This window comes from Bubalus bubalis, chromosome 16 (genome assembly GCF_019923935.1).
Source record: "Bubalus bubalis isolate 160015118507 breed Murrah chromosome 16, NDDB_SH_1, whole genome shotgun sequence".
Lineage (NCBI taxonomy): Eukaryota > Metazoa > Chordata > Mammalia > Artiodactyla > Bovidae > Bubalus > Bubalus bubalis.
In genome coordinates this window covers 47162277-47222253 of record NC_059172.1, presented here as the reverse complement: position 1 = coordinate 47222253, position 59977 = coordinate 47162277, and the positions used below count along the sequence as shown (strand labels likewise).

The following is a 59977-nucleotide window of genomic DNA, read 5'->3' as shown; positions in this document are numbered from 1 at the left end:
AGAGTCAGACACGACTGAGCAATTTTCACTTACTTCACTCACTCAGTCCATCAGCTGAGTTCAACCAGAAGCCAGAAGGGAATAAAACTTGGGGAAGTAACCCATAAAGGGTAGGGGCAGCAGAGAATATCTAGCATGGTGACATTAAAGTGCAAGCAATTCTGTCATTTTGTTATTAATATTTGCAAATGCAAAGATTTCTGCTAGAAGAGTACTAGAAACAGAGTTTGGGACTTCAATCTTTGAACTTATGCAATATATGCAATAGATATATGCATAGATAAGGAATATATGCAATAGATTTGAAATTATTATTACTGCTTTCCTGGTAGCTCAAACGGTAAAGAATCCACCTGCAGTGTGGGAGACCTGGGTTTGAACCCTGGGTCAGAAAGATCCCCTGGAGAAGGGAATGGCTACCCACTCAAGTATTCTTGCCTGGAGAATTCCATGGACAGAGGAGCATGGTGGGCTAAGTCCATGAGGTCACAAGGAGTCAGATATGACTGAGCCACTAACACACTACTGCTAAAGTACTCTTATTCATCCACGAATTCTAAACTTTATTAAAATATAACACAGTTACTGTCCTCTGCAGGCTTGATTTAATAGATGGAGACAAACTGTAAGTAAATAAATACTATTGTTAATGTGTGTAGCAGGATGTTAAAATGGGATTCTTTCTGTTTCAGTTTTGGCTGAGGCTCTAAAGAAAGTAAACTATCCCCACATTCCACAGTAAAGTGGAAGACCATGAAAATTAGAAATTTTAAAAAGGAGGGAGGCTGTTTTTGCCATTTTAAATTGTCTATTGACTTCCTTACTGCATGTCTAGGGAAAGAGGCTTTAGTGGAAATCAGATATGACCCCTAAGCTGAGTGTCATAGTGTATTAGTGTCTGGCTCATATCTGAGGAACACATTCATTCAATACTTATAGAATATTTATTAAGTATTCTTAATACTTAATGCTGCTGCTAAGTCGTTTCAGTCGTGTCCAACTCTGTGCAGCCCCATAGACGACAGCCCACCAGGCTCCCCCGTCCCTGGGATTCTCCAGGCAAGAACACTGGAGTGGGTTGCCATTTCTTTCTCCAATGCATGAAAGTGAAAAGTGAAAGTGAAGTCGCTCTGTCGTGCCCGACTCTTAGCAACCCCATGGACTGCAGCCTTACAGGCTCCTCTGTCCATGGGATTTTCTAGGCAAGAGTACTGGAGTGGGGTGCCATTGCCTTCTCTGCTTAATACTTAATAGTATTCACTATTCTAGGCACAGGTGACTTTAGAGGTGATTTGTTCACCTCTGTCATTTAAATCCTCTGCCTTCATGGAGGTAATATTGTAGAGAAATCTAGTCAAGGCTACGGTTTTTCCTGTCGTCATGTATGGATGTGAGAGTTGGACTGTGAAGAAGGCTGAGTGCCGAAGAATTGATGCTTTTGAACTGTGGTGTTGGAGAAGACTCTTGAGAGTCCCTTGGACTGCAAGGAGATCCAACCAGTCCATTCTGAAGGAGATCAGCCCTGGGATTTCTTTGGAAGGAATGATGCTAAAGCTGAAACTCCAGTACTTTGGCCACCTCATGTGAAGAGTTGACTCACTGGAAAAGATTCTGATGCTGGGAGGGATTGGGGGCAGGAGGAGAAGGGGACAACAGAGGATGAGATGGCTGGATGGCATCACTGACTTGATGGACGTGAGTCTGAGTGAACTCTGGGAGTTGGTGATGTACAGGGAGGCCTGGCGTGCTGCGATTCATGGGGTCGCAAAGAGTCGGACACAACTGAGCGACTGAACTGAACTGAACTGAGGCAGCAAGAAATTTTGATTGGCTGTGAAGATGAGTTTTTAATTTGGAAATGTTTGTAGTCCCAGAAATGTGAGGCAAAGCCATTCTGTGGGTGTTTCGTTGAGTCAGATATGGGCTATCAGAGAGGGGTCAAGTGGAAGTATGAGGAATCCTCCAGAGAAAGAAGCTAGAGTTGTACACCTCAGATGCTTTAGACCAAATGACATGTATTTACCCAAGTGCAAGTAAGAGATTTGAGCATTTGCTCATTGGGGATGGAAATGTTTCCAAAGAACTCATAAAGTAAAGAGTCAAGTGCAAACACCTGCTAAGCTCAGAGAGCATCAACAGAACTGTACTAGTCTTGCTAAGAACCCTCTTGCCATTTCCTGTATTTCGTCTTGGAAGAAGTAAGGCAACTGAGTTGGTGGTGGTGGTCGGAGGGGTGTGAAGAGAGATTTTAGATTGGGACATAAGAAGTCAATCATTCCCCTTTAACCATGGCAAGCTCAAGCTGGCAGATGAGGAAAGGGGCATTCTAGAAAACATATTGATATAACTTTTCTTCTTTGCTATTTAGCAGTATTTATCATGATTGAAAATTTAGGTTTCCTTTGAACTGCAATTCTATTTCTATGAATTCATCATAAAGAGTTAATCAGGAAACTACACAAAATGTGTGCATGTACAAAAAGCAACAGTTAGAACTGGACATGGAACAACAGACTGGTTCCAAATCAGGAAAGAAGTATGTCAAGGCTGTATATTGTTACTCTGCTTATTTAACTTATATGCAGAGTACATCATGAGAAACGCTGGGCTGGATGAAGCACAAGCTGGGATCAAGATTGCTGGGAGAAATATCAATAACCTCAGATATGCAGATGACACCACCCTTATGGCAGAAAGTAAAGAAGAACTAAAGAGCCTTTGATGAAAGTGAAAGAGGAGAGTGAAAAAGTTGGCTTAAAACTCAACATTCAGAAAACTAAGATCATGGCATCTGGTCCCATCACTTCATGGCAAATAGATGGGGAAACAGTGGAAACAGTGACAGACTTTATTTTGGGGGGCTCCAAAATCACTGCAGATGGTGACTGCAGCCATGAAATTAAAAGACGCTTGCTCCTCAGAAGAAAAGTTATGACCAACCTAGACAACATATTAAAAAGCAGAGACATTACTTTGTCAACAAATGTCTGTCTAGTCAAAGCTATGGTTTTTCCAGTAGTCATGCATGGATGATCATGTACGGATGTGAGAGTTGGACTATAAAGAAAGCTGAGCAACAAAGAATTGATGCTTTTGAACTGTGGTGTTGGAGAAGACTCTTGAGAGTCCCTTGGACTGCAAGGAGATCCAACCAGTCCATCCTAAAGGAAATCAGTCCTGAATATTCTTTGGAAGGACTGATACTGAAGCTGAAACTCCAATACTTTGGCCACCTGATGGGAAGAACTGACTCATTTGAAAAAACCCTGATGCTGGGAAAGATTGAAGGCGGGAGGAGAAGGGGACGACAAAGGATGAGAAGGTTGGATGGCATCACCGACTCAATGGACATGAGTTTGAGTAAACTCCAGGAGTTGGTGATGGACAGGGAGGCGTGGCGTGCTGCAGTCCATGGGGTCGCAAAGAGTCGGACACGACTGAGTCACTGAACTGAACTGAACAAGAATATTCATTATAGTATTTTTACAGTAGCAAAAACTTGGAGATAATTTAATTTCCCACCCATGGTGGTGGTGGTTGGTGGTTTAGTCACTAAGTTGTGTCTAACTCTTGCGACCCAGTGGACTGTAGCCCGCCAGACTCCTCTGTCCAGGGGATTTCCCAGGCAAGAACACTGGAGTGGGTTGACATTTCCTTCTCTAGGGACTCTTCCCCAAGCAGCTACTGAACTGGGTCTCCTGCATTGCAGCAGATTCTTTACCAGTAACTGAGCCACCAGGGAAGCCCAGAGTTATGTAAATTATTGTATTTCCACACAACTGAATACTACACAATTATTTTAAATTATGAATATGAAAGATGACCATACTTTTTTATATCTAGTATAGAAGTTTATCATTATTTTGCTTGTTAAAAAGTTATATAATACATACATGTGAGGCATGTCAATACACAGAGATATGTAGAAAAGAATTGTCAAAATTTTTATGTGCTAAATAATTTTAAGCACCCATTCAACATTCATTATTCACCCATTTAACATTATTTATTAAGCTCTTATGTGGTAGGCTTTATGCTAGGTGCTGGGAAAACAAAAGAAAGCAATCTTTCAATTTAATCTACTAAATTTACAGTGACTTTGAAAAATGACAACAAGCAACACTGGTGAATTTAAGAAAGGGATCACTCATATACAGCGGTTGAGAATACATTTTGGTAAAACATTTCTCCAGAGCAATTTAGTACTTTTCATAAAAGCTTTAGAAATATCCATTTCATTTGACCCTACAATTCCATTTTCAGGAATTTATTCTATAAAAAGGAGTACAGATGTGTATACAAAAGATATGTCATAAATAAGCTGCTTGGGAGAGGGGTAACCTAAATATTAAACACCAGGAATTTGGGTAAATAAAATATCCAGTGCATAATACTAGGGAGTCATGTTTAACCTAGAAAATGTTTAACATGAAAAAATGTCCAAAATATATAAGTGACAAGGTTTAAAAAAAGAGTCTGATACTAAATTGCTGGGAACTTGAGCAAATCACTTAAGTAAGCTGAGTCTCTTATTCAACTGCAAAGCTTAGATACTTAAGGACCCTCTCAACTCTTCCTTTATATGACTCTAGGTATCCATCCTTTCTTTTTATAAAGAAAATGTCATCGTTTGTGGTTCACTTGGTAAAGAATCCACCTGCAATGCAGGAGACCTGGTTTCGATCCCTGGGTTGAAACGATCCCCTGGAGAAGGGAAAGGCTTCCCACTCCAGTATTCTGGCCTGGAGAATCCCATGGTCTGTACAGTCCATGGGGTCGCAAAGAGTCGAACACGACTGAGCGACTTCACTTCACTTCAAGTCATCATTGGCAGTCAGTAAATGTTAGGTTGGCAGCTCATTGCACAACTATCCTAAACTATTTCATTTGAGGATTTACTAAAAGATGCTCACAAAAGAGAAAATACGTGTTTTGGAAGAAAATGTCCACCTTTTCCCTTAGTTGCCTAATCTTTCAGCATCGTGCTTGGTTTTCAAGGTACAGAAAGACACTGGCGCCCTCAAAGAGTGTAAAGTCTCTTGGGGTGAAGCCAATAATAATGTTAAAAAGATTGATGATAACAAATCCTTGAAAGATGAGTTCTCCAAGGAGTAGGAGAAAGGATTCCAAAGTAGAAAGAAAAGCACGTTCACAAACAAGATAGAGGGAGAGGATGGTTGGCACAAAAACGGACCATTATTTGTGGCCTTTCTTTCAGTATCGTTCTTCTCACATTACACAACACCTCATATATCGCTTAAGGGGAAACTGAGCCACACACTCGATCACCTGTAGCCTCTGGTGCATCTGGTCAGGCTGGTGAGAAACTGACAAGAGTCAGCAAGACGCACGTAACTTCACCAAGAACCCAAGAAGGGGTACTTGGTAGCTGCGGCCCAGCAGCTCCTAGCTCCCGCGGGCACTCCTGGCCCAAGGTTTCCAGCCAATCTCAGTTCCTCTAGCTTCCCAGGCCCCTCCCACTTCTCAGCCGCCTGAGAGCTCTGAGGGCGGGGAAGCAAGGGAAGCCTATCGATATCTCTGGAATAAACTATTCTACCCTGCGCCGCCGCCGTCAAAGTCCGCAGTCTTCTCTGTAGATCGCCGAGCGGAAGCTTCGGCAGTGCTGTTCCATCCGAAGGTTTGCAGGAGGCCGAAGCCAGGCTCGCGCCGAAACCATGGTGCGTTGGATTCCGAGCTTAGGCAGGGTTGAAGAAGAGGTCCGCGGCTGGGGGGTTAGGGGGAGCTTCTTCTCATGCCTTCCTTAGAGCGGTCCGGGGCCATGGGACTTGGGAACTGTAGCCGACTGGATGGTTCAGGCGGTGATTCAGCATGTCCGGCCTGGCCGGGAGAGTGGAGGTCGGTAGTCTGTGCTGCCGGTGCGACCTTTCCCTGGGGTTTGTTTCGCTTTCCACCGGGCCTTGAACAGTATCTTCTCGGTCTACCAGCAAATTTCGCTCCTCAGGTTCCTTCAGTCGAGTAGATTCCGAGCGGTCCAGAGAGGGCCCTAGTGGTCTGTGTGGGAGAAAGGAAAAATAGGGACTTAACTTCAGACTTCCTTGTACTGCCAAGTGCGGACTTGATTCCAGGGTTTGGGTTGCTGCCTGGACCGCGTTCATTTTCTTGGCGGGTCCCTCTGCAGTCTTTTTCTTAGAGCTGTGTCAGAAAAAGCCCTTTTCAATCACTTTGTCTTGTCACCTGATATTACAAATGAGTGAACCGAAGCTGATATTAGTGATGAAATCAGGGTTATAGTATAGAGCTCAGGGATTCCAGGCCTGTGCCTGCCTTCCAACGCTCAGCCTTCTCACCCCCATGTTTAGTCTCCCAAGTACTGTGCTGGACTTGTTTTAATATCGTCTTTAAAGCAGTAATGGGTCTGTTTTTATGGCAATTTGTGTCCACTTCTGACTTCCTGGGGACATTCTTGTGTTCTCATTCAGTATGAATGAATGAAAGGCACGTTCAGTATGTGCCTTTACATATTCAGTATGAATGTTTTAAGTGCAGTGAAGGTTCAAAGATATATCAGACATATCCCAAATCGTAGTATGAGGCAGAAAAGGAAGTGAAGATAAAGAACTGGTGGGAGTATGTTTTGAGATTTGGGGAGAAAAGATGGAGAAGATTTCAAGAGGTAGACATTTGAGCTGACTTAAGAAAAGGTAAAGTAGGGTCTGATAAAAGGGAAGAATATTAGCAAAGATAGAAGGGAAAGTGGACACATAGGAACTTTAGTAATTGACTGAACCCAAAGCAAGTACTATGAACAGTGTTAGATCTGCAAGACTGGTTTGGAAGCTAGGTACCATCTATATCCACCCAGCCCCACCCCCGACCCCCCCATCTCCTTATAAATGTAAAATTGGCTTGCAGCTGATTACAGTAGTAATCTTCCAATGAGGCTGCAGTAACAGCTTTTCCTTAATGCTGGATGGAGAGAGATGAGAGAACATTTTTTAATGATAGAGCTTGTTAAGATTTTGAATTTGTAATGGTCTCGTGTTAATAGGTCTTTTTTCATTTACTTTCAGTTTCGCAACCAGTATGACAATGATGTCACTGTTTGGAGCCCTCAGGTAAAATGTTTTATATTATTCCTGTGAAGTGACTTTTGGTGACTGCAATGTGTTCAGAAGCTTATGGGATTATAGAAAGTGAGAAAATGGAATATAATCATTTTATACGTTCCTGAAACCTAAGTTTATTATTAAAGTCAGTCTTCTAGTTTTAAGAAACAGCATTTGAGGTGTAACTATGCCTACTTGAGATTTGGGATTGCTAAATTATTTTAAATATGTAAAAGGGTCTTGTAATGACTAAGGTGTGTTGGTGTTTTTTGTTTTTGTTTTTGTTTTTCATTTTAGGGCAGAATTCATCAAATTGAATATGCAATGGAAGCTGTCAAACAAGGTTCAGCCACAGTTGGTCTGAAATCAAAAACTCATGCAGTGTTGGTTGCATTGAAGGTAAGTAAAGCAATAAATATATCTTCCTCCCTAGAAAACACTGTAAAATGTTAGTTTCATTATATAAATAATAAAATTATAAACTTACTCTTTTGTCATAAATGATGTTTCTATTTAGAGAGCACAGTCAGAACTTGCAGCTCATCAGAAAAAAATTCTCCATGTTGATAACCATATTGGTATCTCAATTGCGGGACTTACTGCTGATGCTCGACTGTTATGGTGAGTATGATCCTGGAAAACAAAAGAAACATCCCTTTTGATTCATAATTGATTACATATCTAGAAACGATCCAGATATTTTAGGAAGTGTGTCTGCTAGTCTGCTAGTGTCTGCTAGTTAAGTTAAGATTGTTAATACCTTAATGGATTCGGGCTCAGTTACTAAGTATTCCATTTCTTAATTAATAGGATTAACCACATTAACATTAATGCTTTTTAGAAATCATTGAATAATGTATTACTTGTTAACTCAGTATATATAGTTTGATGTTAGATCTGAGAAGAGCATGACACTTCAGGTTTCTAAAGGATCAGCTGAACCACCTTTGCTGTCTTTAATATACCAGTATTCATTTGACATTCATTTTTTGCAAAGCTCAATACTGGATACAAAGAGTATACAAAGGTGAATCAGACATAGATCTCATCTTTTAGGAGCTTAAAATCTAGTAGAATATCTGTAATACAAGGTGGAAAGTGGAGAGCAACAGGTATATTTCTTTGGAGGGGGTAGGGGATAAAGATTATTTCCAGTTGAGAGGCATAGATGAAGAGCTGGGGCTTTGGGATCACACAGTCTTTAATTCCCACTTTTAACACTCAATCTGATATTGCTCTAGTTACTCAAACTCTCAATTTTTTTAGTATTTTTTTCTAAGGTTATTGATAAATAGCCTAACATGTAGAACACTTCATACAGCATCTTTCAGTGTATGTGTTGATAAGTGGGAGGTAGTTAGCCACAAGTAATCTCTTGTCTGTGATTTAATTAAGAAAGGAGGAATATAAACACCAAGGACAGTTAATAATGCTGATGTTTAAAATTTTCAAGTTATTTGGTGAGTTCCCTGCTCTCTTAGGTCAGCAATATAGTGACTACATTAGTGTTTTCTGTTAGCTGTTGAAAATATATATTGCATTGTCAAACATTTTACTTAACCCAATCTTTCAAAAATATTGTCACATGTAATCATTTAAAAGCTTTATTAGATATTTTACATTGTTTATTGCACTAAATCTTTGAAATTTCATGTATATTTTGTACTGAAGATACATCTTAATTCAGACTAGCCACTTTTTCAGTGCTCACTAGTCACATGTTATTAGTACCTGCCATATTGAGCAATGCAGTGTTAGACAGTCTTGGGAAAGGAACTTAAGTGAAAGTAGTGAACAACTAGCTTGCTTATGGCAGCCAACAGTTGATCATTGGATGTGACACACACATAAACTAGACAGAGCAATATGAAAGAAAAGTTTATCCTCTTGGCTTTAATAGTTAGGTCTGAATTTTCTTTTCCCCAGTGTTGCATTTGCTTGCATCTTGTCGGATTTAAGAGACTTAACAGTGTAGTGTCTCCTCTAGAGTACTGCTATGGATAGAAGTAACATTGACAGGAACATGTTAACAGCGCCCTAGTATGGATTCAGTTTCTTCTGTTTGTTCTATTGGGGAAATTTTTGTCAGCTTTCAAGGAAAAAAGCAAAGTTATTCTTTTTGCTAGCTCAAGACAATGGAATTAAGACAGTCTTGTTGACATTGGGAAGGGTAAGAGAAGAGAGATTGCTCTTTTCCTATTGTGCAGCCTTTTCTTCTCTGTTCTGTAAAGTGCTCTGAGGCAAAGGTTATCTAGAGCTAAGAAACGTGTAGTCACAAACTTAGGTAAAATTGTGAAAACTTTAAGGTTAGTCACTTTCAATAATAGAACATTTAAAATATAGAGATTTGATAGAAAAATGCATCCTTGTCATTATATATTTATGGTTCCATTGTATGGTTGTAATTCATGTAAACATCTGGAAGAAAGCAAAAAGAAACCAAATTACTTTGTTTGATTAGAATGACTCTGTGATTTGAAATGACCAGTTTTTCTTGTTTCTTTTTCAGTAATTTTATGCGCCAGGAGTGTTTGGATTCCAGATTTGTATTTGACAGACCTCTTCCTGTGTCTCGTCTTGTATCTCTAATTGGAAGCAGTATCCTTTTTATTTATGCATTTATTGTAGCATTTATGGATGTAGACTTTAAAGGGTCTTGATACTTAATTGTTATGTTACTTATTAGGAATATGATAATATATAACATAGGTAAGATTGTGCAAACTTTGAATCACTTTTCAGTAAAAGAATGCTTAAAGTCTTTAGAAGGAGAGTTGTAGGGAGTTTTACTATGGAAGAATAGATTCTAAATAAGTTGGGTTGTTCTTTTTATCAACCTTTATAGATAAGCAATTAATATGTTCCAGATATAGATAAGCCTAATTTCATAAAAAACTGAGCATCAGTTTTAGAAGAGATTTAATGTTTGTTTATTGGTGGTTATAGATGTTCCCCCTAAATCCTTGTCCCTTATATCCAAAATGAATGAAATTCTCTATACCAGAAAAGATCATCTTGCTAGCACTCACGTCGGGTTTGGTGGTTGGTCAAACATCTTTTAACACTAAGCCAAAGAAATATTTGTTTTATTTTCTTCTTCTTAGGGTAGTGGATTATGCAGCAATTAAAAAAACCAGAACTCTTTGTTGATAATGTTTCATTGGAAATTAAAGACAGTACTTTACTTCTTGTTAGAACAAACTCTTTAACTAGTTTAAGAAACCCAGATACCAACGCAGCGATATGGCCGGAGACCATATGGTGTTGGGCTGCTCATTGCTGGTTATGATGTAAGTTCAGAGTATTGTTATATTTTAATGATTTTTTTTTTTTTTTTTTTGAAACTAACAAATTTTCTAATTTTTAGCTCAATCAGAGTCAAGAATTATGCACAGTATTTTTCTTCTGTTTGTAGGATATGGGTCCTCACATTTTCCAAACTTGTCCATCTGCTAACTATTTTGACTGCAGAGCTATGTCCATTGGAGCCCGATCTCAATCAGCTCGTACTTACTTGGAGAGACATATGTCAGAGTTTATGGAGTGTAAGTAGTTTTTCTTTTTTGCCCTCCTAGTCTGTATATAGTGAATAAACACAGTATCCTACATGAAAAAAACCTCTACTTTTCTTAAAAAGATTAAGCCCATGAAGTGTATATTATTTCTGCCATATATACTAGTTTTTACTTTCTCTGTCTACCAGGGTAGTTTCAGTCACTGGTCGAACTTTTTCAAAATATAACTATGTATTCCTTACCTTGAAGATTTCTTATTCAATTGGTCTGAAGTTTTGTCCCAGCCAGAGTTGAGAGCCACTGTACTAGTTACTACTTGTAAATTCTGTTTACAGCTTTTATTTTTCTGTGATTCTTATTTTTAGCCACATAGACATTTCTGCAATAAGTAGTCCATAAATAAATAAATCAGTTTAGTTGTGAGAAAGAAAAGAAAAAGATGTAATGTGATGATAGGGCAGGTTTTCAAATGTTTGCTTATGCAAGGATCTTAGATTTTAACACATGCTTTTTATGCATCAAGGTAATCATGCATCCACCGCCACACCCCGCCCCCCAGCATTCTATTGTGATGTATTGCATTCATTGACTTTTTTTTTAATATATTTTTCTATTGATGGATAATTGCTTTACAGATTTTTTTGTTTTCTGTCAAACCTCAACATGAATCAGCCATAGGTATACATATATCCCTTCCCTTTTGAACCTCCCTCCCATTTTGCACCCCATCCCACCCCTCTAGATTGATGCAGAGCCCCTGTTTGAGTTTCCTGAGCCATACAGCAAATTCCCGTTGCCTATCTCTTTTACATATGGTAATGTAAGTTGCCATGTTACTCTTTCCATACATCTCACCCTCTCCTCCCTTCTCCCCATGTCCATAAGTCTGTTTCTCCATTGCTGCCCTGAAAATAAATTCTTCAGTACCATTTTTCTAGATTCTGTGTATATGCTTTAGAATAAAATATTTATCTTTCTCTTTCTGACTCACTTCACTCTGTATAATAGGTTCTAGGTTCATCCATCTCATCAGAATGGACTCAAATTTGTTTTTTTTTAATGGCTGAGTAATATTCCATTGTGTATATATATCACAACTTCTTTATCCATTCATCTGTCAATGTACGTCTAGGTTGCTTCCATGTCCTAGCTATTGTGAATAGTGCTGCAGTGAACAGTGGGATACATGTGTCTTTTTCAATTTTGGTTTCCTCAGGGTATATGCCTAGGAGTGGGATTGCTGGGTCATATGGTGGTTTTATTCCTAGTTTTGTAAGGAATCTCCATACCGTCTTCCATAGTGGCTGTATCAATTTACATTCCCACCAACAGTGCAAGAACATTCCCTTTTCTCCACACCCTCTCCAGCATTTATTGTTTGTAGACTTTTGATGATGGCCATTCTGACCAGCAGAGAAGGCAATGGCACTCCACTCCAGTACTCTTGCCTGGCAAATCCCATAGACAGAGGAGCCTGGTAGGCTACAGTCCATGGGGTCAGGAAGAGTCGGACATGGCTCAGCGACTTCACTTTCACTTTTCACTTTCATGCATTGGAGAAGGAAATGGCAACCCACTCCAATGTTCTTGCCTGGAGAATCCTAGGGACGACAGAGCCTGGTGGGCTGTTGTCTATGGGGTCGCACAGAGTCAGATATGACTGAAGCGACTTAGCAGCAGCAGCATTCTAACCAGTGTGAGGTGATATCTCATTGTAGTTTTGATTTGCATTTCTCTAATAATGACTGATGTTGAGCATCTTTTCATATGTTTGTTAGCCATCTGTATATCTTCTTTGGAGAAGTGTCTGTTTAAGTCTTTTTCCTACTTTTTGATTGGGTTGTTTGTTTTTCTGGCATTGAGTTGTATGAGCTGCTTGTATATTTTGGAAAATAATCCTTTGTCAGTTGTTTCATTTGCTATTATTTTCTCCCATTCTGAGGGTTGTCTTTTCACCTTGCTTATAGTTCTCTTTGCTGTGCAAAAGCTTTTAAGTTTAATCAGGTCCCCCTTGTTTACTTTTGTTTTTATTTCTGTTACACTAGGAGGTGGGTCATAGAAGGATCTTGCTTTGATTTATGTCATCGAGTGTTCTTCCTAGCATTCATTAACTTTTGAATGTTCAGCCAGCTTTGCATTCCTGGGACAAATCCTTCTTGGTCATGATGCATAACATAAATTATATATATGTAAAATGTTTATGGAAACATAAGCATTGCTGGATTTAGTTTGCTGATACTTTGTTGAGGTTTTTGTGTGTTTGTTAATCAGGGGTACTGATCTGTAGTTTTACTTTCTTCTGGTAGCTTTGTATAGTTTTGGTATCAGGGCAATACTGACCACATACAAGCAATTGGAGAGTCTTTTATAAAGAGCAAATACAGTGACAAACATTTCACAGAGTACATTTTACAAAACTTTGAGCTGTAAAATCCTGATTTGTATCTTAACTTAGCATAAGAAAAGGGTAACTTTAGTAACAAAAATCATGCATTCATTCTCTCATTAAGCAATAGCAATTTAATTGCTATTAGAAGATTATATGGCCAAACATTAGACTTTTTTTTATTATGATATATTTAGTGTGTGACTAAAACCATGATTTCAGACTATAGACCTGACAAATAAATAAAAGAAGCCTAGCATGAAAATAGAATTAAGAAATAATTGTTAATTTATTATATTTAGGCAATTTGAATGAACTGGTTAAGCATGGTCTGCGTGCCTTACGGGAAACCCTTCCTGCAGAACAGGACCTGACTACAAAGGTAAGTATCACATTTTCCAATTGGGGATACTAACATTATAGTTTAATCATTTATTATACAAATGTAAGTAATAGAGGTGTGTATACTTGTAGTTCTTTAATTTGTAAGATGGTTTCCTTGGCTCATTCTTTCTCTTTAAGGTATTCACTAAATGACTGATATTGAAATGATTTTTAAATATTTCTTTTTGGTATAAAGCAATAAAACATATAATTCTGTTGCAGAATGTCTTTCATCAAGAGATAGGAATATCTTTGTATTTTTAATATACATTGAGCACCAATCACATACAGGCAGTAGGCACGGAGAAAATATAATGCATACAACAAACATCTTGGCATTCCTGGGACATACATCCAGTTGGGCAAAGAGAGACAGTGTACCCACAAGTAGATTATTTAGGATATTAGAATGTGATAAATACTTAGAAAAAATAAAACAGGTTTAAAAGGAGAAAGAATGGCCAATAGGGTATAAGAAGGAGACATGGTGGGTATAATTTAACATAGAGTGGTGAAAGATGGTCTCACTGAGAAAGTGAAATTTGAGGGAAAGATCTAAAAGAGTTGAGTGAGTGAGCTATGCATATGGGGCCTTGAGTTCAGAATGTTGCTAGTATTCAACATAAGGAGGCCAGTTGTGTTGGAGTCAGTAATCAAGAGGAGAAGAAGGAATAAAGTCAGAGAGGTAATGGAGGCCACATAGCATATGTCCTGTAAACATTGTAGGTACTTTGGGTTTTACTCTTGAGTTTGAGCAGAGCAATACTGTGGCTTGATGTAGATTTTAAAAGTCACTCACGTTGCCATTTTGAGAGGGGGCATGGGTGGAAATAGTTTCAAGGCTGTTACAGTAATTCAAGTGATAGACTGTGGTAGATTAGAACAGAGTCATAGAGTTGGAGATGATGAGAAGTGGTTCGATTTTGCATATGTTTTGAAATTAGAACCAGAAAGGTTTGCTAACGAATTGGTTGTGAGGTGTGAGTTTAAAAAATGCCTTTAGCATTTTTGCCTGATTAGAGGAAGGATAGACGTATGATTTACTGAGATGGATGAGACATTTGGAGGAACAGAAGATCAGGCAGTTAGTTTAGAACATACAAAAATTGAAATGCCTTTTATTTGTCCATTTGGTGATACAGAATAAGTGATTATTGGATGTTCACCCCCTAGAGTTTGGTGGAGATTGGTTTATCCTAGAACTAAAGTTTTGAGGTCTTTGTGTAAAAATGGTATTTAGAGACTGGCCAGGATTCGATTTCTGAAAGATTAGAATAAGTTTGAAGACAAGTTTGAAGACTTGGTCAAGGGTACTCTATCCTTTAGAGATTAGAAGGTGAGAGTAGGAATCAGCAAAAAGGGACTGAGAAATATGCCAGGGAGGTAGGAGAAAAACATGGAAAATGAGGCATCTTTAAAAGGAAATGAAGAAACTTCAGTCATCCATTGGCATCAGTGGTGGGGGGTTAGTTCCAGAATCCCCTACCATGGATCCCTAAATCCAAGGGTGCTCAAGTCCCTTATGTAAAATGATGTCATACTTGCATATAGCCTATACACAATCCTGTGTACCTGAAATTATCTCTAGATTACCTGTGTCACCTAATACAATGTAAATGCATGTAAATAGTTGTAATTGCAATATAAGTGCTGTGTAAACAGTTGCCAGGGCACAGCAAATTTAAGTTTTGCTATTCAGAACTTTCTGGAATTTTTTTCCCCAAATATTTTTGATCCATGGTTGGTTGAACCCACAACTAACAAATGAAGAACCCACCAATAGAGAGGTGAACTGACTTTTAAGGAGAAGAGAGGGAAACATTGCCAATAGGCCATGAAAGATGTGGACTGAGAATTAACATTTCGATTAGCAGTGATGTCACTGAAACTTGACTAGACAGTCTTAATGGAATGGAGGGGAAAAGTGTTCTAGGAATAGAGTCAGGAGAAAAAGAGAGAAATTGGAGACAGCTCTTTGGAGGAGACTTTCTGTTACGGGTCCAGAGAAAGAGGGTGGTGGTTGGTAGAGAATGTAGTGAAAAAAAAAAGGGGGGTTTTTTTGGTTTTTTAAGATGGGAGAGATTACAATAGTTTGCTGCATGGTTATAAAAATAATCCAATATCAAGAAAAAGATTTATGGAACTTCCCTGGTGGTCCAGTGGTTAAGACTGCACTCCAATGCAGGGGGCATGGGTTCCATCTCTGGTTGGAGAACTAAAGTCCTGCATGCTACATAGTGCAGAAATAAATAAATAAACAAACAAGTAAAGATGTGCACTAAGTAGATTAAACATCATTATTAAGGAAAAAAAAGATAAAAACATCTATATAGGATAAAAATGAGAACTGCTGGACCAATCACCAACAGCACCTAGCTGAAAAGGTAGGCTTCAGAGAGGACTGGGGCTCTTCATTCCCAGTAACACGAAGGGAGAGAATCTAGGGATATAGATATAGGAAAGATTGGATACTATGGGAGCTTATGAACATTCTCTTCTGATTGCTTCTGTTTTCTCAGTTGATTAGAAGCAAGGTTTTGAGCTGCAAGAGAAATGGAGAATGTTAGAAAGAGTTGTCCAGGGAAGGGGAGATTGAATGATCTAGAAATTTGTATCATACAACAACCAAAGGTCTCCTTGAGGTTAATGATCACTAGAGAGATCAGTTACCATATTAAAAAATACATTTTGTTATGATTGGGTAATTAATAGTTAATATGTATATGAAGACTTTATAACCTGCATAATCTTTTTAAACAGCATTTCCTATCATAAAAATAATTTTCTTTCAAAAAATTAGGAAAGTACATTAAAGTGTATTATATTGTTTTATTTGTTTGTTTTAAAAATACCTATAATGCCATCACTCCAAGATGACTGTTTTTTAAATTCGGGGTATACAGTTGACTGTTGGCATTTACAACTTGGAAAAGTTTGCTCAGGTATCTGGCTTTCTGATTTTACATTTTTACTGAATCATAGAGAATGCCCTATATATCCTTAATGTCTCACTGAAAGTTATGTCTCACTTAAGTTCTCACTGAAATTTTAATCTTACTGGAGCTCTACTGTACTGGTTAGCATTCACTGAACATTTTAAGAGTTGCTTTTGAATTTTTCCATGTAGAACATAGTTCTAAGTCCCCTAAACTCAATATTTTAGAACCCAAAATTTATTTCCTTAAGAACCATTATGTCTTAACTTATAGAAGGAACAAATTTAATTATTTCTTAGAATGTAGGCTTTACCTCTCAGATGGTAAAGAATGAAGGCTTACTTCCTAGCAAATGGTTTGTTTCCTCACACTGGTCTTCACATTCTGACTGTGAGCCAAGTTGCAAATTTATAGGTGACACAGACTTTCAGGATTGTTCGTGGTTATCAAAAGTGAATATTAAATCTGCAGATTACAAAAGTTTACTAGTTTTCTTCTTTTTTTTCTAAGGTTTTTTTTGTCTCATTCAAGTGCTGTACAAATTTTTATTCAACTTTTTTGTTTTTATCATAAGCATTTTTCCAACCTAAATTCTCTTGATTTTTAACTTTTACCTTTTTTCCCCTTCAGAATGTTTCCATTGGAATTGTTGGTAAAGACTTGGAATTTACGATTTATGATGATGATGATGTGTCTCCATTCCTGGAAGGTCTGGAAGAAAGACCACAGAGAAAGGCACAGGTATATAACTAATTATAACCAAGAGACTAATTCCATTGTAAATTGCTATTCCTGCCACAACTGTGTAAATCTACTGTTTTTGTCTTTAATTTTTGAGATAGGCTCATAATTCATGTGGCAGTAGGAAAACTAAGAACTAATATTGAGGGGTTCAGTGATCTCTATAAAACACAAAAAGGCTGATTTGGTTCTCTTTTGTAGCTTCTCAGTTCTGTGTGTTGAGGGCTCAGCTAGATGGTTCTTTGGCTCATGTCACTTCGGGTGTCTCAAACATTACAGTCAGTTGAGGAGGTAGGGTTGGAACATTCTTTACTCACATTTGCCAGGTATCTTGGAGGGACAGCTAGAAGGGTGGCTGGGCCTCTGTCCATGTAGTCTCAGGGCCTCTCCTTCACCAGAGTATCTCTGGCAGGAAGCAGCTCAGAGGTTGCAAAAGTTCAAAAGCTCAGAAGCACAAGCTGCCAGGCATTCTTAAGGCTGAGACCCAGAACTGGCACAGCATTTCCTCTTTACATTCTGTTGGTTAAAGCAAGTCATAGGGCTAGCCGAGATTCTATCAGAGGTGGGACTGAGAGAAAACTCACTGGTGACCAGCTTGGGAAACTAAGTTGACTCTTCACAAATATTGAGAAAAGGATCAAGAAGTACTGGTGAATCTCAGGTTAAATACTGGCCTTTTTTGTCAAAAGTTGAATACACATTTGCTTTTATAGGTGCTTATTTAATAGCTGTGTAATTGGGGAAAAAAGTACAGAAATTTCTTCTACAGCATGAATTCTTTTTTTAACTTGAAAAAGATGTTGGTATTATTTGGAGCAGCAAGATTTGCATTATTTAACTGCTGTTGGAAACAGTGCAGGATAGTACCTCACAGCTGCTTTGTTGGAAAATATTTTTGCTGTGTTTATTAGTGCTAAGGAGGAAAAGAATGGCTAAAGTGTGCTGGCTCTATTTTTAAGGCTAGTAGTGATAAGAAAAGCCTTTATTCTTAAGCAAAACAAAATATGATTAAATGCTGGAATTGTTCATTGCTTTTTATTATGTAATATTTGTGAGTAAAAGTGTATATTGGTTAAGTGTTCTTTTTACATACTTTCTTTTTTCTTCCTCTCTCAAGCCTACTCAACCTGCTGATGAACCTGCAGAAAAGGCTGATGAACCAATGGAACATTAAACAATAAACCAGTCTATATATGTATTGTCATACATGTAAGAATACAGGAGCACATTCTGATGACAGTAATCTATACTTTGAACCAAAAGATGCAGAATGGTGGGATAGAATGGTATGTTTTAGGAATCAGTTCAGATGTGAGTTTTTCCTAAGCTGCCACCAAAACCATATAATTGGGTTCATTTTTCTTTAAGAGGGCCTCTATAATCATTTTCTAGAAAGTATAGTTCTCTCTACTAATGTTTTTATATGAAGAACATAGTGTCTTTGTGGTTTTAAACACAACTGTGAAATAAAATTGTTTCACCTGCTGATGTATTGGGGTTTTGCTTTTTAAGTAGCTTCAACTGTAAATAGTAGTCTGAGATTACAGCTGTGTCATCATCGTATGTGGTCACCATGTTTGCCAATTAAATTGCCTTATTTTTAGTGACAGGAAAAATATTACCTCTTATATATAACAGCCTTATACTAATACCCCAGCGAATAGACTGGCTGCATGAGAAACCTCCATGGAGGTTTGGTCCAGAATACTGACTTTTAAAGTTTAACCTTGGAGATTCCTAGTAAAACCTAAGGAAAAACCACTTTCTAATAATAGTAGTGGGAAGATTATTAACATGGGAATGATTTTTCATTACAACCAGCAGATGGCAGTAGTAGTATCTGTGGTCTCAGTGTAGGGAATTATTGGAAAAATCAGTTCAGTTCAGTTCAGTTGCTCAGTCGTGTCCAACTCTTCGACCCCATGGACTGCCTCCCTGTCTATCACCAACTCCCAGAGCTTGCTCAAACTCATGTCCATCGAGTTGGTGATACCATCCAACCAACCCATCTTCTGTCATACCCTTCTCCCTCCTTCAATCTTGCTCAGCATCAGGGTCTTTTCCAATAGTCAGTTCTTCACATCAGGTGGCCAGAGTACTGGAGCTTCAGCATCAGTCCTTCCAATGAATATTCAGGACTGATTTCCTTTAGGATGGACTGGTTGGATCTTCTTGCAGTCCAAGGGACTCTCAAGAGTCTTCTCCAACACCACAGTTCAAAAGCATCAATTTTTCGGTGCTCAGCTTTCTTTATAGTCCAACTCTCACATCCATACATGACTACTTGAAAAACCATAGCTTTGACTAGATGGACCTTTGTTGGCAAAGTAATGTCTCTGCTTTTAATGTTCTGTCTAGGCTGGTCATAGCTTTTCTTCCAAGGAGCAAGCATCTTTTAGTTTCATGGCTGCAGTCACCATCTGCAGGGATTTTGGAGCCCAAAAAAACTGAAGTCTCTTACTGTTTCCCATCTACTTTCCATGAAGCAATGGGACTGGATGCCATGATCTTAGTTTTCTGAATATTGAGTTTTAAGCCAACTTTTTCACTCTCCTCTTTCACTTTCATCAAGAGACTCTTTAGTTCTTCTTCGCTTTCTGCCATAAGGGTGGTGTCATCTGCATATCTGAGGTTATTGATATTTCTCCCGGCAATCTTGATTCCAGATTGTGCTTCATCCAGCCTGGTATTTCGCATGATGTACTTTACATATAAGTTGAATAAGCAGGGTGATGATATACAGCCTTGACGTACTCCTTTCCTGATTTGGAAACAGTTTGTTGTTCGATGACTAGTTCTAACTGTTGCTTCTTGACTTGCATACAGATTTCTCAGGAGGCAGGTCAGGTGGTCTAATATTCCCATCTCTAAGAATTTTCCACTGTTTGTTGTGATCCACACAGTCAAAGGCTTTCGTGTGGTCAATAAAAATAGAAAAAGGGAAATTTTAATCTCAAACCATCATTTCCTCATATCCTGCCCAGCCCTACTTTAGCATAATTTTTAGCCTGCCTTCCATTATGCCTATGAACTGTGTATGTAAATACTGCAATACAATTTTTATCTTAGATCATACAAAATGAAATTAGAGGAAATCTGTTTTAAAAAAACAAAGCCAGGGACTTCCCTGGAGGTCCTCTGGTTAGGCCTCCACACTTCCCCTGTAGGGGAGGCAGGTTCAATCTCTGGTCAGGGAACTAACATCCCACAAACCCTGTGGCATAGCCAAAAAATAAAAGACAGCCTGTAATCCAGAATTTTACTGCTCAGAAGCCCAAAGGAGTTACTTTCTGAGATTCATATCTTTCTAGAGAGGAACAGTTCATTCATAGATACGCAACTTGGATTTTAGACTTAATTCTACTAATTAGCTGCTTTTGACTGAGCAGTTGACTTAACCCTGCTTTAGGGAAATCCTTTGGAGAATTATTGCAAAGGTTAAGTGGGAAAATTTATGTGACTCTTAATAGGTTTAACTCTCTTGTGACTTCTTGAAGGGAGAGTGGTAAGAGAAACTCTGGCATCCTTGTTGAAGAAATGAAAAGTGAAAATGTTAATTGCTCAGTCATGTCTGACTCTTTTCGACTCCATGGATTGTAGTTCGCCAGGCTCCTCTGTCCATGGAATTCTCCAGGCAAGAATACCAGAGTAGGGAGCCATTCCCTTTTCCAGGGAAACTGCCTGACCCAGGGATCAAACCCAGGTCTCCTACATTGCAGACGCCACCAGGGAAGTCCACCTATAACTAAATACAGGAATGTGGAGATGTTGGTCTCCACTCTGGAATCAGCTTCAAGAGCCTGCCATTTGAGCTTGCAATGAGCCCACCAGTGCCATCTGACCTACAGTGAAGTTGTGTCAAGCTCATGAAACACAAACACAAAACAGAAAGGGAGTCATTCCACCTGTCTCCAGACTTAGTGGGTGTACTCATCTGTATTGTACTTTGGGAGAAATTTTAGTAATTTTTTTCAGTATGTAATTTTAGTCTGGCACACTGACTTCAGAACTTAAAATCCTCCCCACCCCAATAAGATTCAATTCTATTTGTACAGAGTTCACTTTGATGCCTTTTCATGTTTTATCCAGTGTGTTATACTCAGTCATTCCATTTAGTCTGTTAAATAATAAAATTCTTAATAATATCTTCATAAAACCTATCACTTTGATATAAAGATAATATTTAATTCACTTTGAATTTATTCAGTTCAGTTCAGTCGCTCAGTCGTGTCCGACTCTTCGCAACCACGTGAATTGCAGCACTCCAGGCCTCCCTGTCCATCACCAACTCCCAGAGTTCACCCAAACTCATGTGCATAGAGTCGGTGATGCCATCCAGCCATCTCATCCTCTGTCGTCCCCTTCTCCTCCTGCCCCCCAATCCCTCCCAGCATCAGGGTCTTTTCCAATGAGTCAACTCTTTGCATGAGGTGGCTAAAGTATTGGAGTTTCAGCCTCAGCATCAGTCCTTCCAATAAACACCCAGGACTGGTCTCCTTTAGGATGGACTGCATATGTGCATCTTTGAAGAACTGGTATAGTTAAAAATAAGATGCAGTAAAGTAGGTAACAGGATTCATCCCAGTTTTTTCAGTGTTGAACCATTTTGTGATTTGGGGGACAAGTCCCTTTTCTCTAGGCCTTGATTTTCTAGACGTCTAAATTTTTCAATTCTTATATGACAGGTTCTTGCTCTCAATTTATAATTTAAAAAGCATTCAAAATGATATATGCTAGATAAAAAGAAGTCCCAAAACAAGTACATGTTATAACAAGTGAGGAAGAATTAGGCTCTATAAGATCCTGATACCTGTTAATAAACTCTGTATTTAATACACAATGGACTATTACTCAGCTATTAAAAAGAAGGCATTTGAATCAGTTCTAGTGAGGTGGATGAAACTGGAGCCTATTATACAGAGTTAAGTAAGTCAGAAAGAAAAACACCAATACAGTATAATAATGCATATATGTGGAATTTAGAAAGATGGTAACGGTGACCCTATATGCGAGACAGCAAAAGTAACACAGATGTAAAGAACAGACTTTCGGACTCTGTGGAAGGTGAGGTTGGGATGATTTGAGAGAATAGCATTGAAACATGTATATTACCATATGTGAAACAGATCACCAGTCCAGGTTGAATGCATGAGACAGGGCACTCAGGGCCGGTGCACTGGGATGACCCTGAGGGATGGGATGGGGAGGGAGGTGGGAGGGGGGTTCAGGATGGGGAACACATGTGCACTGATGGCTGATTCCTGTCAATGTATGGCAAAAACCACTACAATATTATAAAGTAATTAGCCTCCAATTTAAATGTTAATTTAAAAAATATATACAATAATGTATATACACTGGCAATGACAATTTTCAGTGCAGACTCAAACTGCTGAGCTTTTGTTACTGCTAAGTTTAGTTTTTAATGCCTTATGGGTCATTTCATGCTGATAGATTGCCACTTCTTGAGAAGTGGACTTGGAAACCAGATAACTGCATTTGTGAAAATTCCATATTAAAAATAAACACAGAAATGGAATAACTTGTTGCACACATAGCTTAGGTTGATCTCAATGGAATTAACCTTAAGTGAAAAACAAAGCCAAACTAAAAGGTTACATTGTGAAATGACAAAATTACATACATAGGGACCAGGTTAGTAGTATCCAGGGGTTAAGGAGGGAAGGGACAGTGACAAAAAGATGGTAGGAGGGAGCTTTGTAATGGAATTATTAGTGGTGATCATATGAATCTTAGCATGATATAATTGCCCAGAACTAAATACAGAATGAGTACATGTAAAACTGGTAAAATATGAATGAGGACTGAATTGTATCAGTGTCAGTTTCCTGGATTAGATATTGTACTATAGCTATACAAGATTTTTTTTTTTTACAACTGAAAGAATCTAGGTGAAGAATATATGGGATCTCAAGAAAAATAGTTTTAATAAAATGAATGATGGGTTTGAGGAGCACATGGCTTTTGTGATATTTTTTGGGTTCTCAAAGAATTTACTTTTTGTCTGATGGTTCTAGAAAGAACAAACCTCAAAATATCTGGATTATGGATCAGATCAGATCAGTCGCTCAGTCGTATCCGACTCTTTGCGACCCCATGAATCGCAGCACGCCAGGCCTCCCTGTCCATCACCAACTCCCGGAGTTCACTGAGACTCACGTCCATCGAGTCAGTGATGCCATCCAGCCATCTCATCCTCTGTCGTCCCCTTCTCTTGCCCCCAATCCCTCCCAGCATCAGAGTCTTTTCCAATGAGTCAACTCTTTGCATGAGGTGGCCAAAGTACTGGAGTTTCAGCTTTAGTATCATTCCTTCCAAAGAAATCCCAGGGCTGATCTCCTTCAGAATGGACTGGTTGGATCTCCTTGCAGTCCAAGGGACTCTCAAGAGTCTTCAACACCACAGTTCAAAAGCATCAATTCTTCGGCACTCAGCCTTCTTCACAGTCCAACTCTCACATCCATACATGACCACAGGAAAAACCATAGCCTTGACTAGACGAATCTTTGTTGGCAAAGTAATGTCTCTGCTTTTGAATATGCTATCTAGGTTGGTCATAACTTTCCTTCCAAGGAGTAAGTGTCTTTTAATTTCATGGCTGCAGTCACCATCTGCAGTGATTTTGGAGCCCAGAAAAATAAAGTCCGACACTGTTTCCACTGTTTCCCCATCTATTTCCCATGAAGTGGTGGGACCAGATGCCATGATCTTCATTTTCTGAATGTTGAGCTTTAAGCCAACTTTTTCACTCTCCACTTTCACTTTCATCAAGAGGCTTTTGAGTTCCTCTTCACTTTCTGCCATAAGGGTGGTGTCATCTGCATATCTGAGGTTATTGATATTTCTCCCGGCAATCTTGATTCCAGCTTGCGTTTCTTCCAGTCCATAGAGAGGCACTATTTGTGTTCTATCTCCTGGAGGTGAGCCTGTTTATGTCAGGTTCTGTCAGGTCTCTTTGTATTCACAATATTTTGCGTAAGGCCTCAAAGAAGTTTTTATTATTAATGATTGGTCAGAAAATCCTCTTTGGGGGTTGGGGGGAGGTGGGAAGGGTGAGGATGTGGAACCTTAAATGTGCAAAATCGGAGGTACTATGGCTGATTGTAGCTGTAACAATTAGGTCTTTGGAAACAGGTAAAATCCTTTAAAACAGTGACTGTCAATCTCCCTTTATGCATAAAAAATTTCATCTAAATTCTTCTAAAGGATCATGAAAAGGACCTTTATTAAACAAAGACCAGAAATCATAACCAGTTCGACTTTGATGTTCAAGGAACTCCAGCCTAACTGCAGAGGCAGAGGCGTTAAGAACTGAAACGGATCTTCATACAATCTAGTGTCTCTTGGAAGAACTTAAGTTACTTCCTCAAATTGTATTTAGTTACTTTCCCAGTTTATTCGTGGGTGAGCTAGAAAGGGGATTCCAGCTCCCAGGATAGCATTCTTTCCCAGTAGGCCATCAGTCCTATAAAATGTTCTTGAGTCCAAGCACTCCCTCTCCTCCTCTGGCTGCTGTGGAGTTTCTGGCAGAAAATACAATTTCTATGTAGTGTTTAAATGACCTCAACGCCTAGTTCAGGCTTGCAGGGAAAACTTAGCTTGTGTTTCCAGTCTCCTCTTCCGCCTAAAGCAGCCGACGCTAAGAAAACAGGAAGAGACTTTTAAAAGTTCCTTCGGAACTAGAAATGCTTGCGACGCACTCGGAGCGCGCAGGCGCAGGACGGAGAGGGCTTGTCCTCTCTGAGTTGCCGTAGGGGCTAGGTGGCTGCGGCCTGGGTCGGCTCCCCACCCCCTTCCACGTCAGCGGAGGACTCTGCGGATCCGCCGCGGCTGCTGCGGGTTGGAGCCGGAGTCTACGGTTCCGCTGTTGCCCCAGCTGCTGCCCCTCGGAGTCAGGTAACGGCCTACAAGCCCCCTCATTTTGGAGGCGCTCCCTGGGCTGGGCAGAGTTGGAGCAACTGGACTCTAGCGGGGAGATTCGGAAGGGGAGCGACTAGGCCGCTAGCGTCCGGGCCTGGCGAAGTGGAGTGCAGGGCTGGGAAGCTCGGAGCGGGCCGCCCCATCCTGGCCTGCCTACTGGCCGGGGGTCTTCTCCCTCCCAGGCCCCCGGGGCTCGCCATTCCCGGCCGGGGCTTCCTTTGCAGGAGGGAAGGAAGGGGAAGGGCTTGGGGGTGCAGAGCACCATTTGAGGGACTCCTGGTCCACAGAGTCGGGTCGCATGGGTGAACGTATTAAAGCGCTGTAAGGGTTTTAAGCAGAGTAGTTTTGCCCGGGCTCTTTTTAACTTCAGAAGTTCAGATTGTGTATTATGTTTAAAAATCACTTTTATATCGTGATGGGGTGGGGCTGGGGGACTTGTCACTGTATTGTGGGCTTTAATTCTGCAGTACAGCTTTCTGGACTCTGGGCGGGGTTGTGGGGTGGGAGATAATGTAACTTAGGCCAAGGCTGACAAGTGTGTGTTTTAATACATCAGGATTTATTTCTATGCAAAGTAATATAGATTGACCCTCCCCGTCTAATGCTGTAAAATTCATAAGCCAAGCTGAATGAACTTTAGACAGAAAAGATCACGATAGTTACTGGTTTTGTTTTTATTTGGTTTTATCGGTTGTAATATATTTATATTTCTTTTTCTAGGTTTTTTTTTGGCATCTGTTATCTTTAAATCTTGTATCGAGAGTGGGCTGTAACCGGGAACCATGACGGCTGCCGAGAACGTCTGCTATACGTTAATTAACGTGCCAATGGATTCAGAACCACCGTCTGAAATTAGCTTAAAAAATGATCTAGGTAATTGTTGGTAATATTTTGAAAATGAAAGTAAAAAGTTCACTTGCACTTCAAGTTCCTTTATAATTAGAAATACTTTTTTTTTTTTAAAGATCTCTTCAATAAAACTTTCTCTTGCTAAAAATGAAAATTTGTTACTTTAGGGGTGCAGTATTGGTTTTTGGAAATAAAAGAACATCTCAGCTTAGCTTATATCATGGTGCTGATACTGCTGCTGCTAAGCTGCTTCAGTTGGTTGTGTCCGATTCTGTGCGACCCCATAGACGGCAGCCTACCAGGCTCCCCTGTCCCTGGGATTCTCCAGGCAAGAACACTGGAGTGGGTGCCATTGCCTTCTCCGTATATCATGGTGGGGTATTATCAGCTAAATACATGAAGTGGTTTAGTTTTTAGCTATTCCTTAAGATAACGTAGTGGCTTGTTTAAATGTAGCTGACAGTTCTCTGTAGATAACAGATTGAGAGTGTGTATTAGAATGTTTTAATTTCCTTGTGCACTTAGCTTCATATTACGTGGCTTGTTCTTTTTGTTTTACTGCCTGTTGAACAAATGAAGTCAACACTGGAACATATATATGTTTTCTCAGAAACACTTAAGCTTTTGATTTTTAAAGCATTTATGCAAAGAAGAAAACAAAAATGTTATTTCTGAATGTTAAAAGTGTGTACTGTATCTCCTTTTTGTGAGTGATTCTGTCAAAAATTTTTTAAAGTAATGTACATTCCAAGATAATAATTCTTGCTTAATTGAACTAATAAAAATAAGTTTTACTTAAACTGATAACTACCGTTTAAAACAGACTAGAGGGAAATTATGCTTCAAATCTTGATAGTGTCTTTTAGAAGATAATTTACAGTTTGAAAGGAGATGATATTTTAGTTGCATGTTCCTGCTCTTAATCAGCAGTAATGGAATACCTTGTGATTTTAGGTTACATAATATTCGGTTTCTATTGAGGCCTATTTCTAGAGAAGGAAAAATAAATATTTTTTTATGGCATTTAAGCTGATCTTCTTCGTTTACAAAAGCCACACATACTATATTTCCTTTTTTCCCCTGTGTTCATGTAAGAGAGTAGAATGGAATAAAAATTGAATAAACTTTCATTACTTTTTTTTTCTAATTTCAAAATCTTCAAATTTTCATAATTTAAAGATTTTTCACTTTTATACCCCCCAAATACTTAAGTTTATTGGTGGGTGATAAGGTAAAGGACAAACTTGTCCTTAACTGTAAAAATACTCTTTTCTTAACTATACTTCACCTACCAAGTAAATAAATAAGTAGTGTTGAATTTTATGTTTATTTTTTACTGTATTTCAATAGAGTTGAGATGAAAAGATTTAGAAATAGTTTTCAATTTGAAAAGCAAATAGTTTTGTTTGGTGAAACACTGATATGCTTTAATTTCACTTTACCTTTGATCACTGGATATGAGCCCTGATGACTATACATTTCCTGGAGTATATTTTGGTGAATTAAATTGATATTTAAAACTCTGTTTTTCATAAAAGAGAAGAAGCTTTGAAAATTTTGAGGATATGAAAAGAAGCATTCTTCACCTCAATTTGAATTGTTATAATAAATGGAAATAAGGATTGGGGAACTTGAAATAAATGGTGTTGATTTTTTACAAGTTTACTAATAAACTTACTTTTAAAACTTTTAAACCTTTAGTTACAAATGGATTTTTCAGGATTTTCCCTGGTAGTCCAGTGGCCAAGATTGCATGCTCACAATGCAGGGGGGGCTGCATTTGATCCCTGATCAGGGGACTAGATCCCATGCTGCAACTAAGAGTTCACATGCTGCAACTAAGACTCAGAGCAGCCAAATGAATAAATACATAGTAAAAAAAAAGAAAAAACTGAAGGTCTGCCCAGATTAATGCTTAACTTCATCCTTTTACATTTGTTCATTTCTTGATTTGATATGGCACACAGTTTTTTGGTTTTTTTTTTTCATGTGTAGCAGGAGATATAATACTGTGAAGCATGGAGAGATGCATAAGAAGTTAGTCTGTTTTAAACAAAAATATTGATACTTATAAGGCTTCCCTGGTGGCTCAGATGGTGAAGAATCTGCCTGCAATATGGGAAACCTGGCTTTTAATTCCTGGATCGGAAAGATCCCCTAGAAAAGGGAATGGCAACCCACACCAGTATTCTTGCCTGGAGAATTCTATGGACACAGGAGCCTGGCAAGCTGCCATCAATGGGGCTGCAAAGAGTTGGGCAGTCGGGCACAACTGAGCATAACACTTTTTCACTTCACATTGACACTTACGGTATAACTTTGGCAATAACCCTCACTGTGTTCGATTCTTTTAAAGACATTATTTATTTATTTATTTTTGGTTGCACTGGGTCTTCGCTGCTTAGGCTTTCTCTGGCTGTGGGGAGGTTGGGCTGGCGGCTGCTCTTGGTTGCTGTGCGCTGGCTTTTCCCTATGGTGGCTTCTCTTGACAAGCATGGACTCTAGCCACACTGGCTTCAGTAGTTGTGGCTCACAAGCCCTAGAACTTGGGCTCAGAAGTTGTGGCTCAGGCTTAGTTGCTCTGAGACTTGTGGAATCTTCCTGGACCAGGGTTCAAACCCGTGTCCCCTGCATTGGCAGGTGAATTCTTATCCATTATACCACCGGGAAGTCCTGTGTTGCATTTTTAATGCATACCTTAAATTCATCAGTATTCAGTATACTTGTCTCTTATGTTTCTGCCTTCAAATTTTGGATCCAGAAGATTTTAACCATAAATTCTTCAGTATGCAATAATGATGTGAAATTATAGATTGTTTTGCATAACATAGAGCACTTATTTTTAGGTTAAGTAACAGTCAACTAGCATCTTATCTTAAATGTGTCATCCTTAATAATAAATAATGGTTGCTGATCCAGTACATTTTAACTTTCCTCCAATTTTTTAGGTAATTTCTCAAAGATTCTGAAGTTTTATAATCTGTAGAAATATGGTGAGATTTTGGAATTAATCTAGTCTGTTAATTCCCAACTTTTCCGAGTTTGAGGTTCTTCCTAATGTTAAAAAAGGTCACTTATCCCCATCCCCACCCTTCATAATAGTGGCTGTAACTTTGGTTTAGAAAATATGTACTGACTAAAAGCTACTTTGAATTCCAAAGCACATAATGTATCTGTTTACATTTTGAAAAGTAGCTACAGGTGTGTTTGAGATACACATTTTTTGGTATACCTATAGATTCATGGCTTCCACATTAACTCCATTGGTTTGGGGTCAAAGATCTAATCCAGTGCTTTTCTATTATATGTAAAGAATCATGAGGTTCAGAGATAAATGACTATAAAATCATACAGCTTGTTTTTGGCAGAGCCAGGTGGAAAACCCTTGTCACTTGGGTTGGTACCTTTATTACTATTGCCGCTGATAAAGTGAGAACGTATTTTATTTTGTTAATTGCTTTTAAAATTATCTGAGGAATTTTCTTTTAAAATAATTGTGCTTTAAAAAAAATGTTTGTTTTTTTTTTAATCAGAAAAAGGAGATGTGAAGTCAAAGACTGAAGCTTTAAAGAAAGTAATCATTATGATTCTGAATGGTGAAAAACTTCCTGGACTTCTGATGACCATCATTCGCTTTGTGCTGCCTCTTCAGGATCATACCATCAAAAAATTACTTCTGGTATTTTGGGAAATTGTTCCTAAAACAACTCCAGATGGGAGGCTTTTACATGAAATGATCCTTGTTTGTGATGCATATAGAAAGGTAAACCAAACCGTAATTATTTCCAAATATTGCTTTGATTTTTAAATAATTGTAAAGTTGGTGGTGTGGGCTCTGTTTTAATTTTTAAAATTAAATCTCAGAAATGTAAGTTTTAGATATTTGAAGCAGAAGTTGTAAAAAGTTATTGTGAAAATTTTTATTGTTGCTTTTTTCCAGTTACTTTCCATGCATTTTTATGTTATTAATAAAAAACAGTGACACATAGAATATAAGACATTGATGTGATAAGTAAAAATTGCTTTAATCTATAGGAATCTGATGGAAATTATATAATAATCTAGGTGTTTGTCCTGAAACCTACTTCCTAATTTTTTTTTTATTGAAAAATTTTGTATTTAAACATTGTGGTTTTTTGTAAAATACTGGGACTCAGCATTTCATATTTGATTTTTATATCAGGATCTTCAGCATCCTAATGAATTTATTCGAGGATCTACTCTTCGTTTTCTTTGCAAGTTGAAAGAGGCAGAATTACTGGAACCTTTAATGCCAGCTATCCGTGCTTGTTTGGAGCATCGACACAGCTATGTTAGAAGAAATGCTGTTTTGGCCATCTATACTATCTATAGGTAAATAAAGGTCCTCCTTTGGCTTACTTCTATATGGACTGTTTAGTCTTTCAGACCAGAAGAAGTTTCAGAGTGGTTCCTTACAGATTTTATGTACCTTGCAAATATGTTTTGATTAGCCTGAACATTTTTCCTTATTATCATTAAGTTGTTAACATTGAAAAGTCAAAAAGATCTGGCAACACCAGGTCCTGGTTTCTGCATGACAGTAATCTGCTGGAAGTGAATGGCAGGGGCCCCATTTAAACAGGTTGTATGCTGTCCAGTTTACGTCTCTACCTGTCTTTCTCAATTTTAGTACTCCAACCCAAGTTAATTAATTTATTGACTTGCTTAGCCCATAACTTTGAGGTTTTGACCTTATTTTAGAATTCTCTTTTTGTGGGTTGTGGGTCTTGTCTTTTTATACTTAGAGGCCTTAAGGAGGAAATTTTTTAATAGGAAGGGTTGCAGTTCTCAGCTGATTCCTGTTCTTAGAAAACTGAAAATTTTGGACTTTAAAAAGAAGTTCTAAAAAGGTAGTTTTAAAGTTTGAACTTTAAAAGAGTGAGTTAGTAGGCTGGAATGCTTGGTTTTTACAGTCACTGGTGTCAGTCTATTTAGAATTAGGATGTAATTTATATAAACATCTTTGTACTTTAATAGTCAATAATTTAGTAATTTCACAGTTCTTTCACTGTTATATTGGACTTTGCTATCTGTTCAGGAAGGTGGTAGTCTGGTTAATAATGTAGAGTTCTTTGAAAGTTATCATTACAGATTACACAGATTTCAGAATTTAAACTTATAGTACACACAAAAAAATTATGATGTTTATAGGACAACTGGAAGTTTGAACAGTCTATATGATGATAGTAAGAAATTATTAGTTTTTACTACATGATAATGTTAGTTTAAAAAGAAAGTTCTTAATTTTAGAGAAGCATACTGATACATTTACAGAAGAAATGTTAAGTGGTCTGGGATTTGTTTCAGAATAATATGGGAGGAGAGGAAGTGAGACATAGGTGAAACCAAAATGATTATGAATTAATTATTGTTAAAGTTAAGGGGGAAAAAAAAGCTAGGGGATGGTTTTTATTAAGCAGGTGTTCATTGTTCTGTATACTACAAACACTTGTAAGTTTTCAAAGTAAAAAGTAGATAAATACAGTGCATAAATAATAAAATTGAAGGGACTATTTCTTCTCCAATAATTCTTTTTTTTTTAATATTTTAAAAAATTTATATGGCTGCATGGGAGCTTAGCTGCAGCATGTGGAATCTTTAGTTGTAGCATGTGGGATCTAGCTCCCTGACCTGGGATTGAACACTGGCCCCCCCTCCATTGCAAGCACAGAGTCTTAGCCACTGGGCCACCAGGGAAGTCCTTCTAATAATCCTTAATGTAGGATCTTTCAGTACCTCAAGGTTGTCATTATGAGCATCAATATTATAGCCCTAAAGTATATGAAAGAGAATTATTCAAGCTGTCCAGTTGATAGATAGCATGTTGAATAAATCAGCTTTCTCTAATTTGAACTAAACAATTTGATAAATAGATGAAGATATAAATTTCTGATTCATACTCACAATTTTCTAATTGATTTAAAGTTTAAAAAAGCAAAACAATTAATAGTGGTATAAGGTTTGATAAAGGTTAATTTTGGTAGAGTCCAGAGAGTTACTAAATATGAATATTACCTGTTTTATTTGAAGAAACTTTGAACATCTTATACCAGATGCTCCTGAATTGATACATGATTTCCTGGTGAATGAGAAGGATGCAAGTTGCAAAAGAAATGCATTTATGATGCTAATTCATGCAGATCAGGTGAAGTACTTTTTAAAAAATACTTTTATGACTATTTAAATGAGAATTAAAGATATTACAGACACAAGTTTTTAGTAATTTTGTTTGTAGTACATATGATTTGTATTATTTTGATTTTTTTAGATTTTTGAATTTAATTTATATAAAAACAGAGTTTAAAAAATTCATTTTGTGGTATATTGCTTATGTATGTGTTCTGTTCTTTTTTAAATAAACACCAGACAGACATTTTTAATAACAGCCATTTTACAGTTCTTCCGGATTGAAATTATTGTTGCCATATGCTTTGGCACCCAGGTTTGGGGCTTTATTTTTCCTTCTGTTGGTAAAGATCTAAAATTGTTTAATAGAGAAAAACAGAAGTTCTTTATAGGGTCTGTCCTGAGCCATAGCTTTGAAAGAGGGTGGACTTCAATGTAGATGTATGTTTTTGTTAGGCTTTTCAAACTTCATAAGTAAACGTCAGCCCTATATCCAGCTCTGCTGGTGATTAAAGTTTATTCTTCTGCTGGTTAGCAGAGATTCTGCACGCATTGGTGGCATTTAATATTGGAACTTTTGCCATCCAGTATTTATTGTCAAAATATGCATGAAGACTGAAAAATAATGGACTCTATCCATTCTTCTGAAATCTAGATGCTATCCTTTTATCTTTGTAAACAAGATTATAAGAATGCTGCTTATTTGGGCCACAGAGTTTTGTCCTTTTGTACAGTTGGTTTTGTTGACCTGTGTTTTTGGTATTATGCTGTTTACCTACATAATTAGAATTTCAATAAAATTTATTGATACTTTTACTGTAGAGATGTTGATGAGACCATAGTTATGTTCTCTATGTTACATAGTAAGGGTGTGAGAATCAGATTTTTATTTTAGGTCTCAGAAATAGGAATAACTGTACTCATAGGCAGTTGGTTTGTTTAGGTTGTGTAGATACCCCGAATCAGGTAATACATAGTGTTTTTCTCCTTAGTTTAGCTGCTAGAAAATTCTTGACGCTAGATTTGTGGCCCATTTCTATTAATAGAAAATATATTTGACTTTGTATCTTATATTTATGTGTTAACCGTTATTTTTTTCCTTCAATTAATTTTTCTTTGCCCTGATTTCCTCATTTTTTTTAGGTTTAGTTGTGTATGTTTTTTAAAGTTCTTTAAGTCCTTTTATTGAATGAGGTTGAGTTTGATAAATATATTCTTAATTTTTCAGGATCGAGCTTTGGATTACCTAAGTACTTGTATTGATCAAGTTCAGACATTTGGAGATATTCTTCAGTTGGTTATTGTTGAACTAATTTATAAGGTAAAACTAATCTATAATGGGTAAAATTGAGAGTTTGAGATAAGGTTAAACAATCTTGAGGGCACAACTTAATTGATGGGGTAACATGTTTTAACAGTAGAAATATTTTGCAGCATGGCCTATTAAAGTCTTCTTCCCTACCCCCTTTGGTTTGTCATATTTTCCAAATTCTTCTATTCTTTCTAAATCTCCATAAAGAATTCTGTAAAAATTCATGGTTTGACCCAATACATATGCGAAGAAATTGTTGTGTACTGCTCAGTCACTGAATTGACTGTGAATTAGGCTTTGAACTAAAAGTCAAGATCTTTTTTTGAATACATACCCAACTACTTTGGAAATCTAAAGACAAACGAAAAAAAATCTTAAATATATTTTTGTTCCTTGTTTGTAAAAGAGAATAGAAAGATTTTAAATATGTTAACATGACATTTTATGCCATTGACTCACAGGAATTTTAAAACTTGATCAGAGATTTGGGTTTTAAAATGAAGTACTTTATTGACAACATTTTAATTCAATATATCCTTCAAAAAATCGATTGTATCTTAATATTCTGAGAAAATAAAACATGCAGTAACATCCAGTTTTGCTATTAATACCATTGGAGGCCAACAAAAATACATGTTAGGAATGACTTTTATTGCATAGAATGGCATGGACATAATACATAGTGGACCCTGCTAACTCATTACATCCTCTTTGCTTCTGCAGGAAAGAGGCCTCTTTCAACACAGGGGTATCCAGTCATTTTGAATTGACATTTAAGATGAAGCCAGAACTATGAATATTACATATGTAAATATATAAATGTAATTCATCTGTATGGTTTAGGGATGCCACTGAGATTCTCAAAAGTAGGAGTTCTCTGCTGTCCAATGACTTCTTTGTCTAGTAGGGTCCAGGTTATAGTAAGAGGAAAGAGGTTTTGAGTCTTAGTGGAGTAATAGAGATTTGACTGTGTACATTTTAGAAAAATCTAACAAATGCTAACTTCAAAAGAGAAAAAATAAGAAATATTTACTTCACAGATAAAAGTATTAAGATGCATTTAGAATGGAATAGAAAATGTTAATTGTCTTCTCAACATTGAATATGGTCCCAAATAATAAGTACAATAGTAGTAACTTGAAAAAGAAGTGCTCTTGCTTTATTAAAAAGCTAGTATTTTTCTATTATTATCTATTGAAATTCATATAATACATCATGTTTACCTTTTTGATGTGACATCCAGAATAGAAATGTAGGACCAAATTTAATACCTGTTACAGTATGCATGTTAGTTACTTGGTTAATGTCTTGTGTATAGTGTGCATGTCTTTAATTATAAGCCATCTGAAAATCTTTTATGAAAAAGTGGAAATATAAATTATTATTGAATGAATAAATGAATGAATAGCTGTAACAGTTATTTGAAGTAAAATCTATTTCTTCCTGAAATTACCAGTGTTGTATCACGGTGTCTCATCCTACATTGGCCAACATCTCTTAGCTTTCAAATGAAGAAAACTATGGCAACCCACTCCAGTGTTCCTGCGTGGAGAATCCCAGGGACGGGGAAGCCTGGTGAGCTGCCGTCTATGGGGTCGCACAGAGTCGGACACGACTGAAGCGACTTAGCAGCAGCAGCATATCCCATAAGCTGACATCTGTCTTTAAGAATGTGTTTGAAAGCAAGTGTTCCTGAATTCAGTTGAAACCTGTGTTTTCTTCTTCAGGTCTGTCATGCTAATCCATCAGAAAGGGCTCGTTTCATTCGCTGCATCTATAACTTACTACAGTCATCTAGCCCTGCTGTGAAATACGAAGCTGCTGGAACATTAGTAACACTCTCTAGTGCACCTACTGCCATCAAGGTCCTGTCCTTTTTTGTGTGTCTGTGTGCCAGTTAGACGATAGATATGCTGTCTTCTCACTTTTGATTTAGCGACGTTAACAATCAACTACAAATTTTAGAAAATTCTTTGATTTCCAATGTAGTCCAGCCTTCTTTTCTTACTTTTTGCTTTCATATGTATATAAAGAGTAAAAGTGACAGAATAGCAGTATTTTTAGTTTCTGGAGCCTGAAACTGGTATTTTAAGATCTCCGCCCCATACTTCAGTCACATTAAGAACTAGATCTGGGGAAATCGATGCTGAATCCTAAATGACGGACCCTAAAAAGGTTCCAGTGAATGTTTTTGATAATGAAATATTTTAATGTACTCTCTCAAGACTATGTGAGGAACCCTACTCTATTCATAGAATGAATTATTGTAAAAACCCAGATTGTATAAATAGGGGAATTTAGTGCTTTTACCACCAATACTTAAAAAATTCTTTTTAATGTATTATTTTGAAATAATTTTAAACTTACAGAAAAGTTGCAAAAATAGGTCAAAGTTCCCATTACCCTTCACCCAGCTTCCCATGATGTTCATGTCTTGCATAACAATTGTGTAGTTATCAAAATTAAAATTACCATTGGAACAATATTGTTAACTATAGACTTTATTCAAATTTCACCAGTTATCCTACTAAAGTTCATTCTCTGTCCCAGAATTCAGTCCAAGATCCCATGTAACACTAAGTTATCATGTGTTACTGTCCTCCAGTCTGTGACAGTTCCTCAGCCTTTCCTTGCTTTTCATGACATTGATACTTTTGAAGAGTATTGGGTCAGTTTGTTTGTAAAATATCTCTTAATTTTGGTTTGTCTGGCATTTTCTCCTCATTAGTTTAATGTGCAAATATTTTAGGGAAATACCACAGAAGTGGTACACCATTCTTAGTGTATCCTATCCTACATGATACTGATATACCTTATTACTGGTGATGTTAACCTTGATCATTCGATTAAGGTGGTCTCTGTCAGGTTTCTCTACTGTTGACTTATGATTTTTCCTTTTGTAATCAATAAATATCTTGAGAACATACTTAGAAACTGTGCAAATATCCTATTTCTCCTCAGACTTATACCCAACTAGTTTTAGCACATATCAGTAGATCTTTTCTACAGCAGTTTCTATTATATTCTAATGGTGATTTTTTGTTACCCTCATTCTACACTTATTATTTGGAGTTCTGCAGGGAGGAGCTGTCCCTTCTCCTTCATCCCTTCTTCTCTCCCTCACTGTCTCCTTTGCTTCTTTCCTTCCTTTTCTTCTTTATATCAGTATGGATGTTTTATTCTATGGATTATAATCCAATATTATTATTTTGTTGATCAAATTGTCCTAGCTTTAGCCATTAGGAGCTCTTTCGGATTTGCTTCTTTGTCCTTTGCTTTTAATGACTCAGAGCCATCTTTATATCCTTGATTTTTTCTGTTCTATAATGCAAGTGGGTTAGAGTTTGTACCTAAACTAAAAGTTGCTCAGTAGCTAAACTGTTTGGGATTCTCTACCTGCTTTTTTCTGCCTTGTTCCTTAGGTTCAGCCCTTAATTTTTGGCTGTTAATGAGGGTTCCTGCCTGTAACAACCTCTTCTCATCCTTTTAATTTGTGATGCTTCCAATTTTTTGTAATTTAAAACAATAATGAAATTTGTTAGAACTTGGGTAGAAGAGGGACACATTCCTCTGAGAAAAATGCATAAATTTTCAGTGCAGGATAGTGAATGTATTTTGGCTTCTTGGAGGCTTTACTTATTTTCAGATTCTATGTTTAAAATAGATGAATGTGTTCTTAAAATGTATTTCTTTTTTTTACATAGGCTGCTGCTCAGTGTTACATTGACTTAATTATTAAGGAGAGTGACAACAATGTAAAGCTTATAGTTCTAGATCGATTGATAGAATTAAAAGAACATCCTGCTCATGAACGAGTACTACAGGTAAATATTTCTGAAACAGAGAAATCCTAAATAGAATCTTCTTTCAAATTGAAATAATTCCCAATACTTTTCATCTTGCTTAGCTTAAATGCTTGGAGATTTTGGCGGTTTAAAGTTTGGTCAACTAAGGTATAACTCTTGAAGCACCGTAGCCTTTTGTGGTATTGTCTTTGTTATTAAAAAGAATTTCTAACATGAATTAATGTGTTACCTTTTATCTTTTCTATTTGTACTGCACTTGGTGTTCTTACCAGTAGAGATATATTTGTTTTAGTTTTAATTTACATTTTTTGCAAAGTAATTAACACCAACTGAGAATTAAAGATGATTAGATTCTAGAAAATTATCAATATACCTGTTTAATCTGTGACAATGATTATTGTAAAACTAAAGCCCCATGATAAAAATAAAGCTACATTCAATGCTGATCCTGGATCAGAGTAACAACAAAAACATTTTCTATAAAGGACATTATTGGGACAGTTGGAGAAATGTGAATGCAAACTCTGTATTAGTTAATAGTATCGTTAATCAGTGTTAAGTTCTTTAAATTTTATAATTGTGTTATATACGAAATTTTTCTTATTCTTGGGTATACAGTGAAACATTTAGGAGTATAGAGAATAAGACACAGCAAATGTGAGATATTAACAACTGGTACATATAAGTGAAGGTTATAGAGGAGTTTATCCTTAAAAGTTTTAGAACATTTTTATCAGAATTTTTAAAAAATATAAAGTTTTAAAGAAGTGAAATATTTTGTTTTGCTATATTTAAAAATATTTGCTATAGAATTTTAAGTATGCTTAGTTTCCTGCAGAGCCAAAATAACATTACCGCACTTAACAAAATTGTTAATGAATCATCCAATTTTCCCAGATATTCCTAAAACACCCTTTTCGTTTGATTTTTCCTATTTATAGCCATACATCACACTTGGTTGTGATGTATGTAATTGTGATGTGTGGTTCCTTAAGTCTCTTAATTTGAGCAGTATCATTTTTTCAGAACACTGACTTGTTCGAGAGACTCCTTCTGGATGTATCTGGTTACTTTTTTCGGTGTCATTTAGCTTGTTGCTCTGACTTCTGTATTTCCTATAAACTGCACGTTTGAGCTAAAGCTTGACAGAGTCAGAGTAAACGTGTTCAGTTTGAATGCATCATATGTGATATTACATACTTCATGTTGCCTTACATCAGGCAACTCAAATTATCTGTTTTGTCCAACAGTAGTGATTTTATTATTGATTAGAGAATTAAGGTCATGATAGAACCCTCTATTCTACAGTTAAGATTTTCTTCTTGTGACCAGAAATACTGATATTAATTCTAGATTATTTCTGTTCTTTTTTAGGATCTGGTTATGGACATCCTAAGAGTTTTGAGCACACCAGACTTAGAAGTACGCAAGAAGACTCTGCAGTTAGCACTGGATCTTGTCTCCTCTAGGAATGTTGAAGAGGTAAAACGAAATTCTGACAGCACTTTCTAAGCTGTCAAGCCAAACATGATGTCATTCTCACTTAGTTTTGCTTTGTTCTGCAGCTGGTTATTGTCCTTAAGAAGGAAGTAATTAAAACAAATAATGTGTCAGAGCATGAAGATACTGACAAATACAGACAACTCCTTGTGCGAACATTGCATTCCTGTTCTGTCCGATTTCCGGATATGGCTGCAAATGTTATTCCTGTGGTATGTAATTCCAGTGATCTTAATTTTGAAATTCTCTAAAAATAAGAATTAGGAAATTTTAGTTATTTGACAGTTAAATTCTGGAAATCTCAGCTCTTTATAATCACTAAATCTCATGGGCAGAAGAGATCTTTATGTCTGCTAGTAAGCTCAAAAGGATAAGGACTCTGACTTATTTCTCTCATATCTTCACTGAAAAAACAACAAAAAATAATGACAAATATACCTCGATATACTATTATAATTAATATTTGTTGTTGGTGGTTTAGTTGGTAAGTCGTGTCCGACTCTTGTGACCCCATGGACTGTCTGCCAGGTTCCTTTGTCTATGGGATTCTCCAGGCAAGAGTACTGAAGTGGGTTGCTGTTTCCTTCTCAGGGGATCTTCCCAATCCAGGGATCGGACCCAGGTCTCCTGCATTGTAGGCAGATTCTTTACCAACTGAGCTATGAGTGAAGCCCTTAATGTTTGTTACTATTACCTATAGTAAAATATTCTGTGTATATAAATCAATCAGTAGGGCAAATAAGTTTCTTTTAGATAATCAATAATTTTATCTCTTAAATTTGAAGGATTTAGTTAGAGGAAAAATTAGCATACCAAGAATGTTTTTCTTTCTGTCATTGTCAGACAAATGAAGTATGTTATTGTAATTTGAAATTTTGACTTTGAGTTCTGAATTTTCTCTAAAGTGATTTTACTTTTAGTTACAACTTTGTGTGTCTCCAGTTATTTTATTTTGAATTGTGGATTTCCAGCTTCAGTTTTTGTTTTTTTGGTTATGCCTGGCCTTTGTTGCTGCACATGGGCTTTCTCTGGTTGCAGCGAGCAGGGGCTACTCTAGTCGTGGTGTGTGGGCTTCTCATTGCAGTGGCTTCTCTTGTCGCAGCACAGACTCGAGGGTGATGGGCCTCAGTAGTTGCGGTGCACGGGCTTGGTTGCTCCAAGGCACATGGATCTTCCTGGACCCCTGGACCAGGAATCAAACCTGTGTCTCCTATGCTGGCAGGTGGATTCTTATCCACTGGACTAGCAGGGAAGTCCTCTAGCTTCAGTTTTATCATGTGTTTTGTAATAAAATTCGCTGCAGGTAAACTAATACATAATGGTACTTGTCTCTCAACTTACATTTTGCTGTGCATTTGAAAAGTATTATTTATTTTCTTTGTAAACTTGTTCAGTTTACTTATTAACCTTAGGTAATAGGTAATTTTCTTTCTGAAAATGTGTAATTGCTATCCCTTTTTATTTTTCTTTTAGTTAATGGAATTTCTCAGTGACAGTAATGAAGCAGCAGCTGCAGATGTCTTGGAGTTTGTTCGTGAAGCCATTCAGCGCTTTGATAACCTGAGAATGCTTATTGTTGAGAAGATGCTTGAAGTCTTTCATGCTATCAAATCTGTCAAGTAGGTTTAAAATCTGTTTAAATGTAAAGTTAAGCATTTTACCAATTTCTGTCTTTAAGGGTAAGTTGATAGAAAATATAAGACAGGAGAGCTGTCTTAAAACAGTTAAGACAAAATGAGACAAAATAAATGTCAGAAACATGTCACCCCTACTCTCACCCTTAGTGAATCCATAATCTATCAGCAAAAAAATTTCTGGTAGGTAGGTATGATTTAGATAGGTTTCTCCATTTTCATTTCCTCTAAAGCATCATAAATTCTAAAGTGATTAAGAAACGTATTTTTATTTATTTGTTTTGTTATGTACCTTGACCAAGTGGGCTTATTACAGGGATGCAAGACTAGTTAAAAAAATTCAATCTATGTAATCCACCATATTAACAAGGGAAAGAATTACCCCCACCCTCCACCCCATGCACATACAAGCAAAACTATTAGAGCTAATAAATGAGCTCAAGATTGCAGCTTACAAGATCAGTATTAAGTATCAATTGCATTTTATACACTTGCAAGGAGTAATCTGATAAGGCAAATATTTTTAAAAGATATTATTTTGGGATACCATTATTATTTATATTCCCTCTTTAGCATTTACTGAAGTGGAGGATTGAAAATAACAGCCTAAATCTGTTATGTTTCCCTTCAGATAGCCTTTGCTGATGAGAAAGGACTATTGCAGCTGAGTTTGCTTCATTTAAATCATCTGATGGATTGTAGTAGACTTGCCTTGTATCTGCCTGTATAGAAAAGAAGGGAGTACAATGTTGGTTTTATGATATGAAAATGTATTGAGATTTATGGAAGTGAGAAAGATTTGTTTCCTTTCTGGAAAAAAAAAATCATGTCAAAGTTTAGCTTTTGGCAGCCATAACCTCTTAGGGTTTCAGTTTCTAGAATTTTTTTGGAATAAATTTAATGAAAATCTTAGGGAAAAGATGACTGAAGACTTAATTCACTTCAACATTTTTAACTAGAAAATTGTTGCTTGCTTTTATTTGAGGTTTTTTTGTTGTTATTTTGATTCTCTGCATTCCTTCCTTTTTCATTGGTCTATTTGGCATCCCTGCCTCTTCAGTGAATTACTTTTTATATAAAAATAATACATACTTTTAATAGTGGTAGGTTATAAAATCAAATTTACCTTAAATTCTGTCTGAAATGAAAGACAACACATGTCTGGGAAACATTTGGGTATTTTATTTTTTAAACTCCTGGGTTTACCAGTTGTAGAATGTTCCTAAATAAAAACACTTACTTTCCTTTTAATTCTTGTGACTTCAGGAGAGAATCAAAGAAACTTAGTGTCTTGTTATATTCTTTCTTAACATTTCATCCATAGTCCCTTGGAACTGCAGAATATTTTTTTCTTCCTTAAGCTTAAACTCACAAAAAAAGATCACTGCTTCAAAATTTGTTGGCTGAGTCAGTTCTTCATAACTTGTATTCTTGCCTTAGGATTTACCGAGGAGCATTGTGGATCCTGGGAGAATACTGTAGTACCAAGGAAGACATTCAGAGTGTGATGACTGAGGTCCGCAGGTCCCTTGGGGAGGTATGTTTTACTTTAATAAATGCTAGTTTATGTGGTGATTTTTATTTTAGTAAATCTGACTTTTATGTGGTGATTTATTTTTGTGTTTTTATTTACTAGTGTTTGGGCTAAAGAACATTGAAAAAATTTTAATTACCTAGATAATTAAGCCTCTGGTCAATGGGAAATTAAGGGAGTTGTCCTCCCCTGCATTGATAACACATGTTCTTTTATCTGTATTATTTACCATTCTGGATAAGATTTTATTTGAACAAAAGGTTATATATTTTAAAAAAGGAAAAAGAATTGTAAAACTCTGCTTAATCCTCTGTGTTATAAAAAAAGAATTCTTGTAAGAACAGGGCTGACTTTAGAATACCTATTTATGTACTAAAACTGGCAGCATTTTCCTCATCTAAACAAGCCCATATAGTAGAATAGAAAGAACAGTGCTTGTTAGGAACCTGGATTCCAGTCTTGCTTCTGCCAGTAATAACTCTGAGACTTTGGATATAATTTCCTTAACCTGACTGGACATCAAGTTTTTCATCTATATGGTAAAGTTGGTAGATAATGTTTGACGACTCTTGGAGCTCATAAATTAGATGATAGACTGGTGTTATGGAGAAGGCAGTGGCAACCCACTCCAGTACTCTTGCCTGGAAAATCCCATAGATGGAGGAGCCTGGTAGGCTGCAGCCCATGAGGTTGCTAAGAGTCGGACACAACTGAACAACTTCACTTTCACTTTTCATTTTCATGCATTGGAGAAGGAAATGGCAACCCACTCCAGTGTTCTTGCCTGGAGAATCCCAGGGACGGTGGAGCCTGGTGGGCTGCCGTCTATGGGGTTACACAGAGTCAGACAGGACTGAAGTGACTTAGCAGCAGCAGACTGGTATTAAGAAATAAATACATAGTATCTACTTGGTTTAAAAGAGAGGAAGTTGGGTGACTTCCCTGGCATTCCAGTGGTTAAGACTCCATACTTCCTATGCAGGGAGTGCAGGTTCGATCCCTGATTGGGGAAAAAGTATTGGATATTTAAATATGTTTGGCTTCCTACTGATATTTGATGTTTCCATTTGATTTTTAGATCCCAATTGTAGAGTCAGAGATTAAAAAAGAAGCTGGTGAATTAAAACCTGAAGAAGAAATAACTGTGGGACCAGTTCAGAAATTGGTAACTGAGATGGGCACCTATGCAACTCAGAGTGCCCTTAGCAGTTCTAGACCAACCAAGAAAGAGGAAGAAAGGTAATTTGCAGCACCTGGGACCTGCAAGCTATACTTCTGTGTATAAAACAGTCAGAGGATTTCTTTCTCTTATTAGTTTACTCTTTTGACCCAAATAGAAATCTTCACTATTTAAGATACTTGGAAGGAAAAGGATGTTTAAGTTCTTTCTTCCAGAAATTGTGTTAATAGTTTTAATTCTCTGCTCCTAATAAATATTCTCATTGAACTGTGTTCTATTTAAACTAAGATTACTTTACTCACATAGAAAATACTAAGTGGAGGTAACTAATGATATTTGAGTTTTATTTCCAAATAACATTTGGAAAACATATTTTCAAGATTTTGCACTTCTAATTGATGGAAAAAAAATTTGATGTTTTCCTCCATATTTGCTCTCCAATTATATAGTGAAGATGATGAAAATTTTGATGATGTCTAATTGTACTAAATAAATAGCTTGTCTCTGATAGTCTTTGACAGTATTCTGTTGATTAGCCACATTTCATAAAGGAGGAATTTGAGGCTTAAAGAGGTTTGGAACTACCCAAAGGGACGCAATAAATGAATATACACCTTTAACAGTTTTCTCTTTATTTATTTAGCTCTTTTAACATTGCAGATGTGTTAAAGCCATGTATTTTTTTAAATCTTTTTCCTTTTTTATTCTGAGAGGTAAAGAGGGAGCTAGTGGAGATTTTTATCATCGAAGGGTGGCAGTGAGAATATGAAGTAGGCTTCCTTGAGTCATTTATACAAAAGCTGCATGCTGCTTAAGAACTTGGTGGGTTTCATTTGCCTTGATTGCTTTGCAGACCTCCCCTAAGAGGATTCCTTCTGGATGGAGATTTCTTTGTTGCTGCCTCCCTTGCCACAACTCTGACCAAGATTGCCTTGCGCTATGTGGCTTTGGTTCAGGAGAAGAAAAAGCAAAATGTAAGTTCATTTATTCTACATTTACCTAAAATGAATATTGAGTGCCTGCTATATGCATTGAACAGTGAGGACCCAAAAGTGAATGAATGCTTAATTCCTGTCATAAGAGAGCTTATGCTTTAATTGGGGAAATGGACACAGTAATATAATGAAATATAGATATATAATATAATGATTGTAAAATTGACATAGTAATGTAATAACAACACAGTATGATTAGTCCAGTGGAAGTGATACACGGGTTTATGAAGTTATTTCTGATTGCTGGGATTAGTCAAAGCCCAGTGAAGGAAATGCCTGTCTCTCCAGCATCTTCATCCTGCCAGTCATAGTCTGTTTTATCCTAGAAATGCCTCTTAAATATATTCCCATTTTTGCAGTTCATACCTTCTTCATGGCTTCTGACCATTCTGACTATAAAACCATAAAATGTCACGGGTAAGATGTACCATTTCTTTCCCTTTTCTTATTTACCTAGTGACCAGACTCATGGTGGGAAGGGATATACTTAGCAAGTTTTAAGTAGTTGAGAGTTGGAAACAGGACACAGTTCAAGTACCTTTTTGGTTTTTTTTTTTTTTTCATTTTTGCTTTGTTTGTTTTCATATTTTTCTTCCTGGTAAAATACATGTAACATAAAGTTTACCATTTAAACTATTTTTAAGTGTACTGTTCAGTGTTGTGAGTACATTCAAATTGTTAGCCATTACCACTATCCCTATCCAGAACTTTTTCATCATCCCAAACTGAAAATAACCAGCAAACAATAACCCCATATTCCCTCCCCTAGTCCTTGGCCACCACAATTCTGCTTTTCTGCCTCTATAAATTTGCCTGTTCTACACACCTATTATAAATGGAATTATACAATATTTGTCCTTCAGTGACAGGCTTATTTCATTTAGCATAATGTTTTCAAGGTTCATTTGAATGTTGGTGTTGTCAGAACTTCTTTCTTTTTTCAGGCCGTCTAATATTCTGCTGTTACTGTTTATCCATTCATCCATTATAAATAGTCAGTTTTATTCTAAATATTTTTTAATGAGAAAAAAGTTATACTTACAGTGTTTTTAATTTTTTTGTATACATGCAGATTTCTGTCTGATATTTTCTTCCTGCCTGAAGAAGTTGATTATTCTTATAATTCAGGTCTGCTGAAGATGAATTCTCTCAGCTTTCATTTGCCTGAAAAAAATCTTTGCTTTCATTAAAAAAAAATCACTTTGTGGTGAAACTGAGTGTTTTTTATTTTATTTTTATTCATATCTTTTTCACATTGCTAAAATAAGGAGTGATGTAATGAAAATTAATGAGAAAAAAATCAGTCGTGGTTAAAACACTGAAGTACAAATCTTGTTAATATTGTAGTGGAGATAGAAACATCAAAAAATAGGATTGCATTAAGTTCAGTTCAGGTCAACAAAAACCTTTCCTCAGAAAGAGTTTATTATGACTTTTATCTTTGAAACACTTTTTCCCTAGTAGTGATCATTTTGTGTTTTACCATATTGTAGTTTCACTTAACTTTAAACATTTTCCCTATGCTCTTCTAAACCCTTCCTAATCATAATAATATTTAATAGTTCCATAATAATCCATTAGATTCTTTCATGTAGTCCATATAATAAGACACTTTATTTTTAGATTAGGGATTTTTGAAGGATTTTTTTTTAAAATTTCCATCGTATAGCTTTCCTCCTAAATCCATAAATAAGATTCAGAGGATCAGGTAAATTATAAGATGTGTTATCTCTTTTTAATCATTTACTTTTATTTATGAGGAGTAACTTACTTTGTAATTCTCTGAGGGCCCTTATTTATTTATTTAGGTCTTGTCTGTTCTTTAAATTATGCTTCTTAAAAATCTCCAACATTTTATGCCTTGGTTCTGCAAGTTGGGAGAGCATTTGCTGGAATCTGTTTAGGAGAACCAGCTTTCTGGTAACATACTAGTTCAAGAAATTTGCCACCTTTGGTACAAGGCAGAAGGAAGTTTGGTCGTTCATCACCGTGCTGTCTAGGCTTTCCTTCATTTATGGCTTTTCCAACACTCTTCATTTCTTAATGTAGATCTAACTTTCTCTCTGGTATCGTACACCTTTTGCCTAAAGAATTTGCTTTAACTTCTCTTGTAGTGCAGATCTGTTGACAGTTAATTCTTTAGGTTTTTGATGGTCTGAAAAAGCCTTTATTTCTCCTTCAGTTTTGAAAGATATTTTTGTAGGTATAGCGTTCTCGGTTGCCAGTTTTTTCTTTTAGCACTGTAAAGATGTTGCTTCACTGTTCTCTGGCTTTCAGTACTATCAAGATGTTGCTCTTGTGCCCCTTTGTGGAGTGTGTCCTGTTTTCCTTCAGCTGGTTTTGGATTTTCTCCTTATCACTATAATTATAATTTCAGGTTTCAGTCATTTGATTAGGATATGCTTTAGTGTGATTTTCTTTATGTTTCCTTTGCTTATGGTTCATTGAGCTTCTTGAATATGTGGTTTTAGAGTTTTTATCAAATGTGAGAAATTTTTGGTTATTATTTCTTTAGCTACTTTTTTCTGTCTCCCCTTCTCTGTCCTTCTAGAGACCATATCTGGACACAAAGGATTATTAAATTTATTCTTCCCAGGCTTCTGATAATTTTTTCATATATGTATGCTGATCACAATGTGTAGATACATTTACATCACAATGGTGGAAAACAATACAGAAAACCAAGGGACCGGTCTAGATTAAAAGGGGCTAAAGAGAATAATAATCAAATAAAATGTATGAACCTGATCCTGGATTAAAAAAACAAAATTTTGTGACAGTTCAGATCAGATCAGTCGCTCAGTCGTGTCCGACTCTTTGTGACCCCACGAATCACAGCACGCCAGGCTTCCCTGTCCATCACCAACTCCAGGAGTTCACTGAGACTCACATCCATCGAGTCACTGATGCCATCCAGCCATCTCATCCTCTGTCGTCCCCTTCTCCTCCTGCCCCCAGTCCCTCCCAGCATCAGAGTCTTTTCCAATGAGTCAACTCTTCGCATGAGGCAGCCAAAGTACTGGAGTTTCAGCTTTAGCATCGTTCCTTCCAAAGAAATCCCAGGGCTGATCTCCTTCAGAATGGACTGGTTGGATCTCCTTGCAGTCCAAGTGACTCTCAAGAGTCTTCTCCAACACCACAGTTCAAAAGCATCAATTCTTCGGCGCTCAGCCTTCTTCACAGTCCAGCTCTCACATCCATACACAACCACTGGAAAAACCATAGCCTTGACTAGACAGACCTTTGTTGGCAAAGTAATGTCTCTGCTTTTGAATATGCTATCTAGGTTGGTCATAACTTTCCTTCCAAGGGGTAAGCGTCTTTTAATTTCATGGCTGCAGTCACCATCTGCAGTGATTTTGGAGCCCCCCAAAATAAAGTCTGACACTGTTTCCACTGTTTCCCCATCTATTTCCCATGAAGTGATGGGACCGGATGCCATGATCTTTGTTTTCTGAATGTTGAGCTTTAAGCCAACTTTTTCACTCTCCACTTTCACTTTCATCAAGAAGCTTTTCAGTTCCTCTTCACTTTCTGCCATAAGGGTGGTGTCATCTGCACATCTGAGGTTATTGATATTTCTCCTGGCAATCTTGATTCCAGCTTGTGTTTCTTCCAGCCCAGCGTTTCTCATGATGTACTCTGCATATAAGTTAAACAAGCAGGGTGACAATATACAGCCTTGACGTACGCCTTTTCCTATTTGGAACCAGTCTGTTGTTCCATGTCCAGTTCTAACTGTTGCTTCCTGACCTGCATACAGATTTCTCAAGAGGCAGATCAGGTGGTCTGGTATTCCCATCTCTTTCAGAATTTTCCACAGATTAGTGTGATCCACACAGTCAAAGGCTTTGGCATAGTCAATAAAGCAGAAATAGATGTTTTTCTGGAACTCTCTTGCTTCTTCTATGATCCAGCGGATGTTGGCAATTTGATCTGTGGTTCCTCTGCCTTTTCTAAAACCAGCTTAAACATCAGGAAGTTCACGGTTCACATAATTAGGAAGATTTAATTGAATTTGGAGTGTAGTAGATATAGTTGGGAATTGTTACATTTCTTAGGTGAGATAATGATACTATGATTATCCAGGAAACTGTCCTGAATCAAGAGATGTTTGCTAAAGCACTTATGAGGTAAAGATTCTTGCTTTCATACGTTAAGCCAAAAAAATTGTTGTTTCGTTGCTAAGTCAGAAGTCTGACTCTTTGCCACACCATGAACTGTAGACCACCAGGCTCTTCTGTCCATGGGATTTCTTAGGACAAAATACTGGAATGGGTTGCCATTTCCTTCTCCAAGGGAACTTCCCAACCCAGAGATTGAATCCACACCTTCTGCATTGCAGGCAGATTCTTTACCATTGAGCCACCTCAGAAGCCCAAGTCAAAAAAATAAATGTACATATATGGTTAGAATAAGAACACAGTTTTGGCAGAATATTAACAATTGGTTAAGTGTATCATTCTTGGGCTCCAAAATCAATGCAGACAGTGACTGCAGCTACAAGATTAGAAAGACGCTTGCTCCTGAAGAATAGCTATGACACACCTAGACAGTGTATTAAAAAGCAAAGACATCACTTTGCCAACAGAGGTTGGCAAAGCAGTTCATGGGGTCACACAGAGTCAGACATGACTTGGAGACTGAACAGTAACAAAAAATCATTCTTTTGACTTTCTGAAGTTGGAAAGTGTGAGAGAAAATAGTTTTAAAATCTCTACTCAATCAGTTGAGGGTTAATGAAGGTTTTAAAGGATGGCAGGATGGAGAAGGGTATAAAAAAATAAAATCTAAAATATTCAGGTTAAGTGATATTGGGTTTAATTTCTTGGATTTTGAGTTATATTAAAGTGACATTATTGCATTTGGAGAAGCCTGACGATAAATAAACCATTTCTCTCCTTGTCTAGTCTTTTGTTGCTGAAGCAATGTTGCTCATGGCCACTATCCTACATTTGGGAAAATCCTCTCTTCCTAAGAAGCCGATTACAGACGATGATGTAGATCGAATCTCCTTGTGCCTCAAGGTCTTGTCTGAATGTTCACCTTTAATGAATGACATTTTCAATAAGGAATGCAGACAGTCCCTTTCTCACATGTTATCTGCTAAACTTGAAGAAGAAAAATTATCCCAAAAGGTAAGGTATATATATGATAAAGGCATAAAAGTGCTTTGTGTTCTTTGTTGTTGATTTTTCAGTTCTCATGTATGAGGAGTGTCTATGTTGAAGGCCTCCAAAAAGCTATCTTTTTTTCCAAATTAAAGAGAGTTGGTATATTGTTTTTGCAACACAGAAAGAATCTGAAAAGAGGAATGTGACAGTACAGCCTGATGACCCCATTTCCTTCATGCAACTAACTGCAAAGAATGAAATGAACTGCAAGGAAGATCAGTTTCAGCTGAGTTTGCTGGCAGCAATGGGTAACACCCAGAGAAAAGAAGCCACAGATCCCCTAGCATCTAAACTTAACAAGGTAACGATATATCAAATACACCAGTGGATTATTTAAATTGGCTGCTTAAGAAAGTAGTAATCAAGAATTTGTTTGTCCTGCTGTTTATTGTAAAAGAAAAATAACTAGTACAGCATATTTTTTTGTCCTTACTGTGATTGATAGGTTCATTAAACGTGAATTGAAACTCAGTGGAACCTGATACTTTTCTATATGCTAGTACTATTAGTCCCGTGGCTGATTTCATAACTTGTTCCAGTTGTGTGTCAAATTACCGTAAACTAAAACATTGAGTCAAGGGATCCTGAGAGGTTAACTAGAGCTTTTAAAAGGTAGAACACTAGCCTCCTCCCCCACACCCTGCCCTCAGTTTCTCCTGTCCCCTGCTACTTTAAACAGGGCAACTCCACTTTTATATTCTTAATGTATTGAGTTCCATATAAGATTTCATTAGGAAAATTATTCTTATATCTCTCTTTTCTCAAATATTAAATTTACACATCCATGACCTAGTTTAATCCTTCCTCTGTTAGATAAGTAAACAGTCTCAAATTGATTTTGTTGCCCAAGGTAAGATTAGTGGCAGAATAGGAACTACTAAAACACTTTCTCCCTTAAAATTGGTAATTGATATTGACAGTATTACAGTTATTTTTTCACTTTGTTTTTTTAAATTGTGGTAAAATTTACATAAAATCAAATTTACCCTCTTAACTTACTTAAGTATATATATATCAGTTGATTTGGCTGCATCAGGTCTTAGTTATGACACTTGCTTAGTTGCCCTGCAACATAAGAGATGTTAGTTGCCTGACCGGGGATCAAACCTTCATCTCCTGCATTGCAAGGTGGATTCTTGACCACTGGACCACCAGAGAAATCCCCTCTTAACTGTTTTTAAGTGTCCAGTTCAGTGGCATTAAGTACATTCACATTCTTATGTAACCATCAGAACCATCTATCCCCTGAACTATTTTCATTTTTCAAAACTGAAACTCTATGCCCATGAAACAATATTTCCCCATTCCCATCTTGCCTCAGCCCTTGGTAGTCACATTCTACTTTTTATCCCAGTAAATTTGACTATGCCAGGTACCTTATATTAGTGTAATCATACAATTTCATCCTTTTGTGACTGGTTTCTTAGTTCATTTAGCCTAATGTCTTCAAGGTTCATCCAGTTTGTAACGTGTCAGAATTTCCTTTCCTTTGAAGGCTAAATATATACCACATCTTGTTTATCTGTTCATCTGTTGATGGACCCTTGGGTTGCTTCGACCTTTAGGTTGTTGTGAGTAATGCTGCCATGAAGGTGGATGTTTGGATATCTCGTTGAGGTCTACTTTCGTTTGTGTTAAACCCAGAAATGGAATTGCTGGATAATATAGTGATTCTGCTTTAGTTTTTTGAGGACCGCTGCAGTGTTTTACATAGTAGCTGCACTGTTTTACATTCCAGCCTTCAATGCAGAAGGGGTTCTGATTTCTCCATATTCTTGCCAACACTTATTTTTCATTTCTATTACAGTAACGATCCTAATGGATATGAAGTGACATCTTGTTTTAGTTTTGATTTGCATTTCCCTAGTGATTAGTGATGTTGGGTGTAATGTCTACTCAAGTCCTTTGAGAGTGATTTTAATCTGGTTGATTGTTTTCTATATGTTGAGTTGTAGGATTTCTTTATGTATTCTGGATACAAGTCGCTTATCAGATGTATGATTTACAAATATTTTCTTCCATTCTCTGGGTTGCCTTTTCACTGTGTTAATAATGTTCTTTGGTGCACAAAAGTTTGTGATTTTTGATGTAGTCTAATTTACCTATTTTTTTCTTTTGCTGCCTATGTTTTTGGTGAAATGTTATGTTTTACATTTTTAAAATATTATATATACTCTGGATTTTTCTTTTTTTTTATGGAGTCGCAAAGAGTCGAACACGACTGAGCAACTGAACTGAACTGGATGTTTTTTTAAAAGTTTTGGTGGGGGTACATCTAAAAATTTATCTTCATGGAATTACAAGAATTTCTTGCTTGTAATTATTTTTCCCGAGTTTGAGTAACAACCAGTGATTGTATGTGCTGAGAGATTTAACTGAAAATCTGTTCAAATCTGTTCAGTTCCTAAGTTGAGATAATGTTTAATGTATTTGCTGAACATATTTAACATGGTAATGTGTAAGTTTCAATTACCATGTCTAAATTATAAAACAATTTTATTATACCCATTTCGAATGACTGGTTTAATCTAAGTACATCTGTTAATCACCTAACATTCCTAGTTGTTTGGCTAGGATATATTTGATTGTCTCAGTCATTTGATTGTTTTTGTCTGACAGGTTACCCAGTTGACAGGTTTCTCAGACCCTGTGTATGCAGAAGCCTATGTTCATGTCAACCAGTATGACATCGTCCTGGATGTACTTGTTGTGAACCAAACCAGTGACACCTTGCAGAACTGCACGTTAGAATTAGCTACTCTGGGTAAGGAAAGTTACCATAAAGGGAAAGTTTTATTATATGGTAAATCTTTATGACAGGTTACTAAGAGACATGTACAAGTTTTAGTATAAGAATTCTCTTGAGCCCTTTGTGACATTTTGAATCAAGTCTTAGTTTCTGAGCCTCTGTGATACTTTCTTATGCTTATGTTCTTTGGTACTCCTAGATAGGTTCATTCAGTGAGCTTGATCTAACATATGTCAGTTTTTTAAAATATACATAAGAATTGCTTATATTACAGATTCACCAGATAGCTTAGTTAGTTTCAATTGCCTTAGTGCAGAACAAGGTATTTTCTGAGTTCATAACTAAATACATACCCCATGTGTGGCCAAAGTAATACATCATCACATTTAGCAATGTGAGTTTTTTTTCTTCTTCTTAATAAAGACACATTTACGCATCTGGCTTTGAAATTGGAAAATACAAATTGTATATAGGAACAGTGCACTTTACCTACAAAATTCTGTATGACTTAAGCAAGAGTTAAGAGGCTTTAAGAAATCAAGGGAGAACATAGTTCTGCCCTGTCTTCCTCAGCATAGCTTGAGTCCTACATAAAGAACTAATTCTTTCTTCAGGTTGGTTTATCTTTCTTTGTAATGGAGTGTACAGTTTAAGACTTAAGCTTTTTGAAAAGTTTGTATCCATTCACTGAAATAAAATGGTATGCCCCAAATACACCCCCCCACACACATAAATGAATTTAAATATACGATTATTCTGAGAAGCCTATTACCCTTTAAAAGAAAATGTGCATATTGATGTGAATAATAGTGTTAAATGATTTTTTTATCCTCATATTTGAATCATAATCCTTCTTTTATTCCTTGTTTTACCAGAAACTATTGAGCTGTATTTTAAGGTTTTATGATTGGAGAGGTTAATATGTATGTCTTTTTAGCCACATCTAAATTTTTTTTCAGGGGACTTGAAACTTGTGGAAAAGCCATCTCCTTTGACTCTTGCTCCTCATGATTTTGCAAATATTAAAGCTAATGTCAAAGTAGCATCAACAGAAAATGGAATAATTTTTGGTAATATAGGTAAGGAATTGTTTTATAGCCTATGGTGTTTGGATGTTTTTATTAAAGAATTTCTGTAATGAGTAGCTGTGTGACATTTCTTGAGGACAGGACTTGAATCCATTCATTTATTGATTTATGGGGCATCTGCTGTGCTATTCAGGGTTGTACTATGTTCTGGAGGTACAGAAATGAGAGTCACTGTCCTCAAACTGTTAAGCAAGAGGAGAAGAATAAGTAATATAAAGTTAAAATACAGTATGCTAAGAGCTAGGGTATATACTATGTGCTTTGGGTCATAGGGGGAAAATGCTAACTATGGAAGGCTTTATAAAGGAGGAAGGAATGTTATCAACCGTTGAACTAAGTCTAGAACCGTGCACAGGTGTTTGTTGCCAGGCCAGCTAGGGATTACCGTGCACAAAGGTATTTAGTCAATAAGCTCTCTTTTTTAAAAAAGCAGTTTCTGTGGTAGGAAGAAAAAAATCTCTGCCCTCAATAGCTTCTAGTTCAGTAAGGGAAATAGATAATGTACAGTACAGAATGTTAAGCACTGTGACAGAAGCCTGTGCTGGTGAAGTGGAAGTCTATGCAGGGATTCGGTTATTTCTCGCAGAGTGGTGGGGGGTTGGGAGGAGAGGCTTTGTGGAGGAGCTGAAGCTCAAGTGGGGTTTTGAAAGATCAGTACGTGGTCTACAGACAGAGATTCAGTTGAATCAAATGCAAGTAGTTTGATATACCTGGAGTTGAGTGGCCTAGAGCCTGATGGTAGAAAAGAGTGAGGTTGAGAAGGTTAGTGGCAGCTGTACTATACTTGTCATGCCAAGAATTTCAGACTTGATCCTGGATATAAAGAGGAGCCATTGAGGAACTATTGGTGAATCACATAATTAAATATTTCTATGGCAGCGCTAAAGAAGACTGGAAGAGGCAGGAAGGTTAGCTAGTAGACTTGCAGTAGCCCAGGTGAGAGATGACAGAGAGTTTGAACCAGCACAGTAATGGCCAGGATGAAGAGAACGACTGAATATAATAGATTTTAAGGGGGTAGAATGTTCAGGACATGGTTATTGATTTAATAGTAAGTGGCTAGAGCAACCCTCAGATTTCCTTCTTGGGTGTGTTGGGTTGGTGTTTATGTTTATCACTGAAATGGAATATAGGAGAGAAGGACTGAGAGATGTAATAAATTAAACGGTCTTTAAGTTACTGAAGGGCAGTTTGAGATGAGCCTGGAACTTGAACAGAAGGTCTAAAGTAGAGATGAATATTTGTTTTTAAACCATAGAAATGGAAGAAATTACCTAAAGAGGGCATAAAGAGTTAGAGAGGGGAGATTTGAAAACTGAATCCAAGAGAACAAGAATATTAAGAGCTGTTCAGAGTTTTTTATTCAGAGCAATATTAAAAGAAGGAGAAGCCTGTAAAGGAAGTGTGGTTAGAGAAGTAAGGAAAAATCTTGAAGATGTGTCCAAAGCTGCAGAAGATCTACAAGAAAGGTCCTTTAGGTTGACTATCAGTGATACTAAAACATTGCTTACGGTGTGTCTTGGGCAATGGTGGTAGGTTCAGGGCTACATTGGACTTGGAGAAATAAAGATAGTGCGTGTAGATCACTCTGAGTGTAGGACCTTGGTTTTGATAAGATTGAGAGGGGACAGTAGGCAGAAAAGAAGTAAAGGATGAGAGAAGATTTTTTTTTAAGATGAGAGAGCCTTGACTATGTTCATAAACTCTAATGGAAGAAAATCAGTATGAAGGTAAAGACAGTAAGAGTAAAAGAGGTGATGACTGATGGAGTGAGGTCCTAAACCAAAGCAGGCATCACAGATGGCAGCAAGTATTAACCTTGAAGAGAAGAGGCAGCAAAAGTGAGGTGGTGAAAGTTGATAAGTTAATTCAGAGAAAAATACATTTATTTTTAGACATGGGGCTGAAAATTAAAGGAACTTATTCTTGGTAAGCTTGCTGCTGCTGCTGCTCAGTCACTTCAGTCATGTCTGACTCTGTGCGACCCCATAGACGGCAGCCCACCAGGCTCCCCCGTCCCTGGGATTCTCCAGGCAAGAACACTGGAGTGGGTTGCCATTTCCTTCTCCAATGCATGAAAGTGAAAAGTGAAAGTGAAGTCTCTCAGTCGTGTCCAACCCTGAGTGACCTCATGGACTGCAGCCCACCAGGCTCCTGCGTCCATGGGATCCTCCAGGCAAGAGTACTGGAGTGGGGTGCCATCGCCTTATACTGTGGGAACACTATTACCTGTATATCTTTCTACAGTGTCTATAACACATTGCAACTGCTATGTAAGCACTCATTGACTGAATCCTGGCCTCTGCCACTTAACCAGTTTTGTGACCTTGAGCAACTTAACTTTTCTGTTTTTGTTTCTCTATAAGATAGAAAGTAATAATACTGTAACATGGGATTAATGGGAATATTAAATAGGTAATTAATTTGTAAAACATATACAATAGAGCTCAGTATAGAGTAAGCAAAACTATTTGCTAATATCATAGTTGTTACTTGGAAATATGAAAACTTTTAAATTAAAATTTGCCTTTGGTGATTGGGCATCTTTTTAAATTGCAGTTTATGATGTCTCTGGAGCAGCAAGTGACAGAAACTGTGTGGTCCTCAGTGATATTCACATTGACATCATGGACTATATCCAGCCTGCAACTTGCACTGATGCCGAATTCCGTCAGATGTGGGCTGAATTTGAATGGGAAAACAAAGTTAGTCCTTAGATGATTTTCTTAAACTCCTTATCTTTCTTTTTGGCTAGTGTTGAGGGATTCTTTGATAAAAGTAATCTCAGATGTGAAAAGCAAAGTCTTTCAGTATCTGTGCTTACAAATTAGCCTTAACTGGAAAGCGTGCAACTGGTTTGGTTAATTTACTGTTGTAAATTGGTGAGAGTAACAGTTCTATAATTAATCTAATTGTTCAAGACATTATAAACAACGTTCCATCCCTGTGTGTATGAATAGAAACTTACCATTGAATCAGTATCCAATAGAAGCTTTGCAAAGTCAGTGGCTTGCTAGCGAACTTTGTTCCTGTGAGCCTTGATTTTTATTAGAACTATTTTATATACAGCATGTTGACAGTCTATGAAGTTATCTGTACTCGAAAGTTCTGATACCAGCCTACAGTTTGTTGGATTTTGTAGATGTCACTTACTTTTCATTGCCCACCCTTTCCCCTTAAGTACTTGGAAGGAGGTTTTAATATGACACATAAGTGATTGTTTTATCAGCCCCAAGATAAGAAATTCACAACTTTCTCTCTGTTAAAAGTATAATCTCTTGACTTTTTTCCTCTTCCTCTGTACAGGTGACAGTTAACACAAATATAGTTGATTTAAACGACTATTTACAGCACATATTAAAGTCAACCAACATGAAATGCCTCACTCCAGAGAAGGTAAGATTTGCCTGGGTACTTCTTAAATCTGATACAGAGTAATGGTAGATTCTTGGCTTTCTTGTATTTTCTGTAGTATATTGTGTTTTTACTTAGCTTGAGAAAAGCAGTGTCATTCTGGACTAGTTAGAAAAAACTATCCCATAGGATGTGTGAATCTGCTTACTGGTTTCTACTGAAATAGGAGCAGTATCTGCTTGTCCCTAGAGCAGTGACCCAACTAAATAGTCAGATTGACTTTTCTTTTCAGTCTTCTCCCTTTTAACTAAAAACTTATTCCAAAGTGTACTAGATTAGAAAATATCCATGACCTCTTCTTTTGATTCTGATTGTGGATCAGAATATATCTGATCAAGTATGGAATTGTTAATGTACTCTGATTTTTTGCTATGTTTGTGTATGTATGAAAAAAAGACTAGAGAGAAAGACCAAAAACTGAAGCTGAGAATGTAAGGAAGTTTTCTTTATAAAATTTCTGCTAATGTTGTGGTAGTGATTTAATCAGTGAAAGAATACTGCCAGACCAAGTCAAGTAGGCTTTAATTCATGTTAGTCTATTCAACAGATATTGAGTCTGATAAATACTATATGCCCGATACTCTGTGAGCTGCTGGATATACAATAATGAAGAAAATAAAAATAGTCTCTTTCTTCATAGAGCTTAAGGTCTGGTGTAGGAGGCAGTCAAACAACTCTAAACAAAGAATATAGAAATGCAAATTAGGATAAGTGCTATTTCTTTAAGATCAAGTTTATCGAGATACAGACCAACAGTAAAGCTCACACATTTTACGTGTATAGTTCTGCGAGTATCAACAGGTTCATACAGTCATGTATGAATAAGTGGTGAATAAGCTGCTTTAAGTGGTGATAATTTACCTGTGCTGTTTAGTCTTGCTTATGTGTAGTTCGCTAGTATTGAGTTTATCACAAATTTCTTGCAGGCACTTTCTGGTTACTGTGGCTTTATGGCAGCCAACCTCTATGCTCGTTCCATATTTGGAGAAGATGCACTTGCAAACGTTAGCATTGAAAAGCCGATACAACAGGGACCAGAGGCCCCTGTTACTGGCCACATAAGAATCCGTGCAAAGAGTCAGGTAACGGTTGCTATTTTTGAGATGGTCTCTGAACTGAATAAAAAGAGAAAGAATCTGTGTCTCTCTCGTTTCTATATATAGTGTCCTCTGGCATACTAGTGTTTAGTGCATTGCTAGTGCTCAGTTGCTCACTTGTGTCTGACTCTTTGCAACCCCGTGGACTGTAGCCTGCCAGGCTCCTCTGTCCATGTGATTTTCCAGGCAAGAATGCTGGATTGAGTTGCCATTCCCTTCTCTGGGGGTCTTCCCGACCCAAAGATTGAACCCACGTTTCCTGCATTGGCAGGTGGATTCTTTACCACTGAGCTACGTGGGATGCCAACCATCTTATGTAAATTTAAATATAAATTATATATAAATTTATATATATATAAATTATATATAAATTCCATTTAAATATACCAATTTTATATACTTTCATCTCAATTCTGTAAATATTTATCCCTTTAACCTTTGTTTTCATTTGGGATCCAATCAACAAGCTTGGTCTTAGAGGAGTTTTATAAGTTTTTTTTTTTCTTTTTCCCTGTCCATTTTACTGACCTTTGTATAAAAAGTTCTGGCATCTCCAGAGTGAGATTGAGCTGAGGAGTTCTTGCCCTTTGGTCTAACTGTTGCCCCAATAATTACTGGTCAAATATCTCAGTGCAAATTTTTGTAGCCTCTTAAATGCATATTTTAAAACTGGGTAAATAGAACAGATGTGTTTGGCTATTAATGTTGGGGACCAGTAGGGGGTCCCTTTTGGCCCATTTAACCTTAGGTAGTGTATAATATCAAATCTTGCTTTAATCACATAAATGCCCATTTTATTTATCCCATTTTAAATAACCACTAAAGATTTCTTTATTCTTGTGAAATAACTCTTTCTAAAAAAAAAACTTCTACCTTGTTGGAAATTATAGCCAGTCTTTCCTTACAGACTTTTATTGTTGACATTAGATGCTTATATATATGTATATATATACAATTCTTGTATTTATAATATATATTATTCATATCTATAATATATTTTATATTTATAATACAATTATATATTTGTTTTAATATTTATAACAATATATTATTTTATATCTATAATATATACTATTTTAATATTTCTAATAATATAATTATATATCATATATATGATCTAATGCAACCTCATTCTGGCTCAGACGGTAAAGAATCTGCCTGCAATGCAGGAGACCTGGGTTTGATCCCTGGGTCAGGAAGATCCCCTAGAGGAGGGCATGGCAGCCCACTTAAGTATTCTTGCCTGGAGAATCCACATGGACAGAAGAGCCTGGTGGGCCACAATCCATGGGGTCGCAAAGAGTCGGACACAACTAAGCGACTAAGCACACACACATATTTATAATAACCATACTTGGTAAAGAATACACCTGCAGTGCAGGAAACCCCAGTTCGATTCCTGGGTCGAGAAGATCTGCTAGAGAAGGGATAGGCTACCCACTTCAGTATTCTTGGGCTTCCCTGGTGGCTCAGCTGGTAAAGAAGCTGCCTGCAGTGCAGGAGACCTGGATTTGATCCCTGGGTTGGGAAGATGAGAAGGGAAAGGCTACCCACTCCCGTATCCTGGCCTGGAGAATTCCATGGACTGTATTTTCCATGGGGTCACAAAGAGTCAGACATGACAGCAACTTTCGCTTTCACTTTTCACTCTTGAAGTATAACTGCTTCCTTTAATAAATGGCCCACCTTTTGGGTCTGTCATTCTGGTTTATTTGCAGTCAGATTAATTCCTGTGGCGTGTTTGTGAATGTATTCTTTAGTTTTTTGAAATCTAGTGACTGTAAATCTAGCACTACAAGTACTTAACCAAGTGAAGCTTTGTTGTGTCTGTTTTGTACATCTTAGTTTCAGTGTTGGTTGGTATCATTGAATGGGGCTTGGTAAGATGGAATAACTGATTACATATGGTTTTAATAATTATGTATAAATATCTTCATTCTTTCTTACAGGGAATGGCCTTAAGTCTTGGAGATAAAATCAACTTGTCTCAGAAGAAAAATAGTATATAAGAATAAACAAAAAATTCTTTGCAGCTTTACAGTTAAAATTTAGGTATGGGCTTACTGGACTCCAACATCTTTTGTACTCTTTTTGTGCTTTGTGTTATATAGAATCTGAGTTCATGCTGAATGCATTCCAGCCAATAATTTATAGCCTTTCCCTTAAATCAAGATTGATTTTAAAATTATAGTTTGTCTTTTGTCTTAACAGTTTTGAATGCTGTCCTCAAAGTATATAATGTTTCTCACATGTATCAAGACCATTTTCACAGTACAATAAATAGATCTATTCCTAAGTCTTTTGTTGTTTTATGAATAAATGTGTAATTACATAATTTTAGTTATGTAACAATGAATTTCTTTTAGTTGCATTATAGATTTCTATTATAAATTTAAATTGCTGTTTGAATTGTGAATATATGAACTTTATTAAGAGAATTTAAAGATACAGTGATATGAAATGAGATAGGCCTTGATTTACTTGATTAATGGTTGCTGCTGCTGCTGCTAAGTTGCTTCAGTTGTGTC

The 59977-nt window shown here is 36.9% G+C and overlaps 2 protein-coding genes across 3 annotated transcripts; both read left to right on the top strand.

The window, feature by feature from the left end:
- Window positions 1-5557: 5557 nt before the first annotated feature.
- On the top strand, window positions 5558-18517 carry PSMA1 (proteasome 20S subunit alpha 1). Of its 2 annotated transcripts, none has more exons than XM_006054440.4 (10): window positions 5558-5678; window positions 7032-7076; window positions 7365-7466; window positions 7585-7688; window positions 9577-9665; window positions 10287-10357; window positions 10483-10612; window positions 13271-13350; window positions 16919-17029; window positions 18147-18517. In XM_006054440.4, exons 1-10 carry the CDS (start codon window positions 5676-5678, stop codon window positions 18201-18203), a joined length of 792 nt encoding a protein of 263 aa, XP_006054502.1. In that variant the 5' UTR covers window positions 5558-5675; the 3' UTR covers window positions 18204-18517. The 2 variants fall into 2 exon arrangements, with proteins under 2 accessions (XP_006054502.1, XP_025122477.1); XM_025266692.1 differs by lacking the exon at window positions 5558-5678 and adding an exon at window positions 5815-5856.
- Window positions 18518-24803: 6286 nt separating this feature from the next.
- COPB1 (COPI coat complex subunit beta 1) lies at window positions 24804-59745 on the top strand. The gene is made up of 22 exons (XM_044929566.2): window positions 24804-24948; window positions 25692-25843; window positions 29353-29582; window positions 30003-30172; window positions 31871-31985; window positions 33195-33287; window positions 35006-35143; window positions 36983-37102; window positions 38459-38566; window positions 38650-38796; window positions 40058-40203; window positions 41659-41755; window positions 42831-42991; window positions 43786-43906; window positions 48838-49065; window positions 49223-49402; window positions 51721-51865; window positions 52810-52929; window positions 55498-55643; window positions 56245-56334; window positions 57279-57434; window positions 59399-59745. Exons 2-22 carry the CDS (start codon window positions 25753-25755, stop codon window positions 59456-59458), a joined length of 2862 nt encoding a protein of 953 aa, XP_044785501.1. The 5' UTR covers window positions 24804-24948; window positions 25692-25752; the 3' UTR covers window positions 59459-59745.
- The last annotated feature ends 232 nt before the right edge of the window (window positions 59746-59977 follow it).

Bases quoted from the DNA above. Each gene is read 5' to 3' on its own strand.
- PSMA1 (XM_025266692.1), top strand. From the start codon at position 5,830: ATGTCCGGCCTGGCCGGGAGAGTGGAG. The intron at 10,358-10,482 runs GTAAGTTCAGAG...TTCTGTTTGTAG, and splicing joins TGCTCATTGCTGGTTATGAT to GATATGGGTCCTCACATTTT. The intron at 10,613-13,270 runs GTAAGTAGTTTT...TATTATATTTAG, and splicing joins TATGTCAGAGTTTATGGAGT to GCAATTTGAATGAACTGGTT.
- COPB1 (XM_044929566.2), top strand. From the start codon at position 25,753: ATGACGGCTGCCGAGAACGTCTGCTATACGTTAATTAACGTGCCAATG. The intron at 38,797-40,057 runs GTATGTAATTCC...TTTTTCTTTTAG, and splicing joins CTGCAAATGTTATTCCTGTG to TTAATGGAATTTCTCAGTGA. The intron at 40,204-41,658 runs GTAGGTTTAAAA...TTCTTGCCTTAG, and splicing joins CATGCTATCAAATCTGTCAA to GATTTACCGAGGAGCATTGT.